Source organism: Alosa pseudoharengus, unplaced genomic scaffold, assembly GCF_046254945.1.
Source record: "Alosa pseudoharengus isolate Yale_2024_CS ecotype anadromous, Long Island Sound unplaced genomic scaffold, YU_APseudo_1.1 YU_APseudo_1.1_scf_3, whole genome shotgun sequence".
NCBI lineage: Eukaryota > Metazoa > Chordata > Actinopteri > Clupeiformes > Clupeidae > Alosa > Alosa pseudoharengus.
In genome coordinates, this window is record NW_027468718.1 from 6,510,207 (window position 1) to 6,571,521 (window position 61,315).

The window sequence follows — 61,315 nt, forward strand, 5'->3', positions numbered from 1 at the left end:
AATGGGCTATCAGTAGTATGTAAACAGTTCATGTGTTATGTGATTTACATAAACTAGTAAACAACATAAATGTTAAAAGCTGGTATTGTGTTTCCTGAATTCTTACATTCAGGCATTCAAATGAAATGTAATTAAATAGCATATCAATCATGCAACAATGCAAAAACAATGAAACTAGTGTAGGCCTAATTATATTTTACATTAGTAAAGCAGTACTCTGTTGTGCATGCTTTCACAAACTTTTGTGAACAATCTTAGCACTTTAAACATTGACTGTTTTGAAGTGCATGTATAGCAATATAGTATAAAAAAAATAATAATTGTGGTGATATTACAATTTGATGGGGGGTGGGAGGAGGGGGTGGGTTCATGTAGGTGGACCCTATGACCCCAAAGTATGCCTTGATTTTCATAAATGAGGTACCGTTGGAATCCTTGGATGAGGCCGAGTTCCGTGCCCCAGATCAAACCCACTCTTGCAGTTCCTCGGAACCGCAATTCTAGTTTATTTTATTACTTGTTAATTTTTGTTTGTTGTCTGTCTACCGTTAGGTGCCTCGGGTACGCTGGCGATTACGCCGCTCCATCAGGCATCTTTTGTCTTGTGCGTCTTTTGTAAATTTGTTTGTTTGTCTTGATGTCACGGGAACGCTGGCGACTACGCCGCTCCGTCTGGCATTTTGTCTCAATGTCTAGTGTGTAAAGCGACCTTGGGTGACTTGAAAGGCGCTATGTAACAAATAAAATGTATTATTATTATTATTATTTTATTAATGCACGTTTAGAATGTTAGTGATCAGACTTGCGTTAGGCTTACTGGCTATTTAATAAACCTTTGGTGGATGTAATTCTCCCTTGAACTAATTATAGCCTTAATGCAAAATGCCATCAACTAGTGCAACATTACGTAGTTCAATGTGTTGTTTAACGATCTTCTAGTAGCCTAAGTTGTGGAAAATATAGTAATAGACTAGCCTACTGACCAGTGATCATATCTGAGCATGTTAATATGACTTGTTGATCATTCCAATGTGAAATGTTTGAACAGATTTATTTAAGAAGTGGTTCTAAATTTAGGTTTGATACGGGAATAGGCTTAACCATAGTTCACATTGAAACCCGATAAGTAAGGGATAAAGGCCGCCGAGGTGTCCTGTTATACGGAATTAATGGACGAGGGCGAGGGGCAAAAACTCCCCGACGCGCAGCGGAGGAGTTGCCTCCGCCCAAGTCCATTAATTCCGTATAACTGGACACACCTCGAAGGCCGTTATCCCGCTTATCACCCGGTTGCCACTGTAAACACTGGAAACATGCGGTTCTGTTTAAAAAGAAGCTCACTAGTTCAGCTTGTTGTACAACTTTAGCATGGGCAGTTAGCTTGTTTACAGTTGATTCCATTGTTTGGAAGCCTGCAACCAAAAGATTCTAGAGCGCTGCAACCGTCGTCCTACTATGGTTGTTATAGTTACCATTCATAAGCATTGATATGGAACGGTGTCCTGTTATTCAGAATTAAAGGCCACCCGCCAGCCAATCAGAAAAGAGTATTTCTTCTCTCCGGGTGATAATGTAATTTAAATGTTATTAAACCGTTTATTACCGTTCCTTGTATCCTTGTATCCTTGTATCCTTGTATTACATGTGTAGGCTCCTCTGCCGACTGTCTCGCCATGTCTTGAATGAAACGTCATAAGCGTATCGAATCTTAGGGGGGCAGGTAGGCTGCAAAGCATACACCTGATGCACACTCCGTTTCGGGGGGAAAGAAGGGTGGGTTTGTCACACTGATCTGTGTTCTTTATAGTATCAACATAAGAGTGACATGACACTGTCATGACACATGAACCCTAATCCTAACCTCTAACCCTAACCCTAACCTTAAAAGAGCATAGAATTGTGGATTTTAAAACTTCAAAACCGAAAGGTTTTAATGAAAATTTTAATTAATTTAATAAAATTTAATAATTTAATTTAATCTTTTTACTCTAGCAGCAGTGATTTTCTTGTGAAAGCCATCCCTAACAATTTGTTTTGTCCGAACACATCTTATTCAAGCATAGAGATTTCTAAATAGAGTGACTCCAGACCATATTTCCTGTCCTCACATTTTGTGGGCGGGATAGATTTGGGATGCTCCTGGATACTGTATAACTGCCATGACATTTACTGTTATGTTTCAACTTGTATGACTTAGCATTTGTGGCCCTTTACTCACATGGAATTTTCTTTTATTCAGCTTCAACTGTGATCTTCAAGCGTTGTTGATTAAATGTATAGCCAATGTGGAATATGCTCTGTAAATGTACAGTAAAATCCCTGCAATCATTAGTGGGTTTGATCCAGCAAGCCCACTATTGTTCTTCTTAAGTTTACTTTATTTATTTATTTATTAGTGGGTTTGATCCAGCAAGCCCACTATTGTTTTTCTTAAGTTTTCTTATACATTCCTATTCACCCACTTTTTGCAAGGACTACTACACGGTTCCAACTCAAATTCAGCCACGAACCGCTGTAGCTTGCTTACATTTTTCGTGTAGCTGCCCCTTGTCTTTTTTGCGTTATTCACGTTTCGCCGTTTTTTCGCCCCATTGAAATAAATGGCGGAATGTTCAGGATTTGAATTTCGATTATGACAACACAGCTCTAACGGCTTAAGTATATTAATGCCAGTATATATTAAGGATATTTGGCTTAACCTTGCACCTGGCAGAGTTCTAAGCCATCTGGCAGCTGCCTAATGGGCTGGGCTGTCTGTGTCTGTGAAGGTGTGTGCATGTAACTTTTGACCCGTATGTCCGATTTTCAAAAATGTACCGTTAAAATCCTCGAATGAAGCCCAGTTCAATGTCTTGCCAGCACCAGTTGTAAAGCGCTGTCCCATCTTCTTTAAAGCCAATCCATGTTCATACAGGTCATTAAAAAAAAAAAAAACGTTTTTTCCCAATCCATTCAGACCAGTTCAATGCCTAGTCAGCTCCATTCAAACTTAGCCATGTATACTGTTGTATACATCATATCATTGAGAAACCCACATTCACTTAGACATCATACACTTCCACACAGCACTAGTGACACCAGTTAAGCCAATGCACACAAGTCACGTTAGTCATCATTACCCAGCAAGAAGCTCGCAATCAATTCAATTGTCTTGCCACGATCTGTGGAGCTTACAGACAACGTTAGTGTAAGAACAGCTACCTGTTAAGAATCACTTAACTTATACCCCTGAGTCAAGGCTTTGTGAAGCCTCGATTTGTCTAAATAGCCTAGATATGTCTAACGTGCTTCATAACATACCCCACCTGACACACATACAAACACACCTACATACACACACACATACACACACACACACACACACACACACACACACACACACACACACACACACACAAAAACAACCACACACTCTGCACACACTCAATTACAAACACAAAAAAAGGAACAAAGTAGGAAATGAACACAATTTGACAAGCGTGACTTATTATTGTGGAAATGTGCTGGACTGGGTGGCGGTCATATTTTGTACCGCTCTGCGGTACATCTAGTTGTTTTGCCCTTAAATGAACCCTCAAAGTGTAGGCACAACAGTGCCATCTAATGGTGCAAGTTGAACATAGATAGATAGAAAGATACTTTATTGATCCCCAAGGGGAAAGTCATTGTAGTACTACTGGGACAAATACATTTAGTTTGTATTTCTATAGGGTTGGCACCTCAAGTTCTATGAAATTATTGTAATGCTATACAAATATGACTCACCTTAAGGTCAGATGCTGCTCATCTACAGGTTGGAACTTGTGGTTGGTGTGTTTCGTTGAAACATGACAAACCACACACACAGGCTGAAGCTCTCTGACTTCTCTCCTGTAAGAGGGTCTCACACAGGTTCTTTAAAACCAGATTTTGGTGCGGATGCTCACTTGATGATCTGTTCCTGTAGACTGGACAAACCCTGGACCATTTGCCTTCTAGAGCTGCTGCAGAGAGACTTTACACACACTGTGACAACAGTACAGGAGAGGACAACAGGATCCTTTAAGATGCCACAACACACAGGACAGGAGAAATGCTCTTTTAGTTTTGAAGCCATGTTTTCTCAGTAAAATATTACAGTCTGGTCAATAGTTTGTACTTGCACAAGTGGCAAGTTTGGAGTTTAGTCTGTAAATCACCCCTATAGATTTACATTAACTTGCATGTCAGCAACAGCAGTAACTTGCAACAACTTAGATCTAACTTTAAAACCACATATGACTGAAAAGGTGTAAAAGAAAACTGTAGATCAATCATAACTGCACATGACCTGCAGATGCCCAGCCTCTCTGTTAACTTCCTCATTCAGGAAATGCAGAACTGTAGATTAGAAAGAATCTGATTGGCCAGTCCCTCATGAGGCTCTTTTCTTATTATTCCTGTAACTAGTCACTCAAGTTCAGACTAGTTTGGATGAGGATGTGGGAGTACATGTAACTTACTGTGACTGTCTACACAAGCATTCTCAAACTTAAAACATGACATTTTTTAATATGAAAATTATCATTAAAGCACAGGAGTTTTGTTACAAAATGTACCCTTACAAACCAAAGTCACATGCTCCAAATTGAAAAACAATACATATCATAACAGAAAATGCCTTTCCGGGGTTATGTTCCAGGAGATTGTATCTGAATGTGGGTGTACATTACTGTGCCTCAGTAAGTTTGTTTGCACACTAAAACTAAAGGTAAGACACCATTACTCTGAAATAACAAGTAATGGCTGAACATTTGACAGTGTATTTCAATAGACACCATCAGCTCCATCAATGCTGCTCTGCTGTTACTGAGGACTCACTGGCAAGATCCTCAGAGAGGAGGTGCCAGGAAAAAAATATGGAAACACTCTCTCAGTGAAAGTGTGTGTGAGAGTGTGTAGGTGTGTGTTATTATCAGGGTCAGAGAATGACAGCTCTCCTCTGTCCCAGTCCAGCTGCACTCTGATCCTCTGGAGTTTCTGCTGCACTGTGAGGAGAGTGGAGGGCTGTGGGGGAACATGTGCTTTATATTCACCAGCTTTATAATACAAACACCAGCGTCCACTCATGTTGTAGCAGGCTCCTTTCCTCTGGAGAGACTCTGCCATCACACCCACACTCCATCGTGTGTTCTCCCCAACCTCCACATCCCAGCAGTGAGTCCCTGAGTTGAAGCCCTCAGAGCCCAGGACACACAGATAATCATCAAACCTCTGTGGGTTATTTTGAACATATCTCACGCTGGTCAGATCCTGAGACAGGAGTAGATGTGGGTTTGCAGTGTTGGGATCCAGAGTCACAGGAGCTGCAGAGAGAGAGAGAGAGAGAGAGAGAGAGAGAGAGAGAGATGAGCGATGAGCTGAGCCTGAGTGTGTGCGCACGTATGCAGATATGTACTCACAGTGCTCAACAAACTCCTTCATCTTCTTCCAGACTCTGAATCTCAGGTAGTCCAGGTGTTTCTCCACATTGATCAGAGCTCCTGAAACCCTCTCTGGATCCTGCAGTGTGCACTGGGCTCTGGAATAACATTCAGGGGTCAGTGCTGCTGTGGGTTTGGGTTCAGAACCACAGAGAAGAGAGAGAGACAGGAGGCAGATCACTCACCTTTCCACTGTGCTCTTGTAGTTCTGTGAAATAACAAAGGAGAAAAACAGTCAGTTTAAAATGATACTCCACACATGTGCAAAAACTGCTACTACTACAACTAATACTACACATTGAAACCTTTTGCTCCTATTCTCATCTAAACTCATCTAACATTTAATCACACCTTACAGTTTGTTTACACACATTTGTCAAAACTCTACACACAAAACCCACTATTGCTCACATAAAATGCAAAATGCCTCATATCTCAAAAGGACACACAACATTCAAAATGTCATTAACACATCTCTAAAGCAAACATTCGCCATAAACACTTTGGTCATAATATGACATTTTGGATACATCATGTACACACTGTTGCTCAAAACCTAAAGCTCTTCTGTATTTCATGGGCTTATGTATATTTCCATTAAAGAGTAAAAATCATCTACAGAGAGAAGTTGAAATACACAGTAAACATGCAAGCAATATTGAAACCAAAAATAGAAAATAGTGATTTCCCCCCAATAATTTGCTGTTGAGAATACAGTATTTTACAGTCAATAAGAAAAAAGGAAGCAAAGACAGAAATTGCTGACTATCAAATTACTTTGGTTTTGCTTTTGCAAAGAAAATATATTCTCTGTCTGTGTGTAGTTGGGCGTGTGTATTCATAGGCCTATAGACCCTTTTAACTGCAGAAACAAACATGTGCATTCCTAAGGCATTTCCGGAGGCACAGAACACAACATTGAGCTAATGGTAACTGAGGAACAAAAGACAAGTTTAAGTCTACTTTAGTAAAACATTATGCTTAAGTCCAATTCATTTCATTTCATTTCAAGTATCTGCATAGGCTACGTGCACGACAGGCTCATCAGGCAGCTCATTTATGTCAGGTGGAGTGTTAGCGTTAGTGTTGTAATGGCATCTTCTGTTATATTCTGCTCCTTACCTCTTCACTCTGACATTAAATATCTTGTGTACCCAATAATAACAATTTTAACACACGCATAAATCCCTCTTTATCGTAACATGCTGATTCACTAGGTGCAACACCCAACGGGGTCCGTGTAGACTCTAATTACATTAACAATAGCGGCAGGTTCAAACACACCTGGCTCCACCGGAAACAAACAAGCACACGAGAGCCTTTTGTCCACACAGCCTATTGGTTCTGAACATTTCAACCGGAGCAACAGATTGAAAGGGTATCTATACAGTATATATAGTATATAGTATAAGTATACTGTATATACTTTTTTGATCCCGTGAGGGAAATTTGGTCTCTGCATTTAACCCAATCAGTGAATTAGTGAAACACAAACAGCACACAGTGAACACACAGTGAGGTGAAGCACACACTAATCCCGGCGCAGTGAGCTGCCTGCTACAACAGCGGCGCTCGGGGAGCAGTGAGGGGTTAGGTGCCTTGCTCAAGGGCACTTCAGCCGTGCCTACTGGTTGGGGCTCGAACCGGCAACCCTCCGGTTACAAGTCCAGAGTGCTAACCAGTAGGCCACGGCTGCCCACCCATACTGTAGAGTATATCTATTCATATGCCTATACTAGCAAAAGGAGTCAAAGGAATAATAACTAGATGTACCGCAGAGCAGTACAAAATATGACCGCCGCCCAGTCCAGCACATTTTTTCAACAAAAAGAAATCACGCTGAAAGGCCTATATGATTCTAACTGTCTCACTAAATTGCATTATCCACACTCAATTCTCACTGGTATCTGCTAGACAACAAGTACCAAAACATGATTAGTTCATAGATTTCACATGTAAAATTCATTTTATACAACCCCACCTCCATCTTGCCTGTTCATAATTCTGAGAAATTCTTGATTGTTTGTGTTATGTTTATGTTATGTGTGTGTGTGTGTGTGTGTGTGTGTGTGTGTGTGTGTGTGTGTGTGCGTGCTTGTGTGTGTGCCTGCGTATGTGCCTGTGCATGCAAGCGTACATATGTCTACTGTGTGAGTATGTGTCATACGTATGATTACTGTGAATGTATGTGTGTGTGTGTGTATCTGTTTGTGCACATGTGTGCACATGAAATGGGTTAACATGACCCCTGGAGGCAAACATACGGAAAAAAATGGTCATCCTAGGCCCTACAGTTCTCAAGATATTCACAGAGAACTGTGTCTGCCCTACCCTCCTTTCAGGGGGTCCATTCCAGCAGGGGGGCTACAGATCAAAACGAAAAATGACGGTTCCATGCTATCCATGTGGGGGTACATGCCCACCAAGTTTTGTGTACCCCGGTCTTTCAGTGTCCCGGGAATCCTTGTTGGTGTACGTCACTAAATGTACACATAAATTATTTTATTGTAAGGCCCCCCATGAATGAAAGTACACAAAACTTGGCATGCATTCGGAGGGTGTCATAATGATCCTACACTTTTAATTTCGTGCAGTTTTGACCTTCTCAGCCAGAGATATTGTGATGAAAACACCTAATTATTTGCTTTTTAATTTTTAACTAGGTGGCGCTATAAATGAAATAAGTGGTAATGGGATGGGTTGACATGCCCCCTTAAGACCAACATACATAAAAAAGGTGGACCTCCTAGGCCCTACGGTTCTCGAGATATTCACAGAAAACTGTCTCCGGCCACCTACAGGCCAGTTGGTGTATAGTAACATAAATTAATTTATTGTGTGGCCCCCCATGAACGGAATTCCACGAAACTTAGCGTGCATTCAGAGGGTGTCATAATGATCCTACACTTCCAATTTCGTGCAGTTTTGACTATGTTAGGTCACAGATACCTGCGATTACAACACCTCATTTTTACTTTTTTCTGTTTAACTAGGTGGCGCTATACATGAAATGAGTGGTTATGGAATGGGTTGACATGGCCCCTTGAGATCAACATACAAAAAAAAAAAAAGGTCCTCCCAAACCTTACGGTTCTCGAGATATTCACAGAAAACTGTGTCTGCCCTACCCTCCTTTCGGGGGGTGCAGTCCAGCGGGGGGGCTACAGATCAAAACGAAAAACGATGGTTCCATGCTATCCATATGGGGTTACATGCCCTCCAAGTTTCATCTACCCCGGTCTTTCAGTGTCCCGGGAATCTTTGACGGAAATTTGGACATGCGAAGAAAAAAAAAAAATCTGACTAAACCTATATGACCATGATAAAGCAATAATATCAAAGGACCCTCAAGGCACAAAGCCTGGGTGGTTCTTACCTGCAGTAATGTGACATCATCAGCTCCCATCTGCTCTTCTATGGCTCTGATTGTGTCTGAAAGAGATGAGATCTCTCTACTCATCCTCTCAATCTTCTCCTTCATCATCTGACTCTTCTGCTCCTCTTCCTCCCTCAGTGCAGCTATCCTGGCTGCCTCTTCATCTCGTAGAAACTGGTGAAGCTTCTCAAACTCCTCCTTGATCTGCTTCTCTGTGTGCTGGACCTGAGTCTGGAATAAGATCAGCAAGAAGGTCAAGGTCTTCTTGTCCCCCCGGAATATGCTGTGGATTAGGTGTTGCTGTTATGAGTGTTTCAAATAAATTAATACATTCACCTTAATGTGTTCAGCTGTTTTATCACAGGTGACTTTTGCATTTGCAAAAGCCCTCAGCTTCTCCTTTAAGGGATCTAGTTTGATTTTGAGCTCCTCCTGGAACCAAGAAGGAAGGAGGTGGAAAGGTCTTTACCAACAATCACCACAATCAGGCTGTATTTTCTTCAGTATCGCTATCACAACAGGCTTTTACTGGCATTTCAGGAACATTTCAATGAAACTAAAACAACAAACAAATTCAGCTCAGGATTTTTTATTTGGAAAGTCTTCATGAGGCAGAAAAGGATTGAAAGGAAAGTGCTGCCACCTAGTGATGAATTACACTAACAGCAGCAACCACTGGCATTTTGAATTCTGTGATTAGTAAATAATTGTATATAATGATGGACTAAATAATAGGCTGTACAGTATGTTATATAGTATATATTTATATTGTTCATCATCCAAATCAAAATGTATTTCAGTTGTTATACTCAGACTTACCTTTCGGTCAGCTGCTGCTTCATCAACAGGACTGAACTGGTGACTCCTGTGGAGTTTTGAGTCTCGACACGAGTAACACACGAGCTGCTGATCATCATGACAGAACAGCCTGAGTGGGTCACCATGGAGACTACAGAGTGCTCCTCTCTGACTTGTAAGTGACTCTCTCTCCTGTAAATACGTCTCACACAAGTTTCTTAATGCCAGGTTGAGTGGAGGGTCCATTGATGACCTCCTCCTGCAGACTGGACATTCTCTGGATCCTTTGGTGTTCCAGAACTGCTGCAGACAGACTTTACAGAAGCTGTGAGAGCAGGTCAGGACCACAGGGTCCTTGTAGATCTCAGTGCACACAGGACAAGATAGATCCTCCTCCAGCCTTGAAGCCATTTTCCATACAGCAACTTTTCTTTCACAAGATTAAAAAAGGCAGTTTCTCAATTCTCTGTCTTTTAACTTAATGTTACTAACATGTCAACCTCTTCCCAAAAACAGTATGTTGTTTAACTGGTGTTGTTTAGCAGAGAGCAGAGCAGCCGTCTGTACCCGAGCTTCACTTCCTCCTTCAGGACGGGTTAGTCAGAGGGAGGGGTCTGGAGGAGCTGCAAGCTGATTGGTCAATGTCACATTCCTTCACAGAACCAGCTGTTCAGTTCCTTCAGCCAGGTTCAGATTCAAAGTAGCAGGTTCAGTGAACTCTAACTGACTGGCATAAACATAGAATCAGTGCTTGTTCATCTGCTTTCCACACAACTGATCTCCTATTCCTACTAAAGATAATATTTTCATTCACAGAGACCTGAATATAATGTGAGTGACACATAAGCACACACTCACATCAGATGTGCACTTTAGTCATTTACCAGCTTGTATAGGCCTACAGCACTAACATTCAGACCATAAGGGCTCCAATCAGTATTAGTATGTAGGCTACAGCACTAAAGCATGCACACTATAAGGGCTCCAATCAGTATTAGTATGTAGGCTACAGCACTAAAGCATGCAGACCATAAGGGCTCCACTCAGTATTATTCATACTATTATTACTACTCCTCATTGTCCCTTCCTAATAATGTCTGGGGGATGAAACTATTTAAACTATTATGTCTCTGCTACAGAGAACCTTAAAGGTAAGGACAGCATATAGTTACACAATTAAATCCACTAGCTGGCAGTATTTATACTGAGGCTTTAGCTATAGGCCCTCAAGTGACTACATGTGATTATTATGTGCACAGACTCAGTGTTAGACATACATCCCCAAACTCAAAGTCATTTTATTTAAATCTTTATAACTAAAAGAATCAGGATTGTTGCAGAGCCCAAAAAATTAGGTGGGGGAAGGCCCTGAAACGGCCAAGTTATCAGGGTCAGAGAATGACACCTTTCCTCTGTCCCAGTCCAGCTGCACTCTGATCCTCTGGAGTTTCTGCCTCACTGTGAGGAGAGTGGAGGCATGGTTGCAAACTATCAAATGGGTTTTCACTGAATTCTTTTTCATTTCCATTCATTTTTTGTTTTTAATTATATGTTTTGTTTTCATTTGTATTTATTAGACAAGACAGAGAGGTTGACAGGAAATGACTGGGAGAGAGGTAGATAGGGATCAGGGAATGACCTCAAGTTGGACTTGAAGCTGGTTGTGATTCCTTTGCTGATGTGTTCTATCTGCAGGCTGGACTTGAAGCTGGTTGTGATTCCTTTGCTGATGTGTTCTTTCTGCAGGTCTGCCTTTTCCTACCTGTTCTGCTGCATTAAGCAGAGAGAAAATGGCCTCACAGGTAAATGACCACTCCGTTGTAGGAAGGCCTCTACCACTCTACATTTAATATTGTCCCACAGGGTTCACACCATATTCAAGGGCACATTAGTTTTGGTAATATGTATGGTCACACATTTTTACCAAATCAGATATGAAAATGTACAAATTCAAAAAAACAATCTCCCTGGTAACGGAATATAATAACAGAAGTTTAAATGCATCATTAATTTTTCTTATCTGTCTCATAGTAAATGATGACATATCTTATGACACTTTGATTATTGCATAAACAACTTTCTCCACATCTGACAAACAAACAAGCAAATAAAAAACACTGATGGACCCACATGTGTGAATTAAAGTCAAAAGTAATAATATGAAAAAAGGTTTGACTGAAAGTCAGCAAATATTTACTGGCCCTAACACCATTTCCTCAAGTTCTAAAACGGTATGAGAGTGAGGTGCTGTAATTCAGAACTCAGGGGATGAAAAAAAGAAAATCCTTCACAGAACAGATAAGAACCATGACAGTGCATCAGTGATTAGTGCTTTATGGTTGAATTGTGATCCACAGTAGCAGAAGGGGCACGGACATCCAACTTAGTACAGGTGCAGGGTAAAGTAGATCCGTGAAATAAAGAAAAAATATTTTTATATTATTATTTAGATTTATATTATATTTAATATTTTTTTCTTTATTTGACGTATGATCCACCTCAGCTGTGCTCTGAGTCTTCAGTAATGACAGCAACACTGTCAACAAATCATGACAAACACGTTCTCTGGTTTTCCTTCAGTGTAGATCAGTCCTGGTCCAGGCAGAGTCAGCATCAGCTCTCTGAATCACTCTACTGTCACTGAAGCCTTCACTGGTAAGATCCTCAGGGGATGGACTTTGTTTCACTCTCAGTGAATGTGTGTGTGAGAGTGTGTAGGTGTGTGTTATTATCAGGGTCAGAGAATGACAGCTCTCCTCTGTCCCAGTCCAGCTGCACTCTGATCCTCTGGAGTTTCTGCTGCACTGTGAGGAGAGTGGGGGGCTGTGGGGGAGCACGTGCTCTACAATTACCATCTTTATACCACACACACCACCATCCACTCATGGAGTTAAAGTCTCCCTTCCTCTGGAGAGACTCTGTCATCACTACAAGTATCTGGGTCTCCACCTGGACAATAAACTGGACTGGTCAGCCAACACTGATGCACTCTACAAGAAAGGGCAGAGCAGGCTCAGGGCTCCAGAGTGCGACCAACCAATTAATTTTTCAAAAGTGCGACTAAAAAAAATCGGAGGTCGCACCGGTGCGATCAGCTATTCGAGAGAGGAAAAAGTGTCCGCATTGAAACTCTACCTTTGGTTCAATAACAGACACATATTTGGCCAATATCGTGATTTAAACAAATCACAGATAGTGAAGGGCGGGACCTCCCCTCTGATTGGCCGTGGCCCAGTGCCTGTGTGTAAATTTGAAAATGCGTGTGCTGCAGTGAGATTGCGAGAGCGAGTGAGAGAGAGGTCAGAGACCCATCAGATTAACAGAGTGGATGTAGTTGCATTACAGTGTGGTCACATAGGCCGAGATAAATGTCCCCTCTCCCCACTGCCTTTCGGCGGCTGGCAGCAGCAAACCGATCAGACGAGCCCGAGATGATGATCAAGTTTATCGTTGCCTACTACGATAGGCCTAATGAAACTTCCCTTCACCAAGTTCAGTCCGAAATAATTATTCACCAGAAAAAGAGTTTGAACGTAAACCAGACGTACAGGAATGCCACTTGCGCCAAATTTATAGGAGTAATTGCAGATGAAAAATTGCGTCTTAAAATTGCGAACAATGCATACAAGGCCTTCCCGAACGACAGAGATACAGATATCGCCGAAAAGGAGTGCGTCATTGACCGCAGTTACATGCAGGGAGTAACCCGGTTTTCAACAGCAATATTCGTTTTGCTCGCGAGTTGTGTAAACTCATTCTGATGGCATCAATCAATTTAATCCGGTATTTGGCGCAAACCGAATATTGCTGCTACATTTAAAGCCCGAATATTCCCTGCATGTATAACTGTGGTCATTGTGTACGGTGAATTGAATGGACTCATTTAGATCGAGCATGGCAAGTCATTGCAATAGCCTATAATAATAGGCCTACCATTTCGTTAATGCATTAACCATAGTGATGTTCTTATTGAAAATTTAAAAATAGTAAAATTAAAAAGTAAATTGCATTGTGGGGCTGTCAAATGATTATTGCAATCATCATTGCAAAATCACATAAAAATCCCCCAGGCTACTTGGAACATCTCTTTAAATTGTGCTCAAATACATTTCTATGGAAGATGCTAGCATGGCGAGCTGGTTTAGCCAAGGCCTAAAGATCATGAAGGATAAGACATTGAGCCATGAGCAGTTTGAAGCCCTTAAAAGACGTGCACTGTTAATTTACTCACTGTTATTTTTATTTAATTCATCTTGAGATGTTTTAAGTTTAAATTTCAGCTCAGTGAAGCACTTAAAGCTAAAGTACCAACACTTCATTAAGTTACTTTTCTTAAGTAACACTTTATTAAGTTACTTTTCATTAAGTAACTTATGTAAATCATAAGTCATAGGACAACCTATAAAGGACAGTAATTAAGGAAAAAAAGTGAACCTGCTGCGGTGTTAAATGCGATGTGGTTGAACATTTGGGTGCACCTAACTTTTGTGCTGGTGCACCTAAGAAAAAAAGTTAGGCGCACCAGTGCAACCAGTGCAAAAAGTTAGTCTGGAGCCCTGAGGCTGTACTTCCTGAGGAGGCTGCGGTCCTTCAATGTGTGCAGTAAGCTCCTCAGGATGTTCTACCAGTCTGTTGTTGCCAGCGTCCTCTTCTATTGACAGGCTGGTAAGGAAAGCTGGCTCTGTAGTGGGAGCTGAACTGGAGTGCATCACTTCACTATCTGACAAAAGGACCCTGAACAAACTGATCAACATCTTGGACAATGAGTGTCACCCACTCCACAGCACTATTGTTAAGCAGAAGAGCCTGATCAGCTGGAGACTTCGCTCACTGCCTTGCACAACGGACAGACTGAGAATGTCATTTGTCCCCAGGGCCATTGAACTGTTCAATGCCTCACTTAAGGGAAGAGGAGAGATATACTTCTCTGCATAGTCTGCCTCTTCACCCCCTCCATGTTTGGTACTGTCTGTCCACTAGCCACTTGTACCACTGTCTTTATGCCTCACTGTTTGCGTGCTATATTAACACATTAGCACATATGCATAACCCCCCCCCCCCCCCCCTCCATGCCACAGCAGAACTGTGGCCACACTTATACATTTTCTTAAATAGTTAAATAAATAGATATATAGACTTTACTTTATTTTATTTCTGCATTGTTGCACTGTTGACTTACTCATTTGCACTATCACCATGACCACTATCACCATTGCACTACCACCATGACACTCATTCACACAGAGCACCTTACCATACCTTACTATGCACAGAGAATCACAGGCTCAGTCCCTGCCTCAGTCATTGCAAGCGCCTCTGATTTATTAATCACCACTATGTGGATACTGTTTTTAGAATTGATTTAGATTAAGTGTTAGTGTAATTTGTATTTTTGTAATTGTATTTTAGTATATTTTTACATATTGTATTAAGTGTTAGTATAATTTGTATTTTAGTATATTTAGCATATTCTTTATCTTCTACTGTCCTTACTGCTTAGTTGTGTTTTTATATTATATACTTTAATTAGTCTTTCTGCTGTTAAAGGAATACGCCATCCCTAGGTGAAATTGGGTCTCTCCCCGCAGTCCCATAGCCGACCCAGCCATTGTCCTAATCTGGAAACGGCCCGGTTAGCTTTATCTTAGCGTAGTCGCTGTAATCCGGTGCTGCCAGCTAGCATGTCGTTGCAAAAGTGAATCAAATAACTCAAGATTTTTTATAATTATTTCTCGTAACCTGTGCATTCACATCGAGTACAAATATCAATGCAAATTAACACGAAGGGATTTACTAGACCAATTTAGATTTGGAACTATTTTCGGGCATAGCACCGGCAAAGCACCGCTGCCAGCAGGGGCGTTTCTAGACTTTCAGGACAACCTGGGCTTAGCCCGGCTGGACCGGATGTAAATGTAAAGATTAGCTGAGGATTTTTTCTATATATATACAGTACATAAAAGGTGTTATTATAGTAGACAACAGACTACATTAGACTGCCCAAATTATTTATTATTGAATTACTAGGTACATACATGTTTAAGTGTGAGGTTGCATGTAATGTATCATTAAAGGACAGGTTCGGTATTTTACACTTAAAGCCCTGTTTTCAGATAGTTTATGATTAAATAGAACGTTTAAGATTGAAATTTGGACACATGCTGCTGTCCTGAGAATTTTCGGTTTCTGTGGTAGCGCCCCCCCTCCTCCAGAACGATGCATAGGTGCACTGGAACAATCCTTCCTAAAACGCATTAAACTTTCGTTTACAAAGACGTGAAACTCACCGAGTGGTCAGGGGTGTTCACTGATATGCTCACACAAAAATCGCTGCAAAAGATTCTTTCCAACAGGTTTTATCGTAGTTTTTGTCCAACTCCATTGACTTGTATTGGATGTGCTGTGAGGTACGGTATTACTCCGCTGCCGGAAACGGATATGGGGTTGTTTGTTTTCTTTCTGTAGTCTTATGCAGTCGCGGTATCGTAGGCTACTACGCTATCCAAATTATTGTCACGTCCAACCATGGCTAATGCTAAAATGTCTTGGAACTTGCACAATGTGAATGATAGCCTACGTGAATCATTACGTTTTCATCATGAAAGTTCCACAGCCAAAAAAATTGTAAACGTACAAAATCATGTAGCCAAATTATTCATGTAGGCTAGGGTTAGTGTTAGGTTTATGATGTGAACATGACAGGTTATGGACATAACAAATAAGTTCTTACCCCAAGTTCTCCCAACTCTGTCGTCCCAGGAGGTAATGTGGGAACGCTGTATTTCTCAGGCGAAATAGCTTTTTGGGCGATTTCTTTTGACCTCCAGCGACGTTCAGTAAAATGCAGACAAGGTGATCAGCTTTCTGCAGATTCTCAACAGGTGTGCTCACATCCAACCCCAGAAATTCCAGCTACAACTTTAGCCTTTCTGGATCGTTGAAAGGAAGTCTGTGACAACTTTTTTTTGCCACGAATTTTCCCACAATTCGGAACTGCACAAAATCGCCCCATTTTTAGCTGTCTGTTGCAAAATACTTCAAGACAGCGATATTCTGCTTCTTCTGTGTATTCAATGAAATGCCAGTGGTTTGCTTGTTGGCAAGACGGTGTATGGTGCATTATCGCCACCAACTGGGCTGGAGTGTCTATTATTCAAGCTCTCAACGGAAGAATGTACGGGTGTGAGGCGTTTGGAAAAATAGCTCCAGTTTTACAACATGGTAATAACCTGTTGGAAAGCGTCTTTTGCAGCGATTTTTGTGTGAGCATATCAGCGAACACCCCTGACCACTCGGTGAGTTTCACGTCTTTGTAAACGAAAGTTTAATGCCTTTTAGGAAGGATTGTTCCAGTGCACCTATGCATCGTTCTGGAGGAGGGGGGGGCGCTACCACAGAAACCGAAAATTCTCAGGACAGCAGCATGTGTCCAAATTTCAATCTTAAACGTTCTATTTAATCATAAACTATCTGAAAACAGGGCTTTAAGTGTAAAATACCGAACCTGTCCTTTAAGCAAATGTTTTGCACCTCCTTCTGTTGATCTCCCTTCTCTCTCCATCACCTGACTGCTCTTTTGTTGTTTGATCTATGCCAGAGATCTACCAATATGTTTGATATTAAAATGGGATTGCACACACACACACAGAGATAGAGAGAAAACAGCTACCCTCTACAAAATCATGGAATCAGATCAGTGTGTGGCAAACCAACAAAAACATACTACATTGCAGGATACAAAGAATTTTTGAGATTGCAATGTTCAACTCTAATTACAAATGCTTTGCTTATGCATAGGGCATTTGCATACATTTCAGTGGACATTTAAACATGTTCATTCCCATGAAACTTGGGTTTTTTAATGCTGTTTTATGTTTGTCATCAGCTTTGTAATCACTTTGATGGTTAAATGGCTCATTACAGGGTGAATGAAAGCTGTCTCAGCCCCCTCTAGATATTTAATGGTTTATAGTTTGTCACTGTTAAAACATCTACCTTACGAAAAAATCCTACATTGCAGGCCTACTGTGTATCAAAACTGCAATTTTTTTGCTATAGTGTTAGAGAGTGTAACATCCTCGTCTGCTCCTCAGAACATCAGTACAAATGTTCAACAACGACAACAAATGCTTAGCCTACTAGCAGGGCTTACCAGACAAATACTGGTAAATATTGAAGTTGGTAGATTTCAGACAGAAAATATGGATTACCTATTGAATGGTGGGTGAATTTCGCCACTTCATTTGTCAGTGAAGATATTCAAGATAGTGAATGGTAGATATTCACATTTCAAAAAGTTAATTTTGACTCCTGCTTAGTGTTTACTAATGATAGCTTGCTAGCCAGCTAGCGATAGGACAGGTAAACAACACTAATAGCTGGCCTTTATGGAGTTGGTCGGACAGGACTAAGCTTATATTTCAGTTTGCAAACATGAATTCTTACCCTTTGCCTTTCGTTTGAAAAAGCCAAACAGTTTCAATTGTTTTTTTGCTGGCCATGTCACGTCTGCTTTCTCAACGTAGGCTACTGCAACCTATGACGCTGAACCACCCAGTGAGTTGACAGCAGTAACGTTAGTTGAGAGCACAGATCCACTGATCTCAGACCAGACCGCGAAGCGACCCTCTGCCGCTCTCCACCCACCCCCAGCCCAGCCCCGCCCCGCCCGTTCTGCTTCTCCTTGTCAGAGTTTAGTGTTCGGGATTCCTTGTTCTAACAGGCTACGAGGGGTATAGTGGGGGGCCTTAAGCACATAAATAGGTCGTTTCGCGCAATTTCTTCTAAAAGTGCCAAATTTGGCACAGATGTAGCTCAAGTTATACTGAAATGATTTAGCTCGGGCGCCGGAGCCAGAGACCCTCGGAGCCAAGATGGCAGCCAATCCAATATGGCCTCTGGCCATAAAGGGTTCCGACTAGCTTTTAACCACATGAGCTACTAATACAAACTTGATGTCTTTTTCAACTTAATTGATCATGGGAAACACATAGGAATGTTTATATTTATGACCCAGTATATCTGGACAGCTTAATCCTCCAATTTCAATATGGCCCCTGTCCAAAAAAGCAGTTTTGACTGTAGTTATACCCCATTGTTTGCGCCAATTTATCTACAAGCACCAAATTTGGCACAGATGTAGCTCAGGTCATACTGAAATGATTTAGCTAGAGCGCCGCAGCCAATATGGCCGCTGCCCGAAAAGGGTTCTGAACCACATGAGCTGCAAATACAAACTTGATGTCTTTTTCAGCTTAATTGATCATGGGAAACACATATAAATGTTTATATTTATGACCCAGTATATCTGGACCCCTTAATCCTCCAATTCCAATATGGCCTTACACCCCATTGTTTTCGCCAATTTATCTACAAGCACGAAATTTGCCATGGATGCAGCTGAGGGCATACTGAAATGATTTAGCGAGGATGCCGGAGCCAGTGGCCCCTGGGACCAAGATGGCTGCCAAATCCAATATGGCCGCCACCTGAAAAGGGATTACTGTAGGCTGCATATTTTGAACCAGATGAGATACAAATGTAAAATTAATAAATATTTTACCTTTTCTGGCTATGGGAAACACAAAATATATATATTTATGATTGGGTATATGTGGACCCTCAAAGTCCCCAAATGCAATCTGGTGACTGTCCGAAAAAGGGTTTTGACTACAACTTTTGAACCGAATAAGCTACAGATCAAAACAATTTTTTTTACCATGACCACACATTAAATAACCTAAGCTTTCTCAAAAAATAGTCTGCTCTGCAGCTGTGGCCTACTGGTTTGCGCTTCAGACTTGTAACCGGAGGGTTGCCGGTTCAAACGCCGACCAGTAGGAACAACTGAAGTGCCCTTGAGCAAGGCACCTAACCCCTCACTGCTCCCCGAGCGCCGCTGTAGCAGGCAGCTCACTGCGTTGGGATTAGTGTGTGCTTCATCTCACTGTGTGTTCACTTTGTGCTGAGTGTGTTTCACTAATTCACGGATTGGGTTAAATACAGAGTCAAATTTCCCTCACGGGATCAAAAGAGTATATATACTTATGTGGCCCTACGAAAGTCCTCCACTATTTCCCTTGTCCCTTGCCACATTCAAGACAAGGTGGTTGTTTCTGCACCATGTCACAAAGTGGTCCACCAGTTGTCTGTACTCCGTCTCCTCACCATCACTGACACACCCCACAACTGCAGTCTGTGAACTGTCTGAGAACTTCTGCAGGTGACATGTCTAAGAGTTGTACTGGAAGTCTGAGGTGTACAGTGTGAAAAGAAAAGGAGACAACACAGTCCCTTGTGGTGTTCCTATGCGACTGACTACCTGTTCAGACACACACCCTTTCATTCTCACAACCTGTGGTCTGTCAGTCAGGTAATCAGTAATCCATGAAGTTGTGGAGGTGTCTACTTGCATCCTTCAAAGCTTGTCACGTAGCAGCATAGGCTGTATGGTGTTAAAAGCACTTGAGAAATCAAAGAACATTATCCTCACAATACTGCCAGCCCCTGTCCAGGTGAGAGTGTGTTCTATGAAGCAGGTAGATTAAGGCATCCTCCACACCCACCTCTGGACGGTATGCAAATTGTAATGGGTCCATGTAGTGGTCACCTGTGCCCTCTCAGAAGATGACCAACAACAGTGTTTAGCCAACTACGTCCTTTCCTACCAACTTCCTTCCTAACCAGGTGTACTTTTTTCTATAAGTGTTTTGTTCTTATGACTACAATTGTGAGAGAGACCATGAGAATGAGAATTCATGAGAGAGCAAACAGTTATTGTGTGCACATCCCACCTTCTGGCAGGTGCAGTACATATTAAAACTTACTCAATTGAAAAAATATAATGTCCGCAACACTGCTTTTGACTCCCATATGTTTAATGCACAACAGGCAACGTTTCGACCCTGCTGGGTCTTCTTCAGGCAAAAATTCATGAGAGAAACCTGAGAATTCACTGTTGTTATTTTTATGTTATTGTTTTTTTTATATGCTAAGCAAACCTTTGAAGAGTTTTGGACAAATTGACTATATTATTCTTTTAACAATTTGACATACTATAAATATTGCCTTGCAATAATAAATATGTCTTATTCTTTCTTATATGATTACATTTCGAAATGTATTCACCTGTGGTACACCGAAAGCATTCCACTTTTATAAGGAAATTAATCCACATTGAGAATAACCTTCAAAGTCTTGAAAAGAATACAGGTTCCAGACTTACACAAGCGTACCTATAAATATGCCAATGGACTTCCTGTGGTCAATAAACTAAAAAAATAGAGACAACATCCGCATATGGTTCAAAATTTGAAGCCAAAACCCTTTTTCGGACAGCAGCCATGTTGAATTTAGGGAATTTGGGGGGTCCTGATATACCCAATCATAAATGTAAGTATTCCTATGGGTTTCCCATCAAAAAAAGGTCAAATAGACATCAAGTTTTTATTTGTATCTCATCTGGCTCCAAAGCTATAGCCGAATCCCTTTCAGGCGACAACCATTTTGGATTTGGCTGCCATTGGCTCGGGCGGCCTGGCTAAATCATTTCATTATGCCCTCAGCTGCATCCGTGCCAAATTTGGTGCTTGTAGATTAATTTGCACAAACAATGGGGTGTAAGGCCCCATACTACAGCCAAAACTGCTTTTTTGGACAGCGGCCATATTAGAATTGGAGGAATAAGGGGTTCAGATGCACCAGGTCATAAATATTAACATTCCTATGTATTCCCCATGATCAATTAAGCTGAAAAATATATCAAATTTGTAACTCATGTAGTTCAAAAGTTATAGCCGGAACCCTAGCGCCCTAGCTAAATCATTTCAGTATGACCTAAGCTACATCTGTGCCAAATTTGGCGCTTTTAGATGAATTTGCGCGAAAATGTGCTTAAGGCCCCCCACTAGTAGAATGCACAACAAAATAAAAAAGTTAAATAATATTTTTTTGGCTACCCGGGCTGAGCTCAATTTACCCCAGGCTGAAGCCCCGGTAAAATCGGCTGGCGACGCCCCTGGCTGCCAGGCGCAAAGACATCACGCAGCATCTGAAAACCCTCAACTTCCAGCAATACACCAGCATTAGTATTTTGAAGTTAGTTTCACCGAAGGACTTTGGTTTCACATCTACTGGGGAAAAATGGCTACTTGCTGTGTGAAGGACTGCGGTAACAAGCAGAGGACATACACGAACATAATGTTTCACAGAATTCCAAACCCAGTGGAACGAAGAAATCTTTGGCTTGCTGCCCTCGGCATTCCTGCAACAACTCCAGTGGATAAAATCAATCAGTATTGTGTTTGCGAGGAGCATTTCAAACCGGAGGACTACGAAGAGAAAATGCAGTATGCTACGAGAAAAATGCTGTTACATCTGAAGGATACGGCCGTCCCATCCATTTTCAGTACAGAGGCAGAACAGTGTTCATCATCCATGCCTGTAAGTATAATTTATTATATTATACGTTGCTAAAGTTATAACTGAAACGTTAGTCCGACTCACATTGTCGCTTCCAGTTTTATTGTATAACTTCATTAGGCTGCCGTTTCACCCTATTGACAATATGACGACTTTACCTTTTACCGTTACCTGTCAGTCGGCATGGGTTAGCACACTCCACACTCACACCACCAGTTCGTGTTTGCTCTCGTTCGCTCATCCGACTCGCCTTGACCAGTCGCAACGTCCTCTCTTCCCAGATCCAAAGCTCGCAACTCCTCTTCAGTGAACTCAGGTTCAAAAAGGTAGGGTCTTGGATCTTGGTAGTCGAAGTCATCATCTTTGTCTATCGTGTAATTTTCCATATTCATCGCCATTAGAACTCTTAGAGAAAGCCCACCTGTCAGTGTCAGCCTAGTAGCAGAGAACTTGGTAGTCACGCTGGTGTATTGCTGGAAGTTGAGGGTTTACAGATGCTGCGTGATGTCTTTGCGCCTGGCAGCGGTGCTTTGCCGGTGCTATGCCCGAAAATAGTTCCAAATCTAAATCCCTTCGTGTTAATTTGCATTGATATTTGTAGTCGATGTGAATGTACAGGTTACGAGAAATAATTATAAAAAATTTGATTCACTTTTGCAACGACATGCTAGCTGGCAGCGCCGGATTACAGCGACTACGCTAAGCTAAAGCTAACCGGGCCGTTTCTAGATTAGGACAATGGCTGGGTCGGCTATAAAACGCTTTGGCTCACTCATCCAACTCTAGGGACTGCGGGGAAAGACCCAATTTCACCTAGGGGTGGCGTATTCCTTTAAAGAATGTGTTTGTGTGTTATGTATGCTGCTGAGACCTTGAATTTCCCCTGGGGATCAATAAAGTATCTATCTATCTATCTATCTATCTATCTATCTATCTATCTATCTATCTATCTATCTATCTATCTATCTATCTATCTATCTATCTATCTATCTATCTATCTATCTATCTATCTATCTATCTATCTATCTATCTATCTATCTATCTATCTATCTATCTATCTATCTATCTATCTATCTATCTATCTATCTATCTATCTATCTATCTATCTATCTATCTATCTATCTATCTATCTATCTATCTATCTATCTATCTATCTATCTATCTATCTATCTATCTATCTATCTATCTATCTATCTATCTATCTATCTATCTATCTATCTATCTATCTATCTATCTATCTATCTATCTATCTATCTATCTATCTATCTATCTATCTATCTATCTATCTATCTATCTATCTATCTATCTATCTATCTATCTATCTATCTATCTATCTATCTATCTATCTATCTATCTATCTATCTATCTATCTATCTATCTATCTATCTATCTATCTATCTATCTATCTATCTATCTATCTATCTATCTATCTATCTATCTATCTATCTATCTATCTATCTATCTATCTATCTATCTATCTATCTATCTATCTATCTATCTATCTATCTATCTATCTATCTATCTATCTATCTATCTATCTATCTATCTATCTATCTATCTATCTATCTATCTATCTATCTATCTATCTATCTATCTATCTATCTATCTATCTATCTATCTATCTATCTATCTATCTATCTATCTATCTATCTATCTATCTATCTATCTATCTATCTATCTATCTATCTATCTATCTATCTATCTATCTATCTATCTATCTATCTATCTATCTATCTATCACACCCACGACCCACCCTGTGTTCTCTCCAACCTCCACATCCAGCAGTGAGTCCCTGAGTTAAAGCCCTCAGAGCCCAGGACACTGTGATACACATCAAATCTCTCTGGGTTATCAGGAAGCTGCTGGTCCTCATCACCAGGTCTCACACTGGTCAGATCCTCAGACAGGATGATATTGGGTTTTGCAGTGTTGGGATCCAGAGTCACAGGAGCTGCAGAGAGAAAGAACACACACATGAGCTGAACACTGAGTGATGTGTGATGGTCGTTATTAATAGTGCTGTTACCAAGTGTCACCAAGAGAATCATTGCTGCATATTCTCATTTCCCATCTATGTCTGTATCACTCCATCTTTTCACACCATCTACACTGCAACCCATCCTTTCCCCTTGGAGACTGTATGCAGTGTTTAGGTTCATATATCATGTATTTCAATGGCACTTTGAAAAAATGATAATCTGGTGTGTGTGTGTGTGTGTGTGTGTGTGTGTGTGAAAGAGAGAGAAAGAGAGACCAGACCAGACCAGAACAAATGCTTGTGGTGTGCGTGTGTGTGTGTGTGTGTGAAAAAGAGAGAGAGCGAGAGAAAGAGAGACCAGATTCTACCCATTACCCATTTGTTTTTACTGAGACGTGACCCCTCGATTACAGACTCTGTCATTCTACCGGAGGTGGAGTGTGTATTCTGAGCGTTCGACTCCCATGCCAGTGAGTGTCGAGGTGGCGGGTTCTAGGGCCGTGAGCGGCGGACGAATTACAGTACGACCAGCAAAAGGATACACAACATTCAAAATGTTATGAACACATCTCTAAAGCAAACATTCGCCAAACACTTTTGTCATAATATGACATATTGGATACATACACACTGTTGCTCAAAACCTAAAGCTCTTCTGTATTTCATGCAGGGATGGATTACTGCACGGGCCTACCGGGCCCAGGCCCAGGGGCCCATGGGGTCAGGGGGCCCTAAAGCCCAAGCCTTTGCAGGCAATCATTGCCTCAATATCAACAAATCAGGATGTTGGCTATGAATCTGATTGAATTTAGTATTGGCCATCCCCAAAATGCACCAGAATACAGGAAATCACATCAAACAAATTAAAAAATTTCTGGGGGAGGACCCCCAAACCTCCCCTCCCACATATACGACAATAAGTGGGGGGCCCTTAATACATCTGTGCCCAGGGGCCCAAAAGTTCATAATCCGCCCATGATTTCATGGGCTTATGTATATTTCCATACAAGAGCAAAAATCATCTACAGAGAGAAGTTGAAATACACAGTAAACATGCAAGCAATATTGAAACCAAAAATAGTGATTTTCCCCAAATAATTTGCTGTTGAGAATACAGTATTTTACAGTCAACAAGAAAAAAGGAAGCAAAGACAGACATGACTGACTATCAAATCACTTTGGTGTTGCTTTTCCAAAGAAAATATATTCTCTGTGTGTGTGTGTGGGGTGGGGGAGAATATATTTTCTCTGGCAGGGGTGGCAGTTGGGCGTGTATATTCATAGGCCTATAGACCCTTCTAACTGCAGACACAAACATGTGCATTCCTAAGGCATTTCCAGAGGCACAGAAAACAACATTGAGCTAATGGTAACTGGGGGACAAAAGACAAATTTTACGTAAAGTCTACTTTTGTAAAACATTATGCTAAAGTCCAATTCATTTTCATTTCATTTCATTTCAAGTATCTGCATAGGCTACGTGCACGACAGGCTCATCAGGCAGCTCATTTATGTCAGGTGGAGTGTTAGCTGTGTTGTAACGGCATCTTCTGTTATATTCTGCTCCTTACCTCTTCATTCCGACATTAAATATCTTGTGTACCCAATAATAACAATTTTAACACACGCATAAATCCCTCTTTATCTTAACGTGCTGATTCACTAGGTGCAACACCCAACGGGGTCCGTGTAGACACTAATTACATTATCAATAGCGGCAGGTTCAAACACACCTGGCTCCACCGGAAACAAATGAGCACACTGAGAGCCTTTTGTCCACACAGCCTATTGGTTCTGAACATTTCAACCGGAAATCCTCTAGCAACAGATTGAAAGGGTCTATACCTATATTTACAGTATACCATGGTCTAGGTTGAAAAGGGTGTCGTTTAAAAAGTGATATACTACACCTATGAAGTAGATCTGGTAAAAAAAAGTTTAATCGCCGTTCCATATCAATGCTTATGAATGAATGGTAACTATAACAACGATAGTAGGACGACGGTTGAGCCTGGAGGCAGGCTTCGTAACAATGGAATCAACTGTAAACAGCTGAAAAAACTAACGAGTTTAGCTCTAAAACTCATTTAGTATTAATAATTGATTTCATATTTATTTATTATGACCACGGTCATATAGGTTTAGTCAGATTTTTTTCTTTCTTTTTTTTTTCTTTTTCGCATGGCCAATTTTCTGTCAAGGATTCCCGGGACACCGAGAACCGAGATATTCGAGTTTAGGAGGACCACCTTTTTTTTGTATGTTGATCTTAAGGGGCCATGTCAACCCATCCCATTACCACTTATTTCATGTATAGCGCCACCTAGTTAAAAATTAAAAAGCTAAAAATTAGGTGTTTTAATCACAATATCTCTGGCTGACATGGTTAAAACTGCACGAAATTGAAAGTGTAGGATCATTATGACACTCTCCGAATGCATACCAAGTTTCGTTCATGAGTCCATACAATAAATTAATTTATGTGTACATTTAGTGACCAACAGAGTTTTCTGTGAATATCTTGAGAACCGTAGGGCCTAGGATGACCAATTTTTTGTGTATGTTTGCCTCCAGGGGTCATGTTAACCCATTCCATATGCACACATGTGCATAAACAGATACACACGCACTCACATATATTCACAGTAATCATACGTATGACACATACTCACACAGTAGACATATGTACGCATGCATGCACATGCACACACACAGGCACATAAACACACAAGCACATGCACGCACACACACACACACACACCCACACACACCCACCAACCTACACACACATAAACATAAACATGTACACGCACACATGCACACAATTCAAGAATTTCTCAGAATTATGAACAGGCAAGATGGGGGTGGGGTTGTATAAAATGTATTTTACATGTGAAATCTATGAACTAATCATGTTTTGGTACTTGTTGTCTAGCAGATACCAATGAGAATTGAGTGTGCATAATGCAATTCAGTGAGACAGTTAGAATCATATATGCCTTTCAGCGTGACTTATTTTTGTGGAAAAAATGTGCTGGACTGGGCGGCGGTCATATTTTGTACCGCTCTGCGGTACATCTAGTTTTACAGTATACAATACAAAACACTAAAAGATTTCTATAGTTATTTTTGTAAGGGGTTACTCATAAGTGAAGTGAAACCTGACTAAGGGAACACTGACTAGACTTGCACAATAATCCTCTCTTGAGCCATCGCTGACTGGATGTGAAAGTTGCAGAATGCCATGGAATTATAAAAGCAGATGTACAGATTGAAAACAGATTGAGAACTGCCTTTTCTCTCCGCCCTTCCTCTCCTGTAGCATTTAATCAGTGCTCTTTTTTAAGTTGAACTAGGGTAGTGCTTAACTATAGCTACTACAAACTACTGTTAACTTATGTGATCATTCAATAATCAAACAATCATCAAACAATATTCAAACCTAAACAATTGCACTCTAGACTAAGCTATGACCCTTTTTAACCAGATAAGTCAGATTAGTCCTTTGAGGCCTAGGCTATTTTCAGTGTAATTTTACTATTAAGCTCTTTGGTCATTGTAAGGGTAATCTATTATGCTAGGCTATTTCAAGACAGCTACCCATATCTGCGAAAGTATGATGTGAGCCTAAATATCAAGGAAAAATACTTTAGTCTCATAATTGTTACCTGAAGCATGATGGTAGAAATTTCTATCCAAAGCTCAATTGATCTGTGCATGTCATGATCAACTTTTCATTCTTTGATATGGAAACCAAGTTCCTTATTTTGGGCTATTCTAACATTAGAATTTCAGCTCAAAGTTGTTGAGATTTGCTGCAATTTCAAAACTTGGGAACGGCTTACTGTACAGAAGAATGCTTCATATTGTCGTGTCGGGTAAGGCCTGCTGTTTATTTTTATGGTTTGCCCTGTATTGAGTGACGCGTTTGTGAGATATACCATCGAGAGTAATGGGTGGAGATGGTGGAAGCGCATTGTGCAGACTGGAAATATGCTGAAATTTCATGTGTCCAACTGATATGAGAGACCCCCTCAGATTTTTGACTTTGTTGTTTTCATGGGAGCCAGGCCTCATTCTAAGGGAGCTCGGCTCCCTCTGGCTCCCACGTAATTCGAGCACTGCTATACATGCACACTTGCCACACCGGTTTATCCACACATGCATGTAAACACACATTGGGCCCGAGTACAGTGGCGATATAGGTAGCGGGAAGCTACGTCAAGGGTTAGTGGTAGTGTAGTGGTTGAGGAGCTGGGCTAGCGTGCAGTAGCCTGAAAGTGGTGGGTTCAATTCCCGGCTTCCACCGTGGTGCCCTTGAGCAAGCTCCGGGGACAATGTAACCCCTTGTAATATAGCTGACATATGTTAGTCACTTTGGACAACAGTGTCTGCTAAATGAACAAATGCAAATGACAACAGTGTCTGCTAAATGAACAAATGCAAATGACAAGTGTCTGCTAAATGAACAAATGCAAATGACACCAGTGTCTGCTAAATGAACAAATGCAAATGACAACAGTGTCTGCTAAATGAACACAACAGTGTCTGCTAAATGAACAAATGCAAATGACAACAGTGTCTGATATAGGTAGCAGGACGCTACATCAAGGCAGGGACTCTGAAATGGGTGAGACCTCTCCAGTGAAGTGAAATTGAATAAACCAATCACATGCGACCAGTGTTACATTTTGATCTATCCACACACAGGCACACACACAAGCACATGCACGCACACCTACACACCTACACACACACACATACACACAATTCAAGAATTTCTCAGAATTATGAACAGGCAAGATGGGATGGGGGGTTGTATAAAATGCATTTTACATGTGAAATCTATGAACTAATCATGTTTTGGTACTTGTTGTCTTGCAAATACCAGGGAGAATTGAGTGTGCATAATGCAATTCAGTGAGACAGTTAGAATCATATATGCCTTTCACCTTTTGTTTTTAGCCAGCAGCCAGACCAGCAGATACCCTGACTTTGCTGAATTACTGAAGCTAAGCAGGCTTAGTTAGTACTTGGATAGTACTTGGAAGAGTAGGTTCCTGCTGGAAGTGGTGTTGGTGGCTGGTCAGTAGATGGCACTCTTCCCTGTGGCCAAAAGCCACCAAACAAATATCAATCCCAATGTCCTATTGCAGTGACAGGGACATTGTACTGCAGGAGATGTTTTCCTTGCATGAATGTTAAATTGAGTTCCTGACTCACCATGGTTAAAGATTCCATGGCACTTATCGCAGAGTAGGTGGTTCCCTGATTTGCTTTATTTATGTACACATATATAAAGACACACACACATGCACACACACACACACATACACACACAAAAAACACGCACAAAACACATATACACAAAAACAACCACACACTCTGCACACACTCAATTACAAACACACAAAAAAAGAACAAAGTAGGAAATGAACACAATTGAACAAGCGTGACTTATTTTTGTGGAAAAAATGTGCTGGACTGGGCGGCGGTCATATTTTGTACCGCTCTGCAGTACATCTAGTTCTTACTCTTATAGTGTTACTGTTACTACAATGCACATATCTCTACATGTTGTTCATACATTTTTCATACTACATAGCCTTAGCTATATTTATTCTGCTCTAAGGTTACTGCTAATACACTGCACATATTTTATATTTCATTTATATTACTGTAAGCCACCTTCTGTAAACCAACTGTATACTTCTGTTTACACTGAACTATATATCTTGGCCTGTCTATGCACCAACTATACTTTGTATACCACATTGCATTTTTCTGCTTTTTTGCACTTCTGATTAGACGAAAACTGCATTTTGTTTTCTTTGCACTTGTACTCTGCACAATGATAATAAAGTCTAATCTAACATGATTGAAGGAGTGATAGAATACTGATTAAATAATGATTAAATAATTTTTATTTTATTTTTTTGGTGAGCACTTGTGCCTCCTTCAGCAAGATGATGCCCTGGCCACCTGCCCATACTGCCCATATGAGAAATTGCCCCTGATCTTGAATCATCAATTCAAGCTCTTTCTTAAATAGCTGAACACAAGGCCTGCTATAAGTGTGTAGGAGTCCAGTCAAGCTGGATAGATTTGACTCGAGTCCAGTCCAGTCAAATCTAAGTATATATACTATTTTGATCCCGTGAGGGAAATTTGGTCTCTGCATTTATCCCAATCCGTGAATTAGTGAAACACACTCAGCACACAGTGAACACACAGTGACACACTCCGGCGCAATGAGCTGCCTGCAACAACAGTGGCGCTCGGGGAGCAGTGAGGGGTTAGGTGCCTTGCTCAAGGGCACTTCAGCCGTGCCTACTGGTTGGGGTTCGAACCGGCAACCCTCCAGTTACAAGTCCGAAGCGCTAACCAGTAGGCCACGGCTGCCCTAATCTATACAACTATTTATAAAAACTATTTTGTTTGTCATATCACAAACACATCCATCATATGTTCTGATTATGTTTAAATCAGTTGCATACTAATGTACTCAATACAGAACAAATTTTCAGAAATATTGTTCAAGTACAGTAAGAATAGGGGTAATGGACGACACGGTGGTCTGTTCACAGAAATTAATGCACGGTCGAGGTTGTAAAGCGGCCCCGACGTGAAGCGGCGGACCACCGTGGAGTCCATTATCCCGCTTATTCCACTATTGCCACTTCCGTTGTGTTCATTATAGTGGATGGAATCCACTATCTTGAAATCTCCTGGCTTCTTCTTATTATAACCTTTTCTTTTTACCTTTTCAAGAATGAATGCGACTCTAACCGGTTAACGTACAGACATGTTGAAATAACCGTTCTGAAGGTCTGGAGTGGGGCAAGAGTTATTATTTCAGATTTTTTAAAAAGTTTATACTTTTCGAGAAATAGGGGATTAAAAATGTTAAAAAGCTAATTTTCCCCCCATAGACTTGAATGGCTGTGATGTCATAATGGCCTAAAGCCAGCTGCGCTCATTAATAATAATAATAATAATAATAATAATAATAATAATATTTATTTATATAGCACTTTTCAAGCATTGAGCACAAAGTGCTTACAGACAAACATGAAGAGCATTTTTTCTATGCACAAAGTGCAACAAAAGTGCTTCACACACAAGACCCAAACAAACAAATAACAAAAATGCCTAATGGAGCGGCGTAATAGCCAGCATACCCGTCACACGTGAAACATACAACATGTGAAACATTCAAGACGGATAACAAACAAACAAACAAAAACAAATAATAAAATAAATAATTAAGACATTTTAAAAAGAAAACTCATGTTAACTTAGTCCAGTTGGTTGCATCTAGTTAAGCGGCTGAATAGTCCAACCCGGAGGATTTAACGTTTTCCTGGCAGTCTGGAGAGCACTGGAAGCAATGAACAGTCTGAAGTCGTAGGTGATCCTACAGATCAGCAACTCGGTGAACATTGACAGCGACCGTTTGTTGTTCAGTGAGATCGCTGTCGTCAGAGTTCTTCAAACTTCCTTCTAACGTTAGCCTACTCAATCCAGACTCCAGGCAGCAGAGCATGGCAGCTCGCAGGTCAATCCAGTGGTCACGGCAGCGGAGAAATCCCTTTCCGAAGCGCAGCGCCGTTCACTGATGGAGTACACCAGAGGCCCAGGACAAAAGCCAACGCCAACGTTAGCCATGGCTAGGTCCTCAGCCCAATGGACTTTAACGTTAAGTTAACTTAACGTCACAGCATCAACAGACTTGTCAGCAAATAAAGGACTAAGAATAACACAAAAACTACCCAAAAATAACGCAAATAAAGAGAGAATACATTTAACTAGACAAAAAATACAAAAAAAAAAATAAACAGAACATTACATAAAAGAGTAGTTCCCGGGCTAACCAGAGTAGTTCCCGGGCTAATCAGAACACATGCACAGGTGTCACCTGTGAATCCAACTGTCTCATCTTCTAATGCATACAATCTGGCGCTCCCTAAAACTACACATCCTGTTTAAGTGTTTCCCGTGTGTCAAAATAAAAGCCACAGCCATATCTCATGCTTTGCGCATTATATCTCCAGAACGGCTTGACGCATATGCTTCAAATTTGGTACAAGTGTTTGTATGGACTCAAAGATGAAGTGAGTTGATGTTGAAGGTCAATGGTCAAAGGTCAAGACCATGAATACTCTGAGCGTGATATCTCAAGAATGCATTGACATACATGCCTGAAATTTGGTATGAGTGTTTGTATGGACTCAGAGATGAAGTGAATTGATGTTGGAGGTCAAAGGTCAAATGTCAAGGTCAAAAACACCTTGAGTGTTATATCTCAAGAACGCCTTGACACACAGTTTTGGTACGAGGGTTTGTATGAACTCAAAGATTAAGTGATTAAATGTTTTTTTTTTTTTCCAGGAATCTCCCCACCAACATTAAGCCAGCAGCTTTCCATCCACTACTGTAATTCCTCTGGCATTAAATTTCTAGTTTCCTGTTACAATTTAAACGTTTTAATCGCTAAAACTGTCTTGTTTGTGGAACTAATTTCTTCCGACACATATCAACTAATTTCTCAATGGTTGCTACGGCCAAAGGCCAGTCGTTAGTTCTATCTCTCCTGTTGTCAAGCGGGCATATCCCAAGATTCTGATGAACTTTAGCTTTGAAACATCACTATTTTACTTAGCCTGCTATCATCCATCTAGCTAAAAGCCACCTCCGTCATATATGCTACAATGTTGCCATGTTCTGAACGTCTGCATTTTACAGCTCGGATGCAACGTGACCGTTCATTTAAACTTCACAACAAGTTTGGCGAATTAATATACAAGTGTGATACGGCCAAACAAATGGATCTACTTCATAGGTGTGCAAATAACATACGGTTAATGGTCGTTCTAAATTACAAGGATACAAGGATACAAGGAAGTTTATTGTCACATGCATATAGTTACTGGAAGTAAGAAATGCAGTGAAATTATGTCTGGTGTCAGCCTATTTGTGCATTAATGAGGGGGGGGGGGGGGGGGTAAAAAGTGCAGTAGAAGAGGGGTTTAGTAGATTAAGTGGCAAGGGCTGCATAAAAAAGGTGGGGGAGGATTGGGATTGGGTGGGGGGCACCAACAAGGAGCACCCAAGAACGAAGGACAATGAGAAATTCAACCAAGCAGTGGAATAAAGTACAATAATATACTGACCAAACACAACACATAAGACCAAACCTATAATGGGGGGGGGGGGGGGGGGGGGGGGGTAAAAAGTGCAGTAGAAGAGGGGTTTAGTAGATTAAGTGGCAAGGGCTGCATAAAAAAGGTCGGGGAGGATTGGGATTGGGTGGGGGGCACCAACAAGGAGCACCCAAGAACGAAGGACAATGAAAAATTCAACCAAGCAGTGGAATAAAGTACAATAATATACTGACCAAACACAACACATAAGACCAAACCTATACATTGAGTAGGCCTACTTCTCTCCACATTGTGAAGTACACATTTTTTTTAGTAAACAACATGTCACTATAACCCCATGATCCCATATAATACCATAGCCCCATACCAAATCTGCAAAACCATACACTAATTCTCAACCTTTGACTCAGTTTTCAATTTCATAAAAACTTTTTGCAAAAGTGTCTCGTCCTCCTCTTCCTCTCTGTGCTACATTGCTTTTAATTCCCGTTGGTGACTGTTGAGTTTACAGTTTTAAGTAAGTGTCTTCACACCCGATAGATGTGTTGAAACAATTGTTTCTTGGGTGTGTATTTTGGAAGTTAGAGCCTTGAAATTGCAAAAAGGAGACATTAACTACAACCCCAAATCAGAAAAAGTAGGAACATTGTGTAAAATGTAAATGGAAACAGAATGTAATAATCTGCAAATCTCAAAAACTCATATTTAGTTTAGCAAAAAGGACACAACAGCGCATATTATCATTAAAATATTCAGAGAATCCAGAGAAATCTTTGCAAACAAGGGATAGAGCTGAAAAACAATATTGGATGGTTGTTGTCTTTTGGACCTCTGATGGCACTGCATTAAGGAATGAGTCCAGGGGCTAAAATGGCCTGTCTGCAGTCCAGACCTGTCAATTTAGGAAGAATGAAGAGGTGAAGCAGCACAGTGGAAAACATTACCTGTCCAACTTTTTTTTAAACATATTGCTGGCATCTAATTCAAATGAACAATATTTTCCATGAAATAGTTAAAATATTCATTTTCAACATTTGATATGTTGTCTATGTCCTTCTTGCATGCTAAATATGCCTTTATGAGACGTTTATTATCACATTTTGTTTTATTTGCATTTTACACAACGTCCCAACTTTTTCTGATTTGGGGTTGTATGTCTGTATGTTTTTTTTTGTTTTTTTGCTTACTAATTATTCTTTATTTTTAACTGATTTTACCTTGTGTGTTTTATGTTTTTTTTATTATGATCTTTACCCTTTGAACTATTCTTTGACTATATTGCCCTTCTATGCTTTTATTTGTTATTGTTTTGTTTTGTTTATGTAAAGCACATTGAATGGCCTCTATGTATGAAATGCGCTATATAAATAAACTTGACTTGACTTGACAAAAGTAGAGAAATGTGTTTAGAGTTTTGTAAATCAATGTACTGTTTTGTAAAAAAATGTGATGTGCAGACAATGTCTAATAAGGGGAGAACTTTCACTGGAGGTCTATGGAGCTGTACCCCTCAAATACACTTTCTATATCATTCTATATCATTTTTTGTCTAGTAATTTGAATGTTGCATTCAAAAGGGGGTACAAAGAAAATACAAACTGTAAACATTTTTAAAGTCGCTTACTTAGTTATAAAAAGCCTTTCAAAAATGTCAATGACATCATTCATCAGCAGAATGCTAGCATGTTAGTGTTGTGTACTGTAGTTAAGGAACTGGGCTAGCGTGCAGTATCTGAAAAGTTGTGGGTTCAATTCCCGGCTTCCACCGTTGTGCCCTTGAGCAAGGCACTTAATCCCAAATTGCTGTGGGGACAATGTAATCCCTTGTAATACAGTTGACATATGTAAGTCAATTTGGATAAAAGTGTCTGCTAAATGTAATGTAATGTAATGTAATGTTATGGGCACATTTGGTGTAGCTTAGGCAAGTCATTAAATTCAATAAAGGAAAACAATTGAAAAGTCTAATTATGTTTTATTAAACTGATTACATAGCATTAGCTAACATCACACACATGGTTAATATCCATTAATCTGTCCTATCTGACCTCCACCCTCATCACACCTACTGGCCTTATGAGAGTCCAGTCAGAGACACCATCAGCTCCATCAGTGCTGCTCTGCTGTTACTGAGGACTCACTGGTAGGATCCTCAGAGGAGAGAGACTACAGGGAGTATTAAAGTATGGAAACACTCTCTCAGTGAAAGTGTGTGTGAGAGTGTGTAGGTGTGTGTTATTATCAGGGTCATAGAATGACAGCTCTCCTCTGTCCCAGTCCAGCTGCACTCTGATCCTCTGGAGTTTCTGCTTCACTCTGAGGCGAGTGTCACCATGAGGAGGAGCACATGCCCAATATTCACCACCTCTATACACCACACGCCACCTTCCACTCCTGGAGTATATGCTTCCCTTCCTTGTGAGAGACTCTGCCATCACACCCACAGACCACTCTGTGTTCTCCCCAACCTCCACATCCCAGCAGTGAGTCCCTGAGTTAAAGCCCTCAGAGCCCAGGACACTGGTATATGTATCAAACCTCTGTGGGTTATTTTTAACATATCTCACACTGGTCAGATCCTCAGACAGGATGAGATCTGGGTGTGCAGTGTTGGGGTCCAGAGTCACAGGAGCCGCAGATAAAAGAACACACACATGAACATGTACAGAACACTCAGAATTCCACACTGAAATGAAATCTAAACCAGACATAAAATAGTAATAGAATAGAGTAAGAGTAGATTAAATGTTTTAATAATTGTGGTATGGGGTGGGGTGGGGGGGGGGTAATGTTGGAACAGAACTGTGTGTATTATACTGACCAATCATTTTCTTCCAGACTTTGACCTTCAGGTTGTCCAGGTGCTTTGCCACATTGATCAGAGCTCCTGAAACCCTCTCTGGATCCTGCAGTGTGCACTGGGCTCTGGAATAACATTCAGGAGTCAGTGCTGCTGTGGGTTTGGGTTCAGAACCACAGAGAAGAGAGTGAGACAGGAGGCAGATCACTCACCTTTCCACTGTGCTCTTGTAGTTCTGTAGAGTAACACATAAACATACAATATTACAATATTATGCACAATATGCAGTACTCATAATCATATTAAATACAATCCATATCAATTAAATAAAACACAGTATGACTAATCTCTCTCTCGTTTCACAATTTGCATGTTTGAGTGTTGATGAGATTCCTCAAAGTTTTCCCACAAATATTTATCTCGCTAACATTACTTCATCAATCACAGCACCTCACTAAAATGCAGGTAACAAAGTCATCAGACTAAACAAGCTTGACATGATGACAATCACTTTACATGTAAATGCAATTTAGTGTAACGGCTCCTACACACAGTTGCGTGCGTTGCAGTGCTGGAGACGCATCCCGTTCACTTTACATGGGCTCACGTCATCCGTTGCCCAACTGAATTGTGGGTCCGTTGCGTCGAGTTTCTACTGTCGCTCGCATTGAGCATTTCAGCTGTTGCTGCACCGACAGACGGCACCGGCCAATCAAGCCAATCGACGGACGTCACCAACCAATCAAATTACGGTTATACTTCAAGTAATTTGCATAGCTACCGTCGGGAACACCCACTGGCATGCGTTGACGGAACGCAACTGTGTGTAGAAGCCGTAACTCAGTTTTCTGTTCTGATGTGTATACAGCAAGTGTAACCATGCAGTCCCTCAAATGAAGCATCATTATTATCACTCTCTATTCTGATTGGCTGTGGCTGTGGCTGGGCCGCTTTTCTCCGCCCTCTACTACTTAAGACAGGCTGTCAATCAGAACGGGACTTACCCTTAGAAGTGAATGAGTCAGAGGAGAGAGTTCATATCTAAACATTTTCTCTAGTTCATTACCAAATAGAACAAAAATCACTCTTTCAAATTGAGTGCATGTCTGTGCTGTCCAAGAAACAACTCCTTCTGTATTCAGATTCAGATTCTTACCTGCAGGTATGTGATATCAGCTCCTTCTGTATACATATATTCAGATTCTTACCTGCAGGAATGTGATATCATCAGGTCGCATCTGCTCTTCTATGGCTCTGATTGTGTCTGAAAGAGATGAGATCTCTCTGGTCATCTTCTCAATCTTCTCCTTCATCATCTGACTCTTCTGCTCCTCTTCCTCCCTCAGTGCAGCTATCCTGGCTGCCTCTTCATCTCGTAGAAACTGGTGAAGCTTCTCAAACTCCTCCTTGATCTGCTTCTCTGTGTGCTGGGACTGAGTCTGGAATATCATAGATGTTGTTAATGGAAGAATCTACGCAGATATTTACATGAGACCATGTAAATCTAACCTACGTCTCTCTGTGTAGGCCCTGGAACTGGCTGAGTATATCTGCAATATTCATTATCTGTGAATTTTAGTAAAACAATGTTCCAATAATATCTGACATCAATTTTCACCTTAATTATTTCTGCTGTTTTCCCACAGGTGAGTTTAGCTCCTTCAAGGTCCTGCAGATTCTTCTGAAACATTTTCAGTCGAATGTTCAGTTCCTCCTGGAATATAGACAAACATGACAAATATCTTTTATCTACTATCTGTTAGCTGCTAGTAGGAACTTGAAATTCAATGTCAGAACAGCACAATGTGTGTGTTCATTTAGCCAGGCGCGTAGCAAGCGTGGGGGATGTGGGTGTTATAACGTACGTGCGTGTGCGTCTTACAAGGGTGCGGCTGCTTGGGTCTGCATGATAACGTCTGCAGTGAGCAGATTTCAGGTAGAATTTAAATAATTGTTACCGCATTATGCTAATTTAGTAAACCAAAATTCACTGTCTGACTGACAGTTTTTGTCACAATGTAGAAATGCAGGGAGTCAAAGTGAAAGCGGGGGTGGGGTGCGCGCACCGAGGCACTTGTTTCTGCAGAAAGACCTTTGGCTACTGTTCTCGGAGCATTATGCTTTCTCTGTCTATGATCTGCAGCTTTTCTCAAACTATGGGCCTCCTCAACAATTAACCTAATGGTACACGTAGCCGCGAAATTAAGTTATGCCCGGTGCTTCACACGTCTGATTTGCAGCAAGATTGAATTGGAACCGCGGACTGAAAACAAAAATAAACTAGGCTGAAAGTTTCCCCAATCAAAACGTATAAATGTGGTGTCATTAACTATATAGACATATCCCAGTCAGCACACATATGTCTCCAAGACACTTGGAAAAGGTCAGCTTAATTACATCGCGTTCCATTTAGAACGTCTTATTTGGCCTGATCTTACAAACGTCGGCGGCATTTCACTGTCATATGTGTGATATGTGTCGTAGTGCATCTACTGGAGATCTTATTGTCTTAAATACGATCGCGTTCCATGTAGAACATCTTAGTTTGATCTTACAAACGGCGGCGTCAAGACAAATTTGAGTTCTACATCTGAGAACTAAGATTTCCAGCATGTAGAACTCAAATAGAACGCTTATGAGCGCTCATGCAATGTGTGCGTCCCTGCAGCAAGTGAAACTGGAGGTAACGTGGGCTAGAAGCAACAATAGTTTAAACAACAACGTGGCTTCCTGTAACTATCAATGGAAAAAACATAGAAACTGCTAATCATAATCTTTAAATTGACATTAATTAAACTGGCTATATGCAACACAATGTATTTATATTCCCTTTGCATAATGGGTGGACTTCAAACGTTTTTGAATTTGAGCTTACAGTTCTGTCACTATTCTGTGTCCTTTACATTTATTTAATAGGTATTAGTGATACCTCGAAATTAGGCTGTTATCTGTGAGGCAATTTATTGTAGCCTGCTAACCCACATGCACAAAAACATAATTTCTGAAATGATTTCTTGATTTATAACATGAGATATGTCTCCATGTAGGGTAGTGTCAAATAGTGAAGTGATAGCAGGTAGATCATGTAGGCCTACATGTCACATGAGCCACACATAGGCACTGCTTCTTCTGTCCCTCCCAAACTGCATTACAATGGTGTGTTTAGCAATCAGAATCTCACTTTTTTTGGGGGGGGAGAAACTCCCGGACACCAATATAGTCCGCACCCCTCAGAAAATACTTATAACGTCCCTGTAGAGAGTTATTTATAATTTGGCCAGATTGTTTCATTTTCCTAACCCCCACACTTTTAAAAAGCTTGATACGCCTCTGCATTTAGCACACAAGGTGCCACTGTTATATATTCATATACAAACTAGATGTACCGCGTAGCGGTACAAAATATGACCGCCGCTCAGTCCTGCACATCCATACCGCGAAAATAAATCATATTAATGAATTTGTCTCCATCTTCTACTCCATCCCCCACTCTTGAAACTTTTGTGTATGCTTGTTTGGAATGTGTGTTTGCACACATTCCGCACACAAAGTAGCCTACTGGCGCTGCAAAGGTGAATAGATTTGTTTCTGGGCCAAAAAATCTGTAACATTGTTATAAAACCTTTAAAATCTCTAAACAATCACAAGTAGGGCAGTTCATCACAGTCCATCCATTGCAACTGGACTGATGAAAGGTACACCTGTAGGCTACATTGTATTTGGGAAAAGCAGAAGGTAGCAGCATAATGTATTTATTTATTTATTATTAAACAAAACAATCCCTGTCAGTTCCATGGAGTTTTCAACAGCTATCAAGAAAAGGTCATGTCATGGATTTTTGTGAATGTTTCTTCTTCTACATATGCATACGTTTAGTCATCTAGTTCAAATGATATTCAGCTTTATTGTCAATGCACAAATTAAATACCAGTAGTCTAAAACAAAATGCCGTTTTACCCAGTGGTGCAAATAACTGACATGTCCAAAAGGACCTTCATGAAATGCGTTGCGAGACTGTTCATACACATTTTAATGGGCAAAGTTGAAGAGCTACTGTCCGTTATTGTTTGTGCAAATAATATGCTGATTCATGTTCCCTTGCATTTTGCAACCATGAGGTCCATGGTTAAGCTCAATCTTTTGACGCAATCTTTTGATTTTCACCCAGCCTAGTCCATGGTAGGCGCCCGATAGAAATATTGTTTAATTTTGCGATTGAGATATCCACGCACTGGCGCCCCCCCTGCGACGTGTTCGCCCCCCTGTTTTAGAGCTATTCTAAATGCAAAAATGCATAGAGGGAGTTATGACAAAACCGTGACTGTTAACAAACTATAAGCTATATAAGGTAGGCCCTATGCTAGGCCTATTACACATCTCCTTTGGAACCAATGGCTTACACCTTACAGTATCAAGCTGCGAAAAGTTAATAGTTTTGCATATCAGTAGTAGGCTAATACATTTCACGTAGCTGTGAATCACGGAAAGGGCGAATGAAGTGGACACTTCTAAATGGAACCCAACCCACTGTACAGTAGCTCAAGGTCTGTGGCTAAAGCAGCCATAATGAAAGCGTTATCATTGTTTGGATACTTCACACACACGTGTTTTTTAATCGCATAGACTACAACTACCAAGCTGGAATCAAAGCACATCGACTCCCCTCTCACACCCTAAACACGCACTTCGAACAAACAAAATGCGCCTTAGTCTCACGGAATAGCCATAGGCAAAACTGTATCTGACCGGTGTAACGTTGGTACTAAATCATCCATCGCAAAGAATGATTTTTGTAGCACGTGCAACAAATATGTGTAGGTAGCCTACAGCCCTGCCCTGAATACATCTCAACGTGCGCTCTAAAACATCTGGTTTAAATGGAGATGTAGATCATCACGGGTGCGTTAATAAATCTACATTGCAGCGAGTTGACACAAATTATTCACTTTGACGAATTTCAGTTACTTTACTTTGAGCCATGCTCTTCCTTACTTGAATCACCTTTGAAAATAGAGGATTGAAGTAGCCTATATGGGTGTTTGGGAATGAACGTTGACTCAGATGCTTTTTGAGACCTTGAGCAGAAATGTCCCAGCCCGGTGTTTAGGGTGCATCATAGACAGGTTATCTTTCAGGTAGCCTATATATTTTCCATTAAAAAACCATCACGTAGCGAACGTGTTGTGGCTAACTCACTTAGCTCCTGTTAGTAGCCTAGGTTATGGTCATAAGCAAATGAGATGACAGTCGAAAGATACAATTAGTGCTGTTATCGATTTGCTTGGTAGCCTATAAACGCATTTATGGTTTTCTACAAATACATCAATAATCAAATTGGCCTCCATCACTCAACCATGCTAACGGTAACATTATTTTACCTACGTTCTGCTATTGATAGGATTAACGTAGCCTACCTGCAGTAAAAAACAAGCATGTCCCATAAACATTCTCAGATTTATTTCGGCTTCAAGAGGAAATGGGAATTACATGTCATGCAGAAATCATCCTACCCTTAGACGTTCTCTGCGGTAAACTACTGTAGCCTACAGTCTTGTCCTTGTAGGAAGCGTAGTGTCTTCCCAACCCACTTTAGATTAACTTCCAACAAAATTACGTCTCACTGCAACGATGCGCCATCTAGTGGACAAACGACTACTTATCGCCAATACTGGAAATGCAGCCATGATGATGATGATGAATATTTATTTTGGCTTTCTTTTAATCCTACTGAATTTGTAATTATGTATCGGCCGTTCTAATACCAATAGTATGTGGGTGCCTGTGTGTCTGTGTGCATGTGTATATGTGTGCACCACCATCTACAGACCAATGAGTGTACAGTCACTAAATGTACACATAACTTAATTTTTTAGACCCCCCCATGGATGAAATTCTACGAAACTTGGCATACCCCCAGAGAATGTCAGGTCAATCATACACATAAAATTTGGTGCAATTCTGAACGTCTTTACTGAAGAGAGTGGCGATTAAAGCAGAATGATATTGCATTTTCATTTTTTACCGGGGGGGTGCAAATCACAAATGAGTGATTATGGGCTAGGTTGATGTGGGCCCTTGAGACCAACATACCATAAAAATTTCTTCATCCTCGGTGCCACGGTTCAGGTAGTTATTTAGGAAAAACTGCATTTTTTGGGTTTCGGGGGGCCCAGCGCGGAGGGGGAGTGGCCCCCGGGGACCAAACGAAATTTTTCCGTAAAAGTCTAGTGGGGCTACATACCCACCAAATTTCATGTGCCCCGGTGTTTCGGTGCCCCGGGTATCGTTGACCAAAATTTCAGGAAGTAGATGACGGGAAAAAAAAAAAAAAAAAAAAAAAAAAAAAAACTTTGACAATCCCTATATGACCGCTTCGCTAGCTTCGCTAGCGGCGGTCATAATAATTGATACCTACAGTATGTATAATATGTATCTATGACACTAGCACTTTGTAAACTACATTTGCATGTATTAATTTGGCAGGCGTGTTTATCCAAAGTGACTTACAGCAATAGAATAACATTTAAGTTACAGAGATACAGCTACAGCAATAGAACATTTAAGCTACAGAGCAGAGGAGACAATAGCTAGGAATTACCACAGGATAATAGTAGAAGAAACTAAATGTCCATACAATGAGCTACTATGTTTTTCACAGTCCTATAAGCTACCCCATTTTTAGCACTTGAAAAATACCTCCTCTGGTTTAATCCTTAAAATTGTCCAGCACGAAAGGCTCCCGGTGAGCTTGTTTGTTTCCTGTGGAGCCAGGTGTGTTTGAACCTGCCGCTCTTCTGAATGTTATTAGTGTCTACACGTCCTTCTTTATCGTAACGTGCTGATTCTCTAGGTGCAACACCTAGCCGGGTCCGTGTAGACACTAATTACATTCAGAATAGCGGCAGGTTCAAACACACCTGGCTCCACAGGAAACAAATGAGCTCACCGGGAGCCTTTCGTGCAACTAGCCCATTGCACATCAAACATTGGCACAACATTAATAAAATGTTGCATTTAAACAAAAAAAGTAATGTTTCATACCAAACGGCTACAAAATATGAAGACACAGGATTAGAAGGATTTTAACAGAAATAATTGACAGGCCTTGGTTTTGGGATGGTGCAGCAATAACCTTATCTGATTTGGTGGGGGAATAACCTCAGTGACGAACTGAATGGAAAACAGCACCACCTACTGGTGTGTGTTGAACATTACAGTTACTTTCAGGGACAAGGATTAGATATTTAGATTGTTTAGTTCTGAGTTATTTAGCATGACATCATTGTTATGCATTGTGAATATCACCCACCTTAAGGTCAGCTGCTGCCTCATCTACAGGTTGGAACTTGTGGTTGGTGTGTTTCTTTGAAGCCTGACACACCAGACACACAGGCTGTTTATCCTCCAGACAGAAGAGCTTGAGTTTCTCACTGTGCAGACTGCAGAGCACCTCAGACCCTGCTGAAGCTCTCTGACTTCTCTCCTGTAAGAAGGTCTCACACAGGTTCTTTAAAACCAGATTCTGGGGCGGAAACTCCCTTGATGACCTCCTCCTGCAGACTGGACATTCTCTGGACCCTTTGCTCTTCCAGAACTGCTGCAGGCAGGCGTCACACATACTGTGGCTACATGACAGGAGTACGGGGTCCTTGAGGACGTCACAGCACACAGGACAGGACAAATCCTCTTCTAATTTAGAAGCCATTTACTCTCAAAGAAATGTCTTTCAGTTGAAACAACTTGTAAGTTTGCTCTAACTTTTACAGGAAAAACTCAGAATGTTATAATACAGAATATTATTAAATCACATATTACATAAATATAGCCCTTCCTATTGGTGTTCCTGTTGTATAGCCACCTTTGGTTATCTGGGTTTAATAAAATTACGATCTATCACCCAGTTCAACTTCCTCTTTCAGCTCTTCCTGTCTGGGGGAGGACCTAATGGTGAATGGGCTCTGATTGGAGGGTAACGTAGTTGTTTACACGGTTGCACATGAGAGAGATTAGTCTGGATCTGCTTTCAAAAATAATAGGGCACCTTAAAGGGCTCAACATCATGTCTGTCTTGCTCTGTCAATTAACATGCTCATTTATATTTAAAAGTGAATGTTTAGTCTGTTTTCAGATTTCTTTGCAATGCATTGTTAAGTGTTGCTACATAATAACCGTAGGCCTGTGTATACAAATATCAAATTAACTGTGCGCTCCCTGTTTAAAACCAGTCACATTTTACCTCTGTAATACCTACTATAACTGATGTCCTGAACAACTGGTCAAGTGGCCTCGACTGAATTGAATATGGCCAGTGGTGGCTGTCAGAAAGAATTTCAGACAAAAGAGGTTTATATTTTAATTTGATTGTTTTAATTGTTATTTCATTTATGTCAGATTTTACCATGCTGGAAGTTTGACATTTTACGATTGAGAAATGGTCAACTCCCTACCACCAGGTGGCGAGAAAGCATTCCTCGCCAATATGCAATGGCAAAGAAGAAGACCGGTAGATTGTATACGGAAGTCAACATTTATTCACTTCTGAATGGGCTGTTAAATCAGCTAGAAATGAACGGGAGACTGTAAATCAATAGCTATACAATGACGCTTACTGTTCCGAAACTATGTGCAAACACCAATCAATTGCTACGTGCGAGTTAACCGTGAGTTAGATGTGCGGAAGTCGACTGTCTTCTGTTCATGTTGAGCTAATGTTAGCAAGCTAACTTGTGCTACATTGCATTGCTGAGTGGTAATCATTCTGTTGATTGGTCTTAAATTATGGGAAATATGTTATTTTTTAACTCAATTTAATAACTTTTTTAATCTGAACTTTGGAGGAAAAATCTAGCCTATATGTTGGTGTTTTACGCTACCTGTCAAAATCTTGAATGCCACCAGCAACTGATGATAACTGTGTGGCTTAATTTGTTTTACCAGTAAGGTTATACAGTGGTTTCTTTCAAGACTTGTATATCTCTGTCTTACTTACAGGGAATCTAAAAGTGTCTGGAAGGTTAGCAGAATGGGACAGCGGAGAACGGCGAGCTCTCGATCGCACAATCGTACTGCGCGCACGCATCCTCCTCACAAGGCTGACTCCGAATCCGCACTCACTCCCACGGCCGGTGGCCGCGCGGTGCCGGTGAAACACAGCATCTGCATGGTCTCGGACTTTTTCTACCCGAACATGGGCGGCGTGGAGAGTCACATCTACCAGCTCTCGCAGTGCTTGCTGGAGAAGGGACACAAGGTCGTGATTGCAACGCACGCCTACGGCGACCGGCGAGGGATCCGCTACCTGACCAACGGACTGAAAGTGTACTACTTACCTCTACAGGTCCGTCTCTCTCACTGTATCACTTTCAGTGTGTGTGTGCACACCATTTATTTACTGAGGAGATCACTGTTGCCTCAGTAACATGGTCTGTGTGTGTGTCTCTCTCATTCTTTGTTCTGATCTTGCTCTGTGTGCAGGTGATGTATAACCAATCCACAGCAACCACCGTTTTCCACAGTTTGCCTCTTCTCAGGTGAGTCAGTATAAGTATAAGTATACTTTTTTGATCCTGTGAGGGAAATGTGCTCTCTGCATTTATCCCAATCCGTGAATTAATGAAACACACTCAACACACAGTGAACACACACAGTGAGATGAAGCCCACACTAATCCCGACACAGTGAGCTGCCTGCTACAGCGGCGCTCGGGGAGCAGTGAGGGGTTAGGTGCCTTGCTCAAGGGCACTTCAGCCGTTCTGGTCGGGGTTCGAACCGGCAACCCTCCGGTTACTATACTATATATATTTACAATATAGTGCAAATGGTGTGGAAGATGGTCAATAGTGCAAGGAGAGCAGAGCAGCAAATGTATTCATTTAGCAAAGTAACACTGTGTGTGTATGTCCTATCTAACATTTTGTGTGTGTGTGTGTGTGTGTCCCTCCCTCAGGTGTGTGTTTGTGCGGGAGCGCGTGACGGTCGTGCACGCTCACAGCTCGTTCTCGGCGCTGGCGCACGACGCGCTCTTCCACGCCAAGACGATGGGCCTGAACACGGTGTTCACGGACCACTCGCTGTTCGGCTTCGCCGACGTCAGCTCGGTGCTGACCAACAAGCTGCTGACGGTGACGCTGTGTGACACCAGCCACGTGGTGTGCGTGTCCTACACCAGCAAGGAGAACACGGTGCTGCGCGCCGCCCTGCCGCCCGAGCGCGTCTCCGTCATCCCCAATGCCGTCGACCCCGAGCAGTTCACCCCCGAGCCCGGCCGCCGCCACGACAGCCGCGTCACCGTGGTGGTGGTCAGCCGGCTGGTCTACAGGAAGGGTGAGAGCTGTGTGTGTGTGTGTGTATGTCTGGTCTACAGGAAGGGTGAGAGCTGTGTGTGTGTGTGTGTGTGTGGGGGGGGGGTGTGTGTGTATGTGTGTACAGTATGTCTGGTCTACAGGAAGGGTGAGAGCTGTGTGTGTGTGTGTGTGTGTGTGTGTGGGGTGTGGTGTGGTGTGGTGTGTGTGTATGTGTGTACAGTATGTCTGGTCTACAGGAAGGGTGAGAGCTGTGTGTGTGTGTGTGTGGGGGGGGGGGGCGGGTATGTGTGTACTGTGTGGTGTGTGTGTATGTGTGTACAGTATGTCTGGTCTACAGGAAGGGTGAGAGCTGTGTGTGTGTGTGTGTGGGGGGTGGGGGGGGGGGGGGGGGGGGGGGGGGGGGGGGGTGTGGTGTGGTGTGTGTGTATGTGTGTACAGTATGTCTGGTCTACAGGAAGGGTGAGAGCTGTGTGTGTGTGTGTGTGTGTGTGTGGGGGGGGGGGGTGTGGTGTGGGGGGTGTGTATGTGTGTACTGTATGTCTGGTCTACAGGAAGGGTAAGAGCTGTGTGCACACTGGTGTGTGTGTGTGTGTGTTTGCTGGGCTGTTTTTATTATGCATAGGTGAGTTTTGGTTTGACTGTTTCTTTGAAACTGTGTGTGTGGGTGCTTATGTGTGAATTATCGGGTGTATGCTTTTAAAATTAATTTGAAGATGTTAAATTGATTTATTAGAGTCAGATTAGATTTAGATTTATTATAGTGCCAATAACACATGCAATAACAAAAACTACTCAGTTAGAACCGTATAATTCAAATGGGATACAAAAATAATGTCCAGAGCCTTCAGGATTGTTTTAGTTGTACAAAGATCACAGGAATATAACTTAATGGCTAAAGGCTGTGACATGCTCCCGCGCCTGTGTCCCGACAAGAATGATGTCATCAACGCACACGTGTGTGTGTGTGTGTGGGGGGGGGGGGGTTGTGTGCAACAATTGGGACGGTGCATCTTTGACAAGACTAGTGCAAAAGTGCAACAATTGGGACCACTTCTTTGACACGTGCAAAAGTGCACTTGCCGGACTCAAAACTAGATCTCTGCCAGGTCTCTCACTACCTTCTCTGTGCTCCCCCGTCATCCTCATGGGACTCTCTCTGGTCGATCCAAGATCCAGATTGATGCACAAAGGATCAGGACTCCCTGGCAGAGCAGATATTGTATCTCAATGGGACCTGCCTAAAAGGATAAAAAGGGAACATTTTAAAAAAGGCCACAAAGCAGCCCTTGCATTGAGGTCTCCAAGACTGTTGAATGACCTGCCAGGGGAGGGCAAGGCTGCAAACTCTGTCTAGTCCAGGCAGTCCACTCCATAGCCCTCTAGGTGGTGCTATTGAGTAAAAGTGCACAGAGTGAATCTAGGTAGATGTTGTCTAGTTAGTTCCGCTTAGTTCTCTCAGGCAGCTCTCATTTCAGTAGCATGCTAATCTTTGAGTATGATATCCATTAGCATAACAACTATAGTTTGTGCAAAGCAACTAGTTACATGCTAATCTTTGAGTATGATAGCCATTAGCATAACAACTATAGTTTGTGCAAAGCAACTAGTTACATGCTAATCTTTGAGTATGATAGCCATTAGCATAACAACTATAGTTTGTGCAAAGCAACTAGTTACATGCTAATCTTTGAGTATGATAGCCAGTAGCATAACACTACTTGAATTTCTTGAATTTCCCCTTGGGGATTAATAAAGTACCTATCTATCTATCTATCTATCTATCTATCTACTAGTACTGTATAGTTTGTGCAGGGCAGCTAGTGACATGCTAATGTTTGAGTATGATAGCCATCAGCATAACAAAGGTCGCTACTCTCTCTGTGCAGAAGGGATGTGCATCCAGAGGGTACCTAATATCTGACACACACACACAAACACGCGCGCAGGCAAGGGCACACACTCATTTACACACACTTTCTCTCAGTTGTGTCTCTCTGGTTACTGGTCCATTAGAGATATAATAACATAAGTGTGTGTTGCCATGACTCCTGTCTCTCAGCTGAGGAGAGCAGAGTAGCGCCAGGTCAGGATTGCACCGGTCACAGAGTCCTGTGAGTGTGTGTGTGTGTGTGTGTGTGTGTGTGTGGCTGTGTGTGTGTGTCTGTGTGTGTGGCTGTGTGTGTGTGTGTCTGTCTGTGTGTGTGTGTGTGTGTGTGTCTGTCTGTGTGTGTGTGTCTGTCTGTCTGTCTGTGTGTGTGTGTCTGTGTGTGGCTGTGTGTGTGTGGCTGTGTGTGTGTGTCTGTGTGTGTGTGTCTGTGTGTGTGTGTGTCTGTGTGTGTGTGTGTGTGTGTGTGTGTGTGTGTGTCTGTTTGTGTGTGTGTCTGTTTGTGTGTGTGTGTCTGTGTGTGGCTGTGTGTGGCTGTGTGTGTGTGTGTGTGTGTGGCTGTGTGTGTGTGGCTGTGTGTGTGTGTCTGTGTGTGTCTGTGTGTGTGTGTGGCTGTGTGTGTGTGGCTGTGTGTGTGTGTCTGTGTGTGTGGCTGTGTGTGTGTGTGTCTGTGTGTGTGTGTGTGTGAGTGTGTGTGTCTGTCTGTGTGTGTGTGTGGCTGTGTGTGTGTGTGGCTGTGTGTGTGTGTCTGTGTGTGTGTCTGTGTCTGTGTGTGTGTGTGTGTGTGTGTGTGTGTGTGTGTGTGTGTGTGTGTGTCTGTCTGTGTGTGTCTGTGTGTGTGTGTGTGTGTGTGTGTGTGTGTGTGTGTGTGTGTGTGTGTGTCTGTCTGTCTGTGTGAGTGTGTGTCTGTGTGTGTCTGTGTGTGTGTCTGTGTGTGTCTGTGTGAGTGTGTCTCTGTGTGTGTGTGTGTCTCTGTGTGTGTGTCTCTGTGTGTGTGTGTCTGTGTGTGTCTCTATGTGTCTCTGTATGTGTGAGGGAGAGACAGAGACAGAGAGAGGTATGTTAGTATCTCTGCATGTTGGGTGCTTTGCTTATTTGACATGGATGAATGTGTGTTCAGGTGGACAAAGTCTTTGTTATCATTGGTGGTGGTGATTGTTTATGCCTGTCTTGCTCCATTGTTTCAGGGATCGATTTACTAGGCGGGATCATTCCAGTGCTCTGTGCAAAGCACCCTGATCTGTGCTTTTTGATTGGTGGAGAGGGACCCAAGAGAATAGTCCTGGAGGAAGTGAGGGAGAAGTACCAACTTCATGACCGGTAATACTCCTGTTTTTACAACTCTGTGTGTGTTTGTTTGCATCTTATTTACTCTATTAGAATATGTTTGTTTTTATTACGTGTCTGTTTATATGTGTATGTTCATCTGTGTGTGTGCGTTTCAGGGTGCGTCTGCTGGGAGCTCTGGACCACAAGGACGTGAGAGATGTTCTGGTGCAAGGCCACATCTTCCTCAACACCTCCCTGACCGAGGCTTTCTGCATGGCCATTGTGGAGGGAGCCAGCTGTGGTCTACAGGTGAGAGAGAGAGAGAGAGAGAGATTTTTTTTTGATTTTTAAATTGCGCTTTATTGTACAACAGTCTTAACAACTCAAGGTCACGTCAGTCACAGCTCAAAAAAAGTAAAATAACTGGGCCTTATACAAAAGCAGAACAAAATTCTATCTCCTCATTAATCACAGAGCATATTGCACCTCCATAACACCATTTATCAACAAATGTTTCAAGAGTTTGCATATGTTTGTAACGCATACAGCATTCCAGATAAAGAACAACCTTGTCGTACACCCCTTTGAACTCTGAAGGGAGCGCACAAACCACCGTTGATCTTCAAGACACTTTCAATATTGTAATACAGGGCCTGGATCATTGCTATAAAATTCCTATTAAAACCAAAGTGTGTCAGGACTTTCCACAGATAAGCATGCTCAACGCGATCAAAGGCCTTCTCTTGGTCTAAAGAGATGAGACCTGTTCTGAGACCAAGTAGATTGGAGACGTCTAAGACACCCTTGACTAGTTGGATATTATCAAAGATGGACCGCTCAGGTACACAGTATGTTTGATCTATGTGTATAACCTCTGTCATGACCTTCCCCAATCTAGTGGCCAACACTTTAGAAAAAATCTTGTAATCTGTACAGAGCAGAGCGACTGGACGCCAGTTCTTCAGCTCGTTCAGATCGCCCTTTTTTGGTAGTAAGGTGAGCACTGCTCTCTTACAAGATAGTGGTAACTCCCCCCTACCTAAACATTCAGTGAGCACCTCTTGAAAGTCCTCACCCAGAACTGGCCAAAAGGCCTTATAGAACTCAACAGACAAGCCGTCAATACCTGGCGCCCGCCCATTCTCCATAGCCATAAGGGCATTGTGAAGCTCCTCTAAGGATATATCTTCACCAAGCATCGTAACTGAATCCTCGCAAAGTGTGGGTGAATTCTGAAAAAAATCAGCCTCCACATCTGTGTGTTCATTGTGCTCATTTTTGTACAGATCAGCATAAAAGAGAACAGCTAGCTTCCGTATCTCAATCGTGTCAGTCACTAGGGTGCCAGACTGGGCCCGTAGAGCATGAATATATCTTTTTTGACCGTTTTTCTGTTCAAGATTGAAAAAGAACTTGGAGGGAGCATCCATCTCCGAGATGCTTCTGAAACGTGATCTAATTAATGCGCCTTGAGCTTTGAGCCGTATTAGTTCAGATAATGCCACCTTCCTTGTGTTGTAAGTCTCAGTGTACTGCCCACTACCAGATGTTCCCATCAGGTTCTGCATTTCCATTATGTCAACTTCAAGGTTCTTGAGGGACATGGTTATGCCTTTTGTGACATTGCAAGTGTAACCTTGGCAGAATTGTTTAATTTTCGTTTTTGTTATATCCCACCACTGAGACAGTGAGGAGTAAAGCTCCTTGTCTGCCTTGAGTACATTCCAGAGATAAATAAAACATTCTTTAAAATTGAAATCATCTAAAAGTGATGCATTGAAATGCCAGTATGCACTCTTGGGTTTAACATTACTTGCACTTATGTTACACATCACCATGCTGTGGTCCGAAAAACCAACAGGGTGGATGGTACAAGATCTAAATTTGTTCATATGATGTCTAAAAGTATAAAACCGGTCAAGCCTAGCTAATGACACCGTGTTTCCCCTGAAGTGCGCCCAAGTGTACTGTCTCTCACTTTGGTGCAGGTTCCTCCAAATATCGCATAAGTTACTCTCAACTATCACCTCAATGAGATGGCTACGTGAAGACATGTGGGGTTCAGCATGATTCCGATCAAGTCTTGCCTCTGTGCAATTGAAATCCCCGCCTAGGATAAGGAGTTCATTATCACTACAGTTCTTCACTGAGGCATTCAACGTTTTAAGAAAAGCTACTCTATCTGTGGCGGAGGTCGGTGCGTAAACACACATGAAAACAAAAACGTCATTCTCAAACGTAGCGCGTACTTTTAAAAGCCTCCCCTTAATCACTTCTTCGATGCTGTTTGACTGGGTAATAAAGCTGCATGAAAACAACAGTGCCACTCCAGCACTGTCAGACGTGTTATGACTGAGAATATTCAGCCCATTCCACTCTCTTGCCCAATCTGTAGTGTTATTGATATCACTATGAGTCTCTTGTAAAAACACAACATCTGTTGCCTTTTGCTGTAAAAGCTCATAAATTTGAGCTCTTTTTCTAAAGTCCCTTCCTCCGTTAATGTTAAGGGTAGTAATCCTAATATTGTTCATATGTTCATATAAAGAAGGAAAGAGGCAGAGAAAAAACACGTGATAGAAGAGAAAGCCGCAGTTAATCCGCGAGTGCATCGCTATTTTCTTTTTTAAGTTTACCAATAAGTTTCCGGAGACGGTGAAGTTCCCTGTCATCAAAGGCTCCTTCCCGTCTATGATAAGACATTGTTTATAAACTGCATACTGTCAAGGAAATGATCCTCGACTTGAACCCCCCTTTTCCCTTTTGTTTCAGCCAAGAAATTACTAATGTGACTAGCACTGTACATCACCATCACATTATCACTACCAGACCAGGAAAACCTGCTCGTATCGGTGGAATAGCCATCACTGTCCGACTCAGTATAGTTAACATGTCCTTTCTGTTTAGCCTGCTTTTTTGTGCTGTGATCATCGTTACGGCTAGATTTCCTTTTGGGCATTTTAAAAACTGTTGTTTCGGCCTCCATGTCACTACCATCTGACATGCACGGAGCAGTTTTACGGGCTACTTTTAGTTTCGGGTCTGAAGCTAGTAAGTGCGTTAACCCACCTGAGGCGGACGTAGGCCTACCCGCAGCAGCAGACGCACCACCAGGCTCACTCCCACTCGGCAAAGACTCTGACTCATCAGCCTTTTCCTTAACAGTCACATCAGACACAGCTGAGGCAATCGTTGGTGAAACCGATTCAAATGCAGGCTCGGCTGCAGAGGATTTATCCTCTGTAACGATCGCCAGTACAGGCGCAATCGTCGGGGTTTTCTCGGTGGTTTGATCGGACTCAGTCACAGCGGACTCCTCCACCATAAGCTCAGCCCTACCCAACACAGTTGTGGTGGATGTCCCCGCAAGCTCAGGCCTATCTGCCGTAGACACCGAGCTGCTAGGCTCGGGTTGGTTATCCCCGACTGTGGCAGACTCCGCCACAGACCCACTTGTCGTAGGTTCGCCTCCTTCGACACTGGCTGCTGCGGGCATTCGCCCTCCAGCATCCTCACTGTGAGATTTAGATGGGCACGCGCGAACAAGATGTCCTATCATCCCACAACCAAAACATTTCATAACAGTATCAGATGTCGCAAAAACTATATAGTAAGACCCGTCAACGTTAAAACGGAAAGTCAAATTGAGCTCATCACCGCTGTCTAGGATCATGTAAACTTGTCTCCTAAAGGACACAACATGCTTAAGTAATGGCGATTTGCAGCCAATTGGAATTTTCTTGATTGGAGAAACAAGTTTACCATAACGCAAAAGCTCAGTACTAATTAATCGGTCAGAAAGAAACGGGGGAATATTCGAAATGACGATCTTAGTCGAGGGCAAACTCAGGGGTACAACAGGATTGAACGTGCCATTAAGCACAACACCACTTTGGACAATGTCATTTGCGTTGGCAATACTGTTTAGGAAAACAACAGCGTTCTTCAACAGCGTTCCTCCACACTAACATCAGAGATCACCTTCACGCCATAACGACGTGTCAAGGCCTCAAATTCCATTGTTACACCCGGACCAGCTGTAAGCCGGGTGCGGGGGTTCTGCTTCACTTTCAACCCCAAAACAGTCAACCAAACTAAGTCCCAACAATAAGATAAAAACAATGATACAACACATATAAGGACAAACAAAAGATAGAGTTTAAAGATAGCCACAGACGGCGCTCAGTCGTACTCACACTCACGCTCACGCTCCTCACGCAATCCCAGCATGCACGAGAGAGAGAGAGAGAGAGAGAGAGAGAGAGAGAGAGAGAGAGAGAGAGAGAGAGAGAGAGAGAGAGAGAGAGAGAGAGAGAGAGAGAGAGAGAGAGAGAGAGAGAGAGAGAGAGACTGTTGGGGCAGGGGGGGGGGGGCTGGGTGACACTGGTTTGAGTGTGCATTCCTGCTTTTGTATTGGTGTGAGTGTATTGGTGTGCAGTAGAACATTTTCCAGCAGTGGTGCTGTTAGTCGTAGGAAGCTTTTAATGATAATTTTTAACTATCTCCAGATGTAAATGGTTGCGTATCCTATTACTCAAATTCAGTTAAACCCAACAGTAGGCTATAACTTGATTTCACAGCCTAAGTAAGTTACACAGGGCTTGATTTCACAGCCTGGGTATGTTAGCAACACAGGGCATGATTTCACAGCCTGGGTATGTTAGCAACACAGGGCTTGATTTCACAGCCTGGGTATGTTAGCAACACAGGGCTTGATTTCACAGCCTGGGTATGTTAGCAACACAGGGCTTGATTTCACAGCCTGGATATGTTAGCAACACAGGGCTTGATTTCACAGCCTGGATATGTTAGCAACACAGGGCTTGATTTCACAGCCTGGGTATGTTACACAGTGCTTGAGAGCATTGACTATATAGAACAAACAAAAACAAAACCCTGCGTGGAATTAATCTGGGAATACTGAAGGTAGAGGCGGAATACTGAAGGTAGAGGCGGAATACTGAAGGTAGAGGCGAGCTACCTCGCTGTTTAATTTGGTTATTTGGTTAAAATATAATGTAGGCTATGTTTTTTTTTGCTCAAAATCTGCTAATAAACTTAACCATAAACGCAAACAAACGTGATTTCCTGTGGTATCCCTGACTACGCCCTCAACGTTAGCCTACTATAATTTGTTGAACAAATGGCAGCTGTTCCCGAAGTTCACTTGCGTGTTTTTGCGGTAACACTTACATTCTAGGAGCGGCGCTGTGCCACAGCTGAATACATAGCAGGGGAAACACTGGGTGTGTGTGAGTGTATTAGTGTGTGAGTGTGTTGATGGTTTTGTACTGGTCTGTGTGAGTGTATTGGTGTGTGTGAGTGTGTTGATGGTTTTGTATTGGTGTGTGTGAGTGTATTGGTGTGTGTGAGTGTATTGGTCTGTGTGAGTGTATTGGTGTGTGTGAGTGTGTTGGTGGTACTCTCGAGGTTCTTCCTGATAAGTTTGGGCGTCCACATGTCTTAAATGGTGTTATATCTCCTCCGGAGGGTATATGCTTTCAGAAAATATACAGTTTAGGGTGTTTAATTTGTTTCCCTTAATAGTGCAGGCCACAATGTATCAGCTGTTCACTTGATTCGCCTATACAGAATAGAGGAGTATGTGTTATGCATGGTATGGAGGAAGATGGGACATAAGTTGATTGATGCTATATTTCATGTACAGTGCATATACTTTTAGAATATGTATAGTTTTGACTGTTCTATGACTTTGGTAAAACCATGACCCATGCATAGGCATGCATTGTTAATTATTAATCTTAAACTATATTTATTAGTATAGCATTTTTGCCAGATGTCACAACAATAGAGTCACTTGGAGGCTAACTGCAGTTATCCCATCTGCACCCTTCTGTCGAATTAGGACATGATCATGTCCATCTTCAACTTTGCCTTCAAAATGTTCCTGCATTCACTAACATAAACATACTGTGCTGTCCGATTATTGTTTTAGACAAAAATTGTGCAAAGTAAAGGGGCATCATACAGGCCCCTCTGATTGGACAGACAGTATATCAGTCAACTCCTGGGCAAGAGGTCAATTACTATAAGACTTGCAAAATGATGGACTGATACTTTAGTGTGATATACTGTATGTTTCAATGACCTCTAAATCAGATTACGTAAACACCAAAACCACTTTCCTAGGCTGAATAATGCCTAACTATGTGTTTGTACAGATTACACATTGTGGAACACTTACATGCAAAAACCCACTTGGCTCTATTTAAAGATTCAACAACCATTTCCATTGATTCAAAGGGCCACAATGTAAAAATAGACACCAATTTTGCAACAAACCAGTCTGAAATAAACCAAAGGAATTCACTCTTTGAAAATAAAAGAATGTTCCTCAACAATGCAAGATTCTAAAATTCCATGTTAAGTAGATGGGGTCAGATATTCTTTAGAATGTGTATTCTACAACATTCTAATTACAGTTTTGTCAGTATGAAGAATAATGCATAAAACAACCCTCATTTTAACATATTTCCACCAACTGGATTTTCATAGTCTTTTACTATGGTGTAAAGATCACCAATTGAAATATAAAAATGTGAAAATAAATTCTGTTGCAATTAGTTGTGGGTCAGACCTTTGCCTGGACTATTAGCTCCGTTGTGGTATTTATAGAAATTAACTATACGTAATTACATTATGCCCTGTTTGCCCATGTTAACAAACAATTTCAAAAAAACGTATAATACATTTTTTGTTTGTCTTGATGTAAGTAATCAACTCAGTAATTTTCATGGTGATATGTGAAGGTTATTCACGTGAGAAAAATATTGTATTGGCGCATGAATAGGGTATATTTGGGTCTTTTTCTAAACTTTGCCCTATTGGGATTCTTCGGGGCTTTTTTTCCCTTACTCAGGACATATTGAGGATTCAAAATCAGTTAAGTTTGCTTGTGTTGCAATTTGTTCAACCTTGACCCCTATTTTGGCTTAAAATGACTGGACTAACATGAATAGAGGGAGTAGGCTTCCTGTGAGTTTTGTTGCAGACTTCAAACAGATCAACAATAGGTTTACTTCACTGGGGAAGTTTTGCTTATCTAAAAACATTTTGTTGAAAATTATTGTGCAGAACATTTAGTTGAAAACTAAGCTATTTATAGGGTCTATCTTGTCTAGCTCCTAGTGTCACTGATTTGATAATAATGTTATGCTAGAAATGTGATTATGCCCTGCCAAGGAACTCCAGTTTCTCCTCACGTTTGGAGGTGAATGTACTGTATTTGCTAAGCAGAGAGGTTTCGTTTGTGGATGACATGTTAGTGACCTGTGTGTGTGTGTGTGTGTGTGTGTGTGTGTGTGCTTGTCGGTGTGTGTGTGTGTGTAGGTGGTGAGCACGCGGGTCGGTGGTATTCCGGAGGTCCTTCCTGATGAGTTGGTGACTCTGTGTGAGCCCACCGTCCGGTCGCTATGTGATGGACTGGAGATGGCCATCGCTAAGCAACGGGCAGGCAGTGTCCCCTCCCCTGAGACCATCCACAAGCATGTGCGCACCCTCTACACCTGGAGGAATGTCGCCGACCGCACCGAGAAGGTGAGTGGCCTGCCCTGTGTGTGTGTGTGTGTGTGTGTGTGTGTGTGTCTGTGTGTTTGGACAGGGTTGCTTTAATTTGATGTGTTGTGCACTTTTAACTCGTTTTATCACTGTCTTTATTTGGTGTTTCAAAAGCATATCGCCTTGACCTTGGGGTGTGTGTGTGTGTGTGTGTGTGTGTGTGTGTGTGTACAAAGCAGACAATATTTATAGTAATGGATGATGGAATGGTCGGGGGTTGTTACAGAAAGTATGTTCTGCATATCCATGGTGTGTGTGTGTGTGTCTCAGGTGTATAATGGTGTGGCTGGACAGGAGGTGTTGTCTCTGGACCGACGCGTTCTGCGGCTGCGTTCTCACTGCGGCTCAGTGGCGGGTTCCGTCTTTGCACTCTTCGCCGTTCTGGACTTCCTCTTCCTGTTACTTCTGCGCTGGCTCGTCCCCGATGATGTCATAGACGTCGCCGTGGATGCGTCTGGCCCCAACAGCCGCTGGAGGCGCGATGTGCTCAAAACAAGAACTGAGAAGCCAATCCCAACACCAGATCCCCACCTCTGACCAATCCCAGCTCCAGATCCCCACCTCTGACCAATCCCAGCTCCAGATCCCCACCTCTGACCAATCCCAGCGCCAGATCCACACCTCTGACCAATCACAGCTGAGATCTTCATGAAGCATGTTTGCTGATCCCCTGTTCCTCTCTGTGGTCATTTCTCCTGATCTGGGGTCAGCTGGCCAGGCGAAGCTGATTGGTCAGATATGCCTGTGTTGACGATGCAGCCGTGTGTCCACAGGGCAGATAGCTCCTACAAGCACATGGAACAAAGTGAGGTCATCTCTGGGCATTGTGACCGCTGCGAAACACAGTCCCATTGCACCCCTTCATTTCTTTTTTTTGCTTTTCTCTGAAGTCATTTTCCACTCGGTAACAAGCACTGGCTTCAACTTACTCTGTTAATATCTACTGTGTGTGCGTTTGTGTGTGTGTGCGTTTGTGTGTGTGTGCGTGTGTGCGTGTGTGCGTGCGTGTGTGTGCGTGTGTGTGTGTGCGTGCGCCTGTGTGTGTGTGTGTGTGTGTGGTGTTCTCTGAGACTGGGCTCTGAGCTTCCCGTCTCCTACTGTACAGGTCCCATCCTAAAGCAGCAGCTGATTTAGAATCATATCTAGCCCTGTGCCTGACACACACACACACACACACACACACACATGCACATATGGACACACACACACACACACACACAAACAAACAGCTGATGTAGAATCATATCTAGCCCTGTGCCTGACGCACACACACACACACACTAAACTGTATGTTTGTCAAACTTTTGGAGGGATTGTAGTGAAACAGGAGGCTGGTGTTTTGAGGGTGTAGGGCTACACGTGCTTGCTGAATATTGATAAGAGTGTGTGTGTGCATGTGCATGTCTGAATATATGTAATACCAGTCTGTATGAGAATTTGATGTTGTATAAGATGTGAATATCTGTGTGTGTGTCAAGAAAAAAAAACACTGTTTACATTCCCTGGTCCCTGTTTGTGAAGCCGGTATGAGACACGCAAAGGAGCTCGTTAGAAGCCCCTTACACACGCTAGCATCTCATCACACACATTAGCATCTCATCACACACGTTAGCACCTCATCACACACGTTAGCACACCGGCTAGCACGCCTGTGTGTGTTCGCGCACTCCTGTTGCTCAGACAGGCTAAAAAAGGGCTTTAAACGTGTAAGGATACTCATCTTAGTGATATAGAGTCTATATTAGGGGCCGTGCACACGACGCCGGTTTTTGTGAAACCGGTGAGGTTTTGTTAACGGTTACGCCTTGCATGTACACGACGCCGGCAGTTTAGGAGACTGAAACCGATAGCTTTTGAAACCGGCTACCGAAGTGGGAACTTTTGAAACCGCCGGCTAACTTTCGCCGTGTAGACGCCTGTAGGTGCGAAGCCGGCAACTTTATGACGACATAGCCCCACCTCTCAACTCAGCCACGGCACTCGACCTGACATGCTGCTTGTCAAAACAAACCAAACCATTTATTTATCATATTAAAATGTTTTTCTTTCCCCTGTCATGATTTATGTACACAATGTAGCCTATCAGCCTTTAGTGGCTAAGTTAGAAGCACACGTTAGCTTAACTTAGCTAAACATTAGCTTACTGCATGTTAGTGTTTTCTCCAGTGGTGCTCAGACCTAATGCAATGCGTAGGCTAAGCATTTGAAATTTCACATAGCAGTCACATACCTTGAAAATGAACTTTATTAGTTTAACATTTGAATTGAAAACCGAATTGTCTGTAGTCTCCTTATTTCATGCGACTGCTTAACCAGAGCACTTATTAGACATTATCTGGCTTAACAAACTGTTTTAACAATGTTTTCTTCTACGCGATTCACGCGAAATGATCGTGAAGCTTCTGCACAGCGGCGCCATCGACTGGTCTGGCATATGCACTACAGCACATTTAGCCGGTTACACCTCTGTGTGTACACGCGAGGTTTTTTCTTGCCAGAGTCGTTAAAGGTGTGAAAGCGGTAAGAGAAAATCCACCCGGCGGTGTCGTGTAAACGGCCTCTTATACACACACACACACACACACACACACACACACTAACTACCATAGCACAACCTATGCTGCTCTAACTGCACCAGCCTGTACACCCTACACACTCATACTTTTATACACAGTGCTGTACAAACATCTTTGGCCATCTTGGTGCTTGGAACATTTGTTTTCTGCTCTGTATTGTAACTCTGTTTTGAATTGTAAACACTGTATGCACTGTGGATGTTGTCAAGTGATAACTATATCATAACTATATGCGATATGTTGTCAAGAGATGACTATATCATAACTATATGTGATATGTTGGGAGTAATCAACTCTACAGCATTGTTTCAAATGTGCCTCAAACTCTTATAAAGTGGCGTACATACAGTATGTGTAATATATATATATATATATATATATATATATATACTCAGTATGTACACACAGACATGTGCTTTCATTTACTCACACACACACCCTCCTTCTCAAGGGATGGATGTTACTCTAATATCAGGGATTTCTTTCACAGAACTTGGGAATAGGAATGTTTGGCATTCTCTGGACTCTTCTGGACTAAAGCACTGACCACACCACCCCACACCTAGTCCTCTTTGCTTCCTCTGTCTCCCACACACTCACACACACACACACACACACACACACACACACACACACACACACACTCCCACTTTCCCAATTTATGTGCCTGTGTATGTAAGGTGTCTGTCCTTTTCTACTGCTTTGATAAATGCTGTTTAACTTATGAGGAGAGATATGAGTTCCGGGGACATGCTATTTTTCATTAAAAAAAAGATCCTCAACCACTAACCCCCTCCACTGAGTGTGTTTCATTTGGTTGTATTTACATTAGACTGTATTAGGTGGGCCAAGTTTCTTTCTTTCTTTCTTTCTTTCTTTCTTTCTTTCTTTCTTTCTTTCTTTCTTTCTTTCTTTCTTTCTTTCTTTCTTTTTCTTCTGTCTGTCTGTCTGTCTGTCTATGTCTCTCTCTCTTTCTCTCTGTGTCCTTGTGGCTTTAGATAAAGTTGTTGTCAGTGCTACTTTGGAATGCAACCCTGAAACCCAAACAAGATCCCCCACCTCTCTCTTCTCTCTCTCCCCATTTCTCTCTATCATCACTTTTTCCATCTGTTCCTCCACCTTCCTCTGTCAATCCCAACTCCTTTCATTCAGTTCTACCTCCCCTCTCCACCCACCCCCTCCTCCCTGCATGGCTTGCATAAACGCACATTTCTTGCTCCTCGTTCCCACATCGCTCCCTCCCGTCTGGCTTGCTTCTGGGTTCCATTGTGTGGAACAGGTTTGCTGAGTGTCCATGTTAATGTGTCCATGTTAATGACCCTGGGTCTCTATACGTGCCTGAGTGTCCATGTTAATGACCCTGGGTCTCTATACGTGCCTGAGAGACCAGAGAAAAAGGTTGTTGTTTACCCATGAAAACACACACACATATGTACATATGTGTATCTCGGGGTCTTTACTATACATAGAGTAAAGAGCCTGCATTGTTAATGTTTCATATGAAGGCTTATAGTTTGTTATGTGTGTGCTGTAGGCCTACTCACACCGCAGTGTCCAGGTGAATGTTAGGTGTGCTCTACTCACACCGCAGTGTCCAGGTGAATGTTAGGTGTGCTCTACTCACACCGCAGTGTCCAGGTGAATGTTAGGTGTGCTCTACTCACACCGCAGTGTCCAGGTGAATTTCAGGTGTGCTGTGCTCACACTGCAGTGTCCAGGTGAATG

General features: G+C 42.0%; 3 protein-coding genes across 5 annotated transcripts; 1 reads left to right on the forward strand and 2 right to left on the reverse strand.

Annotated features, from left to right (window-relative positions):
* Positions 1-4,510: 4,510 nt before the first annotated feature.
* On the reverse strand, positions 4,511-10,237 carry LOC143100092 (E3 ubiquitin-protein ligase TRIM39-like). The gene is made up of 6 exons (XM_076263030.1): positions 9,637-10,237; positions 9,154-9,249; positions 8,818-9,048; positions 5,627-5,649; positions 5,421-5,539; positions 4,511-5,324 (listed from the first exon to the last, which is right to left on the reverse strand). The coding sequence occupies exons 1-6, from the start codon at positions 10,024-10,026 to the stop codon at positions 4,825-4,827; spliced, it is 1,359 nt and encodes a 452-aa protein (XP_076119145.1). The 5' UTR covers positions 10,027-10,237; the 3' UTR covers positions 4,511-4,824.
* Positions 10,238-23,748: 13,511 nt separating this feature from the next.
* LOC143100094 (E3 ubiquitin-protein ligase TRIM35-like) lies at positions 23,749-43,865 on the reverse strand. Of its 2 annotated transcripts, none has more exons than XM_076263034.1 (6): positions 43,288-43,865; positions 37,597-37,692; positions 37,187-37,417; positions 36,191-36,213; positions 36,000-36,103; positions 23,749-23,987 (listed from the first exon to the last, which is right to left on the reverse strand). In XM_076263034.1, exons 1-6 carry the CDS (start codon positions 43,681-43,683, stop codon positions 23,773-23,775), a joined length of 1,065 nt encoding a protein of 354 aa, XP_076119149.1. In that variant the 5' UTR covers positions 43,684-43,865; the 3' UTR covers positions 23,749-23,772. The 2 variants fall into 2 exon arrangements, with proteins under 2 accessions (XP_076119149.1, XP_076119148.1); XM_076263033.1 differs by lacking the exon at positions 23,749-23,987 and adding an exon at positions 34,983-35,774.
* A 611-nt stretch (positions 43,866-44,476) lies between these two features.
* Positions 44,477-60,379, forward strand: piga (phosphatidylinositol glycan anchor biosynthesis, class A). 2 transcript variants are annotated; one of them, XM_076263036.1, is made up of 8 exons: positions 44,477-44,727; positions 44,970-45,315; positions 45,453-45,508; positions 45,925-46,301; positions 49,355-49,487; positions 49,613-49,745; positions 56,787-56,993; positions 57,285-60,379. In XM_076263036.1, exons 2-8 carry the CDS (start codon positions 45,001-45,003, stop codon positions 57,549-57,551), a joined length of 1,488 nt encoding a protein of 495 aa, XP_076119151.1. In that variant the 5' UTR covers positions 44,477-44,727; positions 44,970-45,000; the 3' UTR covers positions 57,552-60,379. The 2 variants fall into 2 exon arrangements, with proteins under 2 accessions (XP_076119151.1, XP_076119150.1); XM_076263035.1 differs by having other exon boundaries at positions 44,477-44,638.
* Positions 60,380-61,315: the final 936 nt, after the last annotated feature.

Coding starts and splice junctions, on each gene's coding strand:
- LOC143100094 (XM_076263033.1), bottom strand. CDS start 43,683: ATGGCTTCTAAATTAGAAGAGGATTTGTCCTGTCCTGTGTGCTGTGAC. Junction 36,104..36,190: donor TACAAGAGCACAGTGGAAAG/GTGAGTGATCTG, acceptor ATGTTATTCCAG/AGCCCAGTGCACACTGCAGG. Junction 35,775..35,999: donor AGTCTGGAAGAAAATGATTG/GTCAGTATAATA, acceptor CTGCACACCCAG/ATCTCATCCTGTCTGAGGAT.
- piga (XM_076263036.1), top strand. CDS start 45,001: ATGGGACAGCGGAGAACGGCGAGCTCTCGATCGCACAATCGTACTGCG. Junction 45,509..45,924: donor CACAGTTTGCCTCTTCTCAG/GTGAGTCAGTAT, acceptor TCCCTCCCTCAG/GTGTGTGTTTGTGCGGGAGC. Junction 49,488..49,612: donor AAGTACCAACTTCATGACCG/GTAATACTCCTG, acceptor TGTGCGTTTCAG/GGTGCGTCTGCTGGGAGCTC.
- LOC143100092 (XM_076263030.1), bottom strand. CDS start 10,026: ATGGCTTCAAGGCTGGAGGAGGATCTATCTTGTCCTGTGTGCACTGAG. Junction 9,049..9,153: donor AAACAGCTGAACACATTAAG/GTGAATGTATTA, acceptor ATCTTATTCCAG/ACTCAGGTCCAGCACACAGA. Junction 5,650..8,817: donor ATGATGTCACATTACTGCAG/GTAAGAACCACC, acceptor GTTATTTCACAG/AACTACAAGAGCACAGTGGA.